The sequence below is a fragment of the Bos grunniens genome, chromosome 23 (genome assembly GCF_055505025.1).
Source record: "Bos grunniens cultivar Pamir isolate PY7600 chromosome 23, Bosgru_T2T1.0, whole genome shotgun sequence".
In the NCBI taxonomy this organism is placed as follows: Eukaryota; Metazoa; Chordata; class Mammalia; order Artiodactyla; family Bovidae; genus Bos; species Bos grunniens.
In genome coordinates, this window is record NC_141187.1 from 24109211 (window position 1) to 24181299 (window position 72089).

Below are 72089 nucleotides of genomic sequence, written 5' to 3' on the forward strand. Positions count from 1 at the left end.
AATAAAGTGTCCACTTTTCTTAATAAGTGTCTAATGAATAAAGGAATCATGAATTAATGAATTGTTTGTCACCTGAGAGAAGGATAGCTGCATTCGCTTAAAGAGAGAAATCAAATAAACAAACAAATAGATGAAAAAATTTCCTACCTATTGGAGGGAGTCATGAAGAGGATGTGACTGTGGGTTGACCTGAGAGCTGAGAGCTTCCTCATCCTATCCCGTCTTGGAATATGTGTTTTGCTTGCCTTCCAAAGCTAGAAGCTGCCTCAAGGATGCAGCCTGGAGAGAGGGAGGTGTTACTGGGACCATCTGGACAATATACATGACTGAACCCAGTTAAGACCTACATACTTTATAAACTTTTAAAATTCCAGCAGGTGAGTTCAAAGATGTAACAAGTTCAAAAACTTGTTTTGCAGCTTCCAGAGAAAAGCCTCATGTCTAAGTCCCCTTCTTTTTATTAAACCTGCCACCTACCAATCCAGAGTGATCCGCCTCTTTCTTTGGAAAAAAAATTAAAGTGAAATTGTTGGTTGCTCAATCATGTCTGACTCTTTGCAACCCTATGGACTGTAACCCACCAGGCTCCTCTGTCCATAGAATTCTCCAGGCAGGAATACTAGAGTGGGTAGCCATTCATTCCCTTCTCCAGGGGATCTTCCTCACCCAGGAATCGAACCTGAGTCTGGCATTGAAGGCAGATTCTTTACCATCTTAGCCACAGGGGAAGCCCTGAATCTTTCTTTGGGCCCTCCAAAGGAGGAGGGAGCCAGTTTGAGAACTAACACTACCCTGAAATTAGGGACACAAACACTTATATCTGGCCCTTGTAAAACTTAGGTGGAACCCAAGCCATTAACACTTAATAAAAGAAGAGATGATCAATGACACATTTGCAGGACAACAAATATATGCATATGTCAGGAGACTCTAATCTCTATGATCAACACAAAATTAGTTAATCTGGTAATGTATGTTAATATATTGGTAGTAAAATATGTTATGTGATAATACTTAGTATGTATACATTTTTTGTTACAGATTTTTTAAAATATAAGTAACAACTAAATTTCAAATCAACTTTTTATGGGATCCCTTACAAGGATCCTATAGAATAAATGGCAAAATCCATGCTCAGATAGCAGGATGTTTCTCTAAAGGAATAAACAGTGGTGATTCAAAAAAAATTTCAGGCCATATGCCATAGAAAAAAAGAGTTAAAACATTGGTAAGTGTAACAAAATCTTACATCAACATTATATTTCACTATTTTGGATACCAACATTAAAACTGTTAAAAGGAAAAATAATTTTTTAAAACTGAACCTTTTAGAAAGCAATGAATCATTTAATTAAGAGAGAAAACTGAGTTTTAATTCACAGAATTGTTTCCATTAGTAGAAAAAGAATCAACATTTTAGTGCACAAAATGATGATAATTTTGCCTTAATCCTACTATTTAGCCAATTTAAATCTCCTCTGATTAAAGATAATTCCAGCATTTTAAAGATCAAAGCTTCTCTGCTGCTTGATTAGTTTCTAGGTTCTAATTTCACATTCTTAGTCAAACCATACATTCTTTAAAAAAAATCTAAATTTGAAAAGGAAGAGTATTACCTCCCCCAAAAAAGAGAAAACAATTATCTCTATATACACTTTTGCAAGAAATGATAAATGCTAGTCAAATTACACATTAATTGTCCCACTCTATGCCTATGGCTGGAATTCCCTGTTTTCTTCACTTGCCAGGAACCCTTACACTGGATACTAAACTGCAAAAAATACCACTGCTTCCATGAAAGACTGTCCCAACCCCAGAATATATAATATCTCCCCTTCTAGCATCTCCTACTGTTTAAAGTATATAAACATAGTTCAAGAGGGATTATGGGATTATTTCAAAATAGCTTTTCAAAATCCTTAATTTTACAAATGAAGAAAAACAGATTCCTTCCTTTAAATCAGTTTTTTTTTTTTCTTTCCCTTATTCTTGACTAACAGATACAGAAAGTGAAGTTCAAGAATAGGAAATTGTGCAAGACCACCGTGGTGCTGGACAAGACTCTTGAGAGCCCCTTGGACTGCAAGGAGATCCAACCAGTCCATCCTAAAGGAAATCAGTCCTGAATATCCATTGGAAGGACTGATGCTGAAGCTGAAACTCCAATACTTTGGCCACCTGATACGAAGAACTGACTCATTGGAAAAGACCTGATGCTAGGAAAGATTGAAGGCAGGAGGAGAAGGAGATGACAGAGGATGAGATGGTTGGATGGCATCACCAAGTCAATGGACATGAGTTTGAGTAAACTCCAGGAGTTGGTGATGGACAGGGAAGACTGGCGTGCTGCCGTCCATGGGGTAGCAAAGAGTCGGACACGACTGAGCGACTGAACTGAGCTGAACTCCAGCCAGAGTTGTATCTGGCTCCAATATGCCCTTTTTATTTCACTCCATTATGAGATGGCTCCTATAATGTTACCTTCTCTTCTTTTCCCAGGTCCAAGCATCCAGTCTCTTCCTATTTTCCACATGGTATCTCCATAGCTTCTTTAACTGTTTCAACTTCTTCTTTGCTATACTCTCTCCAACTCATCTGTAGAATTAGTAAGATATGTAGTTAATGCCTAGATACATGTTGTCTAATGAGCTCAGTGACATCTGTTCACAAAGGGCAAAAGTCCCTGTAACTAATCTTGCACAGCATCCAGGACAAAAAGATTGGCACTTATCAAACACTTTCTGATGTGACTGACAATTCTAAGACCTCCTAGATTTAAGAAAGACAGCATTTCATGCCTCCTAATTCTGACATGTGAGGGGATTCACAGGCTCCAGACCCACTCTGCAACTCCATGATACCAATTCAATTTCTTACAATGTGAATATTCTCAAGTTTCCTTCTTTTTCCTGTACAGTGAAAGTTTTAGGAAGTTTATATGAATTAATAAAAATCCTGGGCTCTATGAAGCCAATCTAGCTTTGAACATGCTTTTATTGATCTTTCAGGTAAATCTACTGTGAATGTTATGAGCCAAGCCCAGATCATCAACTTCAAACAGAATTGGAGGTACCTGTAGAGAGTTATACTGGCAGACAGGATTTTACTAAAGCCAGCAGAGCAGAGGTGAGGATAAAAAAAAAAAATGCTTAATTAACATTTGAGATGTGTTATAGGTTGAGTGATTTAAGGCAGCTTATTAAATTCTCCCTGTTGCATCCTGGAGGGTATCATTCTTTTTCTTTTTTTTTATTTTACAGATGTAATCAATTTGTTTCTAATATCCAAACACATTAGCATAGGGAAGATTTTTAATATGCTGGAGTTCTTTTTATATTCATTCTTATGAGTCAGTTGTCTTGCTTGAAGATATCAAACAATTTTACTACAGCCAAGGCAATGGAAAAAATATTTTCTCAGTTCTCATTCTCAGAAGCAAAGAGCCTTTCTCAACCATTAAAGGAAATATTTTCATTCCCTATTTTGGATATTGATGAAAGGAAGAATACAGTGATTACCACCCTTGCCATCTCCAAAATCTCTACCTTATTCACTATGGAAGAACTGTGATCATTCCTACATGTTTTATGTACCAAAGAAAATTCAACTCATCAGTACTGGGAATGGTCTTGATTCTTGGCTTTCATATGCCCTAATTTTTGGCCTAGACCTAATTTGGAACCCGCACCTTTCAAATAAGCCACAGAGTTACTTGAAAGTTCCATATCAATAAAACTTCTCCAATTATATTGGGTCATAACACCCCAGTGAATATCTCATCCCACGGATATATGTCTTCACGTATAGACCCTTGAGTTGAGAGTCCCTGGATATGGAACCCGTCTCTGTGGCAAACCATAGTGTGTGATCTTGAGCAACTCACTTTATCCTCCTCTGTAAAATGAAGATAATAAAGGCAGCAACTTTACAACTTTTTTTTCTTGTTAAGGACAAGAGCTGCAGCATGTCCTTGGGAGAAAAATTGTTTGTTAACTGTGCAGTTAGCATTAGCTGAGTCTGTTACCTCAACCAAATGAACAGCCACGAAGATTTTTGCTTTCTCATTCTAAGCTACAGAATATCAAAGCACTTTATATTTTTAGAAAGTTACCCATCACCTGGCCTTAAACATTATCAATTCATGAAAGTCTTGCTTCATCTACTTCCTTTCCATCTCATATTATTAAGGGGTGTATCCCAGACAATATCTCACTTCATCTGCAGTTATTAGTACACATCTCCAAAAGATAAAAATGCCGCTCAAAAAAAAAATTTTTTTTAATAAGACGGTAGTGGCTGGGGAAAGGATGGTATGCGATTAGCAGCTGCAAACTATTATAAATGGAATGGGTGAACAACAAGATCCTACTGTATAGCACTGAAAACTGTGCTATATTTAATATTCTGTGATAAACCATAGTGGACAAGAATACAAAAAATATATACATATGTATAACTGAACTACTTTGCTGTAAAGCAGCAATCATGGAGAAGGCAATGGCACCCCACTCCAGTACTCTTGCCTGGAAACTCCCATGGACGGAGGAGCCTGGTAGGCTGCAGTCCATGGGGTCGCTAAGAGTCAGACACGACTGAGCGACTTCCCTTTCACTTTTCACTTTCATGCATTGGAGAAGGAAAAGGCAACCCACTCCAGTGTTCTTGCCTGGAGAATCCCAGGGACGGGGGAGCCTGGTGGGCTGCAGTCTATGGGGTGGCACAGAGTTGGACACGACTGAAGCGACTTAGCAGCAGCAGCAGCAGCAGCAAAGCAGCAATCAACACAGTTTTGTAAATCAAATATACTTCAATAAAAATAAATTTTTAAAAATCTTTTAAATGCTACTCAAAAATAAAAACCACATAGCCACCAAAACATTATAATGTTGTTATTGTTCAGTGGCTAAGTCATGTCTGACTCTTTACAACCCCATGGACTGCAGCACACCAAGCTTCCCTGTCCTTCACTGTCTCCTGGAATGAGATAAACATTATAATACTTATAAACATTATAATACTTAAAAACAATAATACCTTAATACTTTCAAATATCCAGTTAGTACTCAAATGACCCATCATGTTATAAAAGGTTCTTTTTTAATTATTCCTTTGAATCAGGATATAAATAAGATTCACATAAAGCAATTAGATAACGTGCCTTCTCGTTTCCTTTAGCCTATAGCTTTACTTCTCCATCTCATTTATATCCTTTTGCTGACAGAACAAAGTACTTGTTCTGTAGATTTTGCCACAGTCTGGATTTGGCTGATTGCATCCTCGTGAAGTTTGGGGCTTGTTTTTGTTTTCTTAGAAATGTCCCCCTGACTTCTACATTTCTTGCAAATTTGTAATTAAACCTTGAGGTTTGATTAGATGTAGGAATGATATTTTGGGGAAGAATATTTCCTAGTAGATGATGCTTCTCCCCTTTAAGCAGTTTGTGTTATTTGGTTTTCTCTCGTTTTCTTTTTTAACTTTTTATTTTGTATTGGAGTATAGTCAATTAACACTGTTGTGATAGTTTCAGGCGCACAGCAGAATGACTCAGCCACACATATACGTGTGTCCATTCTCCTCCACACTCCCTTCCCATCCAGGTGCCACGTAACATTGTGTCTCTCTTTTTCTGATGTTAGCAACCACTAAACGTGCCATGAATTCAACCACTAGATTCATGAATTCATTGAGGTTACAAAATGTTGATATTTTAGTTTTATTATTTCTTCATTTATTAGGTAACATACTTCTGTAAAGAGAGATGTCCCTTCATCTACCATTCACTTTCCCAGGAGTGGAGTCATATCAGATCAGATCAGATCAGTCGCTCAAGGCAAAATAAACTGCTCAAAATTCTATCCTTTATCAACTCTTAAAATATTCCACCCTCTAATGATGACAAAATGTTTTAAATATAGTCTAAGGACTCATGGATTTAAACACTAAACACTTAACTTGTTTAAATCTATTGAAATTATTATCTTTATCGATCCTCAAATTGTCCCATGTTTGGCCAGAGGAAGCCTTTCAAGTTGCATCCTGAGTCTTTTTTACACAAACCTAGCAATCTTTGGGGCTTCCCTTATGGTTCAGTTGGTAAAGAATACGCCTGCAATACGGGAAACTTGGGTTCAATCCCTGGGTTGGGAAGAGCCCTTGGAAAAGGGAAAGGCTACCCACTCCAGTATTCTGGCCTAGAGAATTTCATTGACTGTATAGTCCATGGGGTTGCAAAGAGTCAGACAGGACTGAGCAACTTACATTTTCACTTTAGCAATCTTTGATAGCTTCCTTGATATCTGCTATAATAAAACACTGAAGTTTATCTTGTACATTTTTGCCCCAGTCTTAGAATCAGGCATATTTCCAAGTAGTTCTTGTTCATTTCAGTAGGAAAGAGTGTAGTTGATAGAATGCTCTACTATTTTTTCTCTCCTTCTCCCTATGCCTAGGTATATGTGCTATACATGTACAACTGTACCATTTGAAAGTTTCAACATCATGGCACTTTATCCTTAAACATTTCGGCACACATCTAAAAATAGAAACCAAAAACATAATGCCATTATGACCTAAAAACATTGATAATTGTCCCTTAACACTTAGTGTTTAGTCTATATTTAAATTTTTCCATTTCTCCAAAGATCATCTTTTATGACTGTTTTCTTTTGACCAGAACCAGGAGCTAATCTAGGTTTGCACATTACGTTTGGTTATGTCAGTTTAATCTATTATAGTCTGTAATAATCTCTCTTTTCTGCTTGTTTTCACGCTATTATCTCTCTCAAGAGCCCAGGACAATTGTCCTGTTGAATGTTACATCTTTTGAGATTTTTGGATTGCTTAATCATGACATTCAATTGCTTTCAAATACTGACTCTCCAAAAAAATTCTCACCTTAAGCTATTGAGGTAAGCCATATATCTAAAACCTTTCCTGGAGCAATATTGATTTTTATCTGTGTAGAAAACAGATTTGAATTACAGGAATATTGTTGTTTACTGACATTGTATTATTTGCTCTTCTTATGAGGTGCAGAGTGTTCTGTGATCCATAAGCCCAGATGTAGATATAATGATTTATCTTAAGGAATGTCATAGAAAAAAGAATATTCTAATTGACCATATAGGTGAGAGTTTAACCCCGTGAATACTCACCTATGAAACTCCCATTACCTGACCATGATCAGGTGTCAAAGCTCCTCGCTGTTGTTGCTTCGTAGTAGTAGTAGTAGTAATGTTAGTTGCGCAATCGTGTTTGGCTCTTTGAGATCCCACGGACTGTAGCCTGCTGGCTCCTCTGATCATGGGATTCTCCAGGCAAGACTACTGGAGTGGATTGCCATTCCCTTCTCCAGAGGATCTCCCTGACCCAGGGATCGAAACTGGGTCACCTGCATTGCAGGCAGATTCTTTACCATTTGAGCTTCTTGGCAGGTATCAAAGGAAGGAGGTACAAGAGGAGAAGTTATAATGCCAGGATGAGGTCTCCCCTCAACTATCAAACTATCTCTATTATTTTAATTGTGTAATGACTATTTTTAGTTAAATATGCCTTTCTTCTCTTCACAGTCTCAGGAAGCTCTCCCTTGTGGATCTCCTGAGCATCTTTCCTTATAAAAAAGAGAAAGAATCTGATAATACTCGATTCTAAACTACACAGTGAGGCCATTTATTTGTATTTTTTCAGTATCTTTAAAGCATTTTTTCCCAATAACTGCTGATATGAATTACCAAAGAAGTTTCTTAAATTCAGATTACTGGTACTCACACAAGGAGAAATCTGAAAAGAAGTGTTTCCAACAAGTGTCCTATGTGATGATGCCTCTTGTCAAGTCTGGAAACTACTGCACTAGTAAATAGCGCCTAAGGACCAATGTTGAAATCTAATTAAATTTTAGCTCATGTAAAAAACAAAAATTTAGGTCTTCCATGATCTATTTCTTTCCTATGCACCAAGTAACTAGCCTTCTGTTGTACATACACCTATGATAGGTAAACACAAACAAATATCCTTTCAAATGTTCTGTGACATGAAATCATTACAACATAAATCTAATTTAGGTATACTTTTAAAGCCCACTGTTGGGTACTGAAGATACAAAATGCTTATCCTTCCTTTTTCTGTATTTCTCAGTAAAATCTTGTCAAAATCTCTAATTTATTCTACAGCATTAAACTATGATTCTTGGTGGTGGTGGTGGTGGTGGTGGTGTGTGTGTGTGTGTGTGTGTGTGTTGACCACATATTTCATCCTCATAAATCCACCAGTATCTTACAATTTTAAAAACCTCCTCAGTGGATATAGGGCACAATTATTGTTTTATGATATGACAAAAAATCTTTAAGGTGATATTCTTAAGATATTTTTAGCAAACTAACACAGGAAACTTCATTTTAGACCAAGCTGTATTTTAAGTATCTTTTAAACAATGTTCAAAATAATATTTTAAATAGAACAAAGCTGTTTCTACCTTTAGCAGGTTAGTTAATGCCTTTGTGCTTCATTTTGTTTTCAGCAATAAAATGGGAATAACAAAAATGACTCTATCTACTATTCAGATATCTGTGAAAGCAAGTTAGTACAATAAAATATATATACAAAATTTCTTTGAAAAAAAATAGTATTTTTTATTATCATCACTGACAAAATTGGAAGCAAACATAAAGATTTTTCTACTCCCCAGTTTAAATAAGAAAACTAAAAGATACAAAAAGGTTTGGGGTCTTGACGATTTCAGATGACTCCCAGACAATTCTCAGCCTCATTCAGGAAGAGCTAATGGAAATTAAGTTTTTAAAATAAAGGCATTTGCACTTACGGTTGCCAGGGGGAAAGATGGGGGAAGGGATAGTTTGGGAGTTTGGGATGGACATGTACACACAGCTATATTTAAAAATGGATAACCAACAAGGACCTCCTGTATAGTACATGGAACTCTGTTCAATGTTATACGGTAGCCTGGGTGAGAGGGGAGTTTGTGGGAGAATGAATGCATGTATATGTATGGCTGAGTCCCTTCACTGTTCACCCGAAACTATCACAACATTGTTTACTAATCAGCCATACTCCAATACACAAGAAAAGTTTTTAAAAAATAAAATCATTTGTGAATGAAATCAAACCAGTCAATCCTAAAGGAAATCAATCCTGAATATTCATTGGAAGGTCTGATGCTGAAGCTGAAACTCTGATACTTTGGCCATGTGATGCAAAAAGCTGACTCATTGGAAAAGACCCTGATGCTGGGAAAGATTGAAGGCAGGAGGAGAAGGGGACAACAGAGCATGAGATGGTTGGATGGCATCACCAACTCGTTGCACATGAGTTTGAGCAAGCTCCAGGAGTTGGTGATGGACAGGGAAGCCTGGTGTGCTGCAGTCCCTGGGGTCGCAAAGAGTCAGACACAACTGAGCGGCTGAACTGACTGACTGACTGAATCACAATAATATAAACAATATTTATTAGTTTTCAATGCTTAGAAACATCCTCTAACAAATTAAAAGATAATTATGGTTAATGAATACAAAGTAATATTATCAAACTTGATATTGAAGAATAAAGAGGACAAAAGTTGGGCTTAGCATGGAAGATAAAAGCTGAAAAAAATGTTAGAAGTGCAAATATCTTCACCTTCAAAGCAGAGAATCAAGGAATACTGCCTACAATTGACCAAATAAGAAATGAATACGTAAGCATATTACTTAAAATTACAGAGACACTAAGTAGAGGAACTAAAATTTTAATATTAGTTTAAATTGCTTGAAATTAATTTTCAAGCTTCCCCAGTGGCTCAGACAGTAATGAATCCTCCTGCCAATGCAGGAGATGCAGGTTCAATCCCTGGGTTGGGAAGGTCCCCTGGAGAAAGAAACGGTAACCCATTCCAATATTGTAACCCACTCCAGTATTCTTCCCTGGAAAACTCCATGGACTGAGCAGTGTGGCAGGCTCCAGTCCTTGGGGTTGAAAGAGTCGAACACGACTGAGCGACTGAAGACACATGCACACATCCCGTTGCTAGTGAGATAAGATTCAACAGATCATGTACAAAATTAGTAACAAACACATAGATACGTGTTTTGAGATATGAGATTTAGAAAACACAGTTATAGGAATTAGAATAGGTGTCCCCTTTTTCAAATGGCACCGTGTAGGAGGAAGCTTATGCTTTTCCATACAAGTCCATTTATGATCTTTCTAACCATGTGTAGGAATAATTTTTGTACTCTTTTTATAGTTTTTTACATTACTAAAATAAAGACAAAAATGTCCCAGGCTGGTAACAATTGGGTCTACGTTGGCACCAGGGCGTTAAAAAGGAGGCATAATTGACTAAGGCCAATTCCAACAGAAAGATTTCCCCAAGGAGAAGATGAATATTGACTCTACAGCTCCACTATTCCTTCCAACACTGCCACTCTCCTGGATCAGAGATGAATCTTGTCCCCCAGTACTCATTATCATGCCTTTAAGAAGAGCACTTCCCAGATGGCTCAAGCGGTAAAGAAACCCTTGCAATGCAGGAGACATGGGAGATATCTGTTCCATCCCTGATTCAGATCCATCTGTGGGTTGGTCCCTGGGTCAGAAAGATCCCCTGAAGAGGAAATGGCAACCCACTCCATTATTCTTGCCTGGAGAATCCCATGAACAGAGAAGCCTGGTGGGCTACAGTCCATGGAGTCGCAAATAATTGGACATGACTGAACACATGATGGATAGATTACATTGAGTTTTACAAAAGAACATGCCCCTCAGCTACAGGGTACATTTCCCAGCACCCTTTGCAACTAGATGTGACCATGTGATTTAATTATGTCTGTGAGCTAAGTCGCTTCAGTCATATTCTGTCTGGGAGATAGGAAGAAAATTGATGTTTGTCCGTTCTAGGTCGTGTCTTTAAAAAGAATGAACTTCCTCATTGCAAGAGTTGGATCTAGGAACAGAAGACATATTTTGAGGATGACAAAGATTCTGCCAGGCTTGGACTATCTAACTCCATTCTTATACATGAGAGAGAAATATGCTTCTAAATTGTTTAAGCCACTCTGTAAATCTCCCTTACAACAATTTAGACTATACCCTAAATAATGCCTCTCAATTTCACTACTGGCTTCATATTTTATTAAGTGTATGTAGGTTTTTCTTTCTGTCTAGTGTCAAGTTCTGTTTGCCTATTGAGAGCCACATAAAGTTCTATCAGAATCCAGATTTATTTGTAGTTTCAAATACATGTATTGCAATGTAGGTTTACAGTTCAGTTTTGGTCAACAGTTTTCCCTAACTTGCCTACTCATGTAAAAGCATCACCCTTTTGAAAGATCGCATTTTATTTGAAACAGAATGTACTTTAAATTAGTTCTTATTTTTTAAAGTTGCCAATTTTAAAACTTTTCCAAGCATAATTGTATTGCGCTCCTATATAACCTATGTGTTCTTTGTCTTTACCAGGTTTTCATTCTTTTTCCATTCCAATAAGCTAAATATATATATATATATATATATATATATATATATATATATATATTCCCTGAATTATTTTCCTAATAAAATACATAGGCCTCAATTCAGGTTTTCCATGAAATATCTAACTTGCTGTTTCCCCTTGATTTTTTGTATTATGAGATTCTGGCTTTTCTGACTACAAGTATTTATACCAATGTATACTACCACAATTGATATAATGTTTATTCTTATCCAAACTTGACTGGTATAGTCTTCTAACCTATTTTAGATACTACAGTTGTTGGTTGCAGAATTTCCAGCTAGCAACTCAGTTTTCCTTCATAGCTTATCTGGTTTTATTATTAATAGAGTAAATAAAACCAGAAGATTCCTAAATATTGAGTCCTCTCTTAAATATACAGATCACACAGAGTCAGACACAACTGAAGCGACTTAGCAGCAGCAGCAGCAGCAACCTCCACTGTAAGTCTGGTAGCATTTGCCAGTTATCAGTTAAGGTACTTATGATTGGAAGTGATAGAATATATAAGTGAGCATGACTCAGGCTTTAGGTGTTTATTACTATTTCACATGACAAAAATACCAAAATATACAGTTTCAAGGTTGATTTAGTGGCTCCATTATGTCATCAAATAGCCAGGATCCTCCAAACATCTCTTCCACCATCCTCAAGAAGTTGGTGATATCTCCTCACGGTTGCAGAATGGATGCAGCAGCTCCACATATTACATCTTCACACAATGCATGTGCAAAGTTATTAAGGAAGCACAATGTCTGCCACTCATACATGTAATCTTTCTCCTTTTACTAAGGAGGAATATTTTATCAGAAGCCCCCAAAATAATTCCCTTCATGTATCATTGACCATTTCTAGATCACTCAGTTTTCCTTCACTGGAAGGAAATTAGGATTGTAAATATCTGGTATACTCACCCTCTTTCCTAGTAGCTGTGTTTGGCCAATGGGAGAAGACAGAGAAGAAGGGCTTTGGGATGTGTAACCGTCAGGGTCAGCTATAGTAAAATGAATAAACAATGCAAGATGGAGATCCAGGAGGGTTCCAAAGAATAGGAGCTTTTTTACAAGTCTCTCTTCAATTTTTCTCAGATCTTAGCTATGTGAGTTAGAAAAATGGATTTTCTCCTCCCTAATAAAATGGTAAAGCAGAACATATGTCCTCATTATATTATTTTATGTAACTAATTAAAGAAAAGTCATTAAGTAACTTGAATGTATGACCTCAATTTTTTATAATACTTTATTATGAATTCCATCTGGGCCAAGGCAATGATTGATGGTGCATGAGATGTTAAAGATAAGACTACATTATCTTTCTTTTTGCCATAATTCCTCTGGTATGCAAAATTCTTTTAAAATTTTAATTTTATTGAAATACAACTGTTACAAGTAGGTTTTAGACTCTCATGAGCCTGTTAATTAATCTATATAGCCTAATTCATCTATGTATCACCAAGTCCATTAAATCCCAAGGGATAAATTACAATTTACTTAAGTAGAGTCTTTTTTCCTTCTCCTGTCATACACTATGTGAACTTAGAATGTCGAAACAAGTAGTGCATGCCTTTTTCAGAGATTCGTATAACTGAATCCAAAAGGAAAATCATTAAATATTAAGCAACATATCTGCAAATGCCAACCTAGGACAGTGCCTGATTATAAAAGTTCTGTTCCTTTTCCTTACAATAGTACTTACTTTGTAGTTAGAAAGAGATATAAAATAAAAGGGAAAGTGACATATAAAAAAGAATTCTGAAAAGATGCTCACTCTTATAAACTGTTATGTCCATCGTCTGGTACTTAATGCTCTAGGGTAAATCTGTTGTTAGATGTAGGTTATCACCCGATTAGGGTTGAGAGCAAAGCAGAAGGAGAGAGACTAAAGGCAGTGCAAGTTTTCCCTGAGTGTAGTCACAGGAGCTGGAATGTCTGTTCTCGAGAATGACACGTCCACAAGAAAACGGCACCAACAAACCTTCATCCCCACAGCAGCTGGTAAGCAGACAGCTTGAATTCCAGGTAGACCACAAAAACCTATGGATCCTTGTGGAAAATGCCGAGCAGCATTCTAATTCAACTCACTGAGCTTAAATTTTAAGCATTTTTTTTCCCCTCTGAGCAGCAGAAACAGATGAACTCTCAAGAAATAAAGATCTCATTTTCATGGAAATCATCTCCCAAGAAAAAGAGAGAAAAAAAATAAAGAAAATGGATGAGGTTGACTTGGGATTGCTGTAAAAGACAACAGGTGTCAGCGTTTTCCATGAGGACTTAACTATTCCTCGAGGTCTATTTTAATGATTTTCTAACAGTTGACACAGTTTATCTTCCCTTTAGAGTAAACAGGATTCTGGTAACCAGGTGGAATATAATCAGCTCAAATAAACAAAGTTTAGCTACGAAAGTACCATAAATGCACGTCTGCTCCAGACTTAAGTTTAACACATAACAATATGCAGGAGATTGGGAGAGGACTGGGAGATTTTTGTCCTCAAACCAGATTTTTGTCCCACAAACCAGATTTTTGGTTTGTTGCTCACAATAACTGGTTTGACTTTCTAAATATTTATGTGATGGATACATATTTCCAATCAAATAATAAACACTTAGTAAAACTTTACAAGATCTCAATCCACAGCACACCAGAAGCACTGTGGAGCCCTTCAGAGTATCTACACCAGGACTCCATCTCCAGGACTGTTGATTCATTAGGTCTGTGTGCTGCCCCAGGCAACTGCATGTCTAAAATGCTTCAAGGTGATCTGTGCATGTATGTTAAGTTGCTTCAGTCGTGTCCAGCTCTGGGACCCTATGGACTGAAGCCCAGCAGGCTCCTCTGTCCATGGGATTCTCCAGGCAAGAATAGTGGAGTGGGTTGCCATTTCCTTCTCCAGCAAAGTGATCTAGTGGGTGCCAAAGGCTTCCAATCACTGAGATACCAACTGATTGAACATGGAACTATCAGAGTGTTTACATTCCAACCTCGAACATGGGTTGATAGGAAAGTTTGGTGTAAAACAGTAAACACTTATGAGTGCTTTTCATTTATCTGCTTATCTCTCTACTGAAACCCCTGACCCATTAATCTAGGCGCTCCGTAAAGACAGAGTTTGTGTCATATTGCTCTTTGTCCTCACAACTACTAACTCAGTTGGTTCTAAATGCTAAGTATTCTCTAAATGCTTGCTGAGCAGATAAAGAATGAATTCTAAATGCACTAAATTCCCGTTTATTCGTCCTAGGATTTTTAAGGAAATGCTTGCAATGTGAATTTGAGGTATCAACAATATTCAATCCCTAGCTTTTACTTGACAAAGTCAGAAAGGCCACAAAGATGGATTTTTAAACTCTAGACAGTGGTTTAACATTTTATGATGATACATTTGGGGCGGCTTAACAAAGGATTCCTATAAAAGTTGTTTCCAGACCAGGAAGCCCTTGATGGAACTGTCCACAGAGGAAGTGTGCTGTACTCTATAATATGGAGCATTTGTAACTTATGCACAGGATACAGACTTTTTAGACTCTTTTGAAGAGTTGCCAGGATTTATACTAGCTTGACTATTTGTGTGCAGGTCAACAAACTAGACCCATATACATCAGTTATGTTCACTGTCTTGAGAATCTAGTGAATACTATGGGCACTAACATTCGTGCGGGCTCTGCCACATCCGACCCTTTGCAACCCCATGGATCATAGCCTGCCAGGTTCCCCTGTCCATGGGATTCTCCAGGCAAGAATACTGGAGTGGGTTGCCATTCCCTACTCCAGGGGATCTTCCAAACCCAGGGATGGAACCCACATCTTCCAATTCCAAACCCATTGGATGGAACCCAATGCATAAAATGCATTGGCATTTTAAATCTGATTGTTGTTAAATATTTTAAATGAAGCGATTCTGACCTAAAACAAGGAGAAACTTAGCACTTCGTTCCCCAAGTTGCCATTCCATAAGCCTTAATTTACTAATGCACCCAATACAACTGTCATACTGAGTTCATTAACCACAGAAACTACTCTTAGAGCTGAATTATAGCCAACAGCAAGAGCCTTTCTCCAGTATCTGTACACAAATCTAGGTTAGACCAAATTTGAGAGAAAAGTCTTCCCAGATGGAATTTTCTTCCATCTGTAATTTCATTTTCAACACTTGTGTTTACATAATTGAAAATAATCTTCTCTTGTAACATTAGGACACAACTGTTAAGATATACAATGATGCCTCAGCTTTTCCACCTACCCTCTATGTACCCTCTTCTCCTTCAGTCAGTAGGTTAGTGACTGAAGTGGTAGCAGCCAAGCAGTGGAGCTTAGGGTTAGTGGAGCTTTGGGCTTCCCTTTCGGCTCTAATGTTAAAGAATCTGTCTGCAACGTGGGAGACCTAGGTTCAATACCTGGGTTGGGAAAATCCCGTGGAGGAGGGCATGGCAACCTACTTCAGTATTCTTGCCTGGAGAATTCCCATGGACAGAGGAGCCTGGAGGGCTGCTGTCCATGGGATCGCAAAAAGTCGGACATGACTGAGTGACTAAGAACATCCTAAGAAGAAGGGCTGTAGAGAGTCACGGGGGAGCTGCTCCTCCAATGCAGCAGAAAAAAGACACTGAAAAAGCGGACACCACTGTTTAAGTTTACTTTGAGCCCATTAAACTCTTTCAATTCATGATGTTCATTCCTGTAGTGACTAAAAAATAAAATATTCTTTTTTTAGGAGGATAATAATTTTTTTTAAGTTCCCCAGGCAACATTTATTGCACCAGAAGAGTCATTTTACAAAGTGCCACTTTAATGGCCCCAAAAGTTCCACATACAGGAAAAACTTTTACATATCTCGTTATGGTCTGAAAATGAAACACCCTATCGGTGGAAATTTCTGGATGAGTCAGAATGTCTGTAAATGTGACTAAAAGTTAGGGCTATATTACAGATGGTTTTATGAGACAATTAAATGAGGTTGAATTAGCCATTGCTAACTTCTCCATGATATACATTGACATCACATACAGATTATCAAATATTTTTGGATACTGTAAACAAATTAAAAAGTATATTTGAAATGTGCTATGCTTAGTAGCTTAGTCCAGTCTGATTCTTCGTGACTCCATGGACTGTAGCCTGCCAGGCATCTCTGTCTATGGGGATTCTCCAGGCAAAAATACTAGAGTGGGTTTCCATGCCCTCTTCCAGGGTATCTTCCCAACCCAGGGATCGAACCCAGGTCTCTCATATTTTGCAGGCAGATTCTTCACTGTCTGAACCACCAGGGAAGCCCAAAAATACTCGAGTGGGTAGCCTGTCGCTTCTCAAGGTGATCTTCCCGACCCAGGAGTTAAACTGGGGTCTCCTGCACTGTAGGCAGATTCTTTACCATCTAAACTGCCGGGGTAGCCCATATTTGAAATGCATGGAGCTAATAAAGAATAGAAACTAGCATTTTATTTTAAATGCTCTCATTCATTTCGTTTTTAAATTAATTACTTAATTTTAGAACACATGGAGCTGCTTCATTTTTTAATGGTTTCCTAGCATCCCATTATACAGGTGTACCATAACATACTTAACTAATCTCCAACCGATGGACCATTAGATTGTTCTCAATATTTGGCTGCTACAAGCAATATCACATAAACTTTTCTTGATTATCTTTGAAAGTATACATGTGTGAAAATGTTAGCTGCTCAGTTGTGTCCAGCTCTTTGAGACCCCATGGACTGTAGCATGCCAAGCTCCCCTGTCTATGGGATTCTCCAGGCAAGAACACTGGAGAGGATTGCCATGCCCTTCTCTAGGGGATCTTCCTGACCCAGGGATTGAATCTGGGTCTCCCACATTGCAGGCAGATTCTTACTGTCTGAGCCACCAAGTAAGCCCTTAAACATGTGTTCAGTTCAGTTCAGTCGCTCAGTCATGTCTGACTCTTTGCGACCCCATGAATCACAGCACGCCAGGCCTCCCTGTCCATCACCAACTCCCAGAGTTCACTCAGACTCACGTCCATCAAATCAGTGATGCCATCCAGCCATCTTATCCTCTGTCATCCCCTTCTCCTCCTGCCGCCAATCCCTCCCAGCATCAGAGTCTTATCCAATGAGTCAACTCTTCACATGAGGTGGCCAAAGTACTGGAGTTTCAGCTTTAGCATCATTCCTTCCAAAGAACACCCAGGCCTGATCTCCTTTAGAATGGACTGGTTGGCTCTCCTTGCAGTCCAAGGGAATCTCAAGAGTCTTCTCCAACACCACAGTTCAAAAGCATCAATTCTTTGGCGCTCAGCTTTCTTCACAGTCCAACTCTCACATCCATACATGACTACTGGAAAAACCATAGCCTTGACTAGACGGACCTTTGTTGGCAAAGTAATGTCTCTGTTTTTGAACATGTATACATAAGATAAATTCCTACATGTGTACTTGTTAGGTCAAAGGGCATGTGACTTTTATTTTTATTTTAAGGAGTATTCTAAAATTGCCTTGAGATTGGATATAGCATACTCACAGCAATATGTGAAAGAGCACCTCTTTCTTTACTCTTTATATTTAGTGTATTATCAAACTTGTTATATTTTGGCATTTGTCAATCTGTCAGGTGAAAATATGATATTTTGACAGAGCTTTAATTAACTTTCCCCTCATTAAATATGATTTTGTTTTATAGTTTTTTCTTGATTTGGGAAGCCTGTATGTGTTAAAGATACTGACCCTTAGCTTTCAAATGTGTTGAAATTTTTTCCTACTTTGCAATTAATATTTTGACTTGGTTTATGGTGTGTTTTTTTAACCTGGAAGAAACTATTTCTTCTGCATTTAAATTTAAAATGTTTTCTTATATGGCCTCTGAGTTTTTGGTCTCGCTTAGAAAGGCATTTTAGTTTGTGATAAATATTAAAATCAAATCCCAAAGTAAAAAGCTTCTCCTGTATTTTCTTCTGAAAGGTGAGGATGTCTCTTTATCTAGATAAACACTGTTTTAATAGTAAAATATTTAATTTACTTTATTATTATATTCTGGTAGTAATTCCCCACTCCAGTACTCTTGCCTGGAAAATCCCATGGACGGAGGAGCCTGGTGGGCTGCAGTCCATGGGGTTGCTAGGGGTCGGACATGACTGAGCAACTTCACTTTCACTTTTCACTTTCATGCACTGGAGAAGGAAATGGCAACCCACTCCAGTATTCTTGCCTGGAGAATCCCAGGGACAGGGGAGCCTGGTGGGCTTCCGTCTATGGGGTTGCACAGAGTTAGACACTACTGAAGCGACTTAGCAGCAGCAGTAAATTCATAAGGGTGGTGGAGCTTGATAAAAACAAATGATAACTTAAAAAAAATTTTTTTACTTTCTTGATTCATTTGGCTATACCAAGTTTTAGTTGCAGCACGTGGGATCTAGTTCCCTGACAAGGGATAAAACTCAGAGCCCCTCCATTGGGAGTGTGGAGTCTTAACCACTGGACTGCCAGGGAAGTTTCCACAAATGATAATTTTTTAATATAATTCTTCATAAGGCTACGCCCAAATTAAGACTTTGCAATGGAGCAACAAACTCATTGTCTGAGACCTCATTGACAAATGTCCTGTTTGTTTCCCACTATTGATGGGATGTCTTTGGAGATCTTTGGATCAAAACTATACATGAGTTCAACTTTTGCATCTACACCCACAGAAATGAATATTCTTTCTGGAGTTTGGCAACAAACTCTTCCTCTAATCAATCACCTCAGATATGCAGATGACACCACCCTTATGGCAGAAAGGGAAGAAGAACTAAAGAGCCTCTTGATGAAAGTGAAAGAGGAGAGTGAAAAAGTTGGCTTCAAGCTCAACATTCAGAAAACAAAGATCATGGCATCTGGTCCCATCACTTCATGGCACATCGATGGGGAAACAGTGGAAACAGTGGCTGACTTTATTTTTCTGGGCTCCAAAATCACTGCAGATGGTGATTGCAGCCATGAAATTAAAAGACGCTTACTCCTTGGAAGGAAAGTTATGACCAACCTAGACAGCATATTAAAAAGCAGAGACATTACTTTGCCAACAAAGGTCCATCTAGTCAAGGCTACGGTTTTTCCAGTGGTCATGTATGGATGTGAGAGTTGGACTGTGAAGAAAGCTGAGTGCCGAAGAATTGATGCTTTTGAACTGTGGTGTTGGAGAAGACTCTTGAGAGTCCCTTGGACTGCAAGGAGATCCAACCAGTCCATCCTAAAGATCAGTCCTGGGTGTTCACTGGAAGGACTGATGTTGAAGCTGAAACTCCAATACTTTGACCACCTGATGCGAAGAGCTGACTCATTTGAAAAGACCCTGATGCTGGTAAAGATTGAGGGCAGGAGAAGGGGAAGACAGAGGATGAGATGGTTGGATGGCATCACCAACTTGATGGACATGGGTTTGGGTGGACTCCGGGAGTTGGTGAAGGACAGGGAGGCCTGGCATGCTGCGACTCATGGGGTCGCAAAGAGTCGGACACGACTGAGCGACTGAACTGAACTAAACTTCTTCTAATCACCAAATGAATGATAAAGATGCATTCAGTTATCTGAATTAACTATCTAATAAAAGTTTATTGAAGAGTTACTATGCACCAGACTCCTTTCCAGGCATTTGGGAAACAGAAATTAATAAAAAGATCAGGAGTCTTATCCTCATGGAATCAGGAATAAAGGTACTAATGAAAATTTCTATTTATTTTGTTGTTACTGTTTAGCTGCTAAGTGGTGTGACTCTTTTGTGACTCCATGGACTGTCTGGCTTTTCTGTCTTCTGTAGCCTGTCTGGCTCCTCTGTCCATGGAATTTTCCAGGCAAGAATATTGGAGGGGGTTGCCATTTCTTTCTCCAGGGGATTTTCCCAGCCCAGGGATCAAACCTGCATCTCCTGCAGTGGCAGGTAGATTCTTTAGCACTGAGCCACCTGGGAAGCCCTTTTATTCATTAATCAGAGCTTATAAAAACCATTTCTATATTTTAAAAAAAAATGAAGACAAGACAATTATATTTCCAAGTAATTCAAGAAAGAATTTCTCTTCTCAAAGAAGAATATTTTAAATTCCAAAAATTCTAAATTCCTTATAGATTCCTTTAGAGGCCACCTCTATGGCGATTCTTATAGTGTCCCTAGATTTAGTCTGTAATACATGTGGTGAAGAGTGAGTCTTTTTAGATCTTTCCTAAGTGAAGATTTTGAGAACTGCTCAGAACAATCAAAACTTGGTAACCGGTATCTTTCTCCTGTTTTTCAACTATGAAAGCAACTCGTGTGTAAAATAGCAGTAAGAAATAAATCTGTGGATTGCACTCAGCACAGAGCTAGACACACAGAGCTCCCCTCTCTATACATAAAGATCCCTCATTGGAGCTCAGGAAATAAAGCCGTATTTCCCATTCAGTCTCAAGACAGAATTCTTTGATCCAGTGACCCACATCTCTGGAGAACAGCTTCTTACAGCCCTATTTAGGCCCTGGTGTGGATTTGCAAATTAACTGAAAGGACCATTGGAAAACATTTCTGTTTAAAGTGCTAAATGGGCTGCAACTTTCAAAACTAACAGGCCTGCCAAATTGTGATTTAAAGTGAAATTGGCATGAGCAGACATTTCCACATCAGCCTGTAGCACATCTGGTCCAGACCAAACAAACAGAAGATTTATTCTGTCAGGGAGATCATTTAGCATTCCTTTTCATGCTTCAGAAGGAGCCTGTACCTGTCACTCACCAAAGCGCTCAGCTTTTGGTGGCTAGGCTCTGTTGCTCCCCCTGACTAGCCTTGATCTAACACTTCTAAGGAGGCTCATGTGCACCGCTCCACCTGGGAGCCCAGTACCCATGCCAAGTTCATTTCCATAGTCTTATAGAAACCTCCTGGAGGATTTCAAACATCTGCTCATAAGTAAAGAAACATTGTCTTGAGCTCTAACAATAATATAAAGGGCAACTGAACCTTCTTTTGCAAATAAAGCAGAGCTGATAAATGATCTTATTTCACAGGACTGGGGGCAAGTTGCTTTGTGTCTTTCTGAATTCAAATCCTTAAAAGGTATCTAGGCAATCATGGGAAAAATGGGATATACCCAGAGTTTTACAGTGAACTTAAGTGGCATACAGTTAAGGCTGTAGGAGAGGTTAAAAAAATTATATCATTTTGCTGAAACTAAAGAACATAACATATATAAGAAAATAGCATCCTTATCCCTAAAATGTATTATGTTTCTCTCCCTCTCTCTCTCCCTGGCTGTAACCACAGAGCCAAGCATGTGCTCGTGCTGCGTGAGCCACATAACCACTTTCTTCTCTGGAATGTTAATCCGTTCATGTTGGAGTCAAAAACCCCAGGAGGCTCACACTTCTTGGCTTCTATCATCAGAAACACCATTCTTCCTCTCCCATCTCTGGAGTACCAGGAATACTCAGAAGGGCTAGAGGTACCACCATTGAGCTTTCCTTATGATGTTACCTTATGTGACTACAAAGGAATCAGTTTCAATCAAAAAAAAAGCTGGAACAGGAAGAGGCAAATATTTTTGTTGGTGTACATGTTCTTTCTAATTTCTAGCTAAAACTGACCTCTTCTTCTTTGGAAAAATAAATAAATTCAGGAGAAAATGTCCCCTAATTTCCTTCTAGTTATCATGTAATTATTATGAATTCTTTGTAGTTCTTTTGTCCTTGAGGAACTCATTTATTTCATACCTATTATTGCTTGGTTTTCTTCTTGACGTGTAAATCTAGATCTAGGCAAACAAAAGGCTAGATTATCACATCAACACAGAAAAGGGGTCTGTCTGACTTAACATATAGCAAAAACAAATATTTTAAAAATCTGGAGGCTTCCAAGGCACGTTTAAAAGTATGTGTAGGAGAAGGCACAAGATTTGTACAAATATTTTCATTCTGTTGGTTTGCTACAGAACCAAGATAGTAGGAAGAGTGAATCTATGCTAGTTTCATATCTGTCCCTCCTATTGAGTCATTAATAAACATGATACCATGAGTACTGCATTGTTAATACTCAGCTTGGTCTATGGAGCTCAGAAATGCTCTCTTCAAATTCACACAGAACATTCTTAAATAGGTTACACTCTAGATGCTGAACTTGCCGATGAAAAATGTACGTCTATAAAAAAATCAGCTTCCTCTGAAGAAAACAACAAAATCAGTCTTCTGTTACAACTTAACTAATTTCAACCAATCTCAAAATATATATTCATATATGAAATACTGACAATTTCTTAGTATATCTGAACATTTAATCCACTTGGGAAATGTCAAAGAGGATAAAAGCATACCTGATATTCAGTAACTAAGTAATTCACAAGTGATTAGATTTATTTGTATTCTTATTCTTGAATCCTAATTTGATGATATGAAATTAACATTAAAAGTAGCATGTTTGTATACTTTCACCACAATAAATTAGAGTAATATCACATAGAGATCAAAGGTTTCATTCTTCCATATTGAATCTGGAGAACTTTGAAATACAAGGTAACACTTTTGATTAAAAAGAGTTATTATCAAAAGTAATCATCTAAAGGGATCCAGCTTATGAATAAAAGGGATTGGAAAGTTAATTGACTTTTCTAGCTTATATTCTTTTAAAAGCTGCATTTAGAGTCAAAGAAGGGATACTCAAAGCAGACAAGGAGGAACTTTGCTCTAATAGGACATTGGATTGGGAAATGAATTGAAGAGGGAAAAAAGTAAATCTACCTATAAAATATAGAAATGCAATTCATGTAAAAATCATGGGCAACTCATAAGCTGTATCTCAATGAGATCATTTAATGTCTTTGAGTGTTGGGATTGTCTGAACTAATCATTCACATCAATAGCTAAGAAACAAAGAACCATGGGAAAATAACCTGTTTTGATCATCGAAATAATAGGCAATGTATACAGATACAAAAAATAGCAGTAACAAAATATGATAAAAACACTTGAGAAGAAACTATACTTGAAGATAAATTCAAGTTCATAGAAATCCCCAGAATGGGACACTTTGAAACTTGTAGATGTATTATTTGGGGTTTACATTTTCAAATATTTAATGTAGTTTATGTACATCTAATTATCTATAAAGCTACTTTTTCATCACAGTTATTCATTCTATGGCAAAGTATATAATTTAATCACAATTTTTAAAAAACATTCAGGGCTTTGCAACTCAATCATTGATTTATAATAACCTCACTTTTGTAATAAAATCTACCCCAAGTCAAAATTATTATCAATTTCAAAGTGACTAAACATTTGTTTGGAATAAGAAGGTTTAACAAATGATAGAGTATTCTGCTGTCTAAGAAGACCATAACATGTCTGTTTCAATGCATGGAAGTTTGTGTAAGACTATAGAGAACTACTAGCTTAGTCAGTAAAGAATCTGCCTGTAATGCAGGAGACCTGGATTCGATTCCTGGGTTGGAAAGATCCCCTGGAGAAGGAAATGGCAACCCACTCCAGTATTCTTGCCTGGAGAATCCCAAGGACAGAGGAGCCTGGCAGGTTACAGTCCATGGTGTCATGAGAGTCAGACACAACTTAGCAACTAAACCACCACCAGAGAGAACTACATGGGACTGAAGAAGAAAACATTTCATCAGTAACTCAGTGTACATTTATTTTTGAGAATGTTCTGCTTAGATAGTCACGTGCTAGATGTTTTAGCATATCTACAGTTCTAGAGAGAGTGTGGATTAACAATCCAACTATAAGTGGCTGACCACATGCTGCATGTGCTACATAGCAGATACCAGAAAAGCTAAACCAAATTAAGATTCAATAAAATGTAATTTTACTACATTATTCAATAAAATGTAATTGTATTTATTAAAACCTAAATATATGAGAAACTGAAGACCTGAAAATCAATTAACTTTTATTGAATAGAAATTCCCAGAATGAGCTCTCTGAAACTTAAAGATCTTTGAGTTTGTAGAACACGACAGGTGTTCCTGGAGACTTGTATTATTTGAGGTTTAAGGTTCCAAATTTTTAACACATTCTACCTGCATCTAATTATCACAAAGTTGATTCTCTTTTTTCCCCGTATTTACAGATTTTCCTATTTGCCTAAAATGTATTTGCAACCCCATCCCCAGCCAACGAATACCCATACTTGTGGTAGCTCTCATGGTCATTAGCGTACCTGGAGAAGGAAATGGCAGCCCACTCCAGTGTTCTTGCCTGGAGAATCCCAGGGACAGAGGAGCCTGGTGGGGAGCCGTCTTTGGGGTCGCACAGAGTCGGACACGACTGAAGCGACTTAGCAGCAGCAGTAGCAGCAGTGCACAGTGGCAAAATTTTTGTGACTCAGGTATTCCTGGCTTGCCATCCTGTTTTAGCTTTCACACTGTAAACAAATGTCCTGTCCATAGTATATGTACTGCGAAGGTTTTTGTATTTTTGTGCTTTCTGTTAAGGATTTCACTGTCTAAAATGGGCTTCCACTATAGTACTAAAGAGTTGTCTAGAATTCCCAGGCACAAGAAGGCTGTGATGTGCCTTATGGAGAAAATACGTGTTTTAGCTAAACTTGATTCAGACATGAGTTACAGAGCTGATGGTCATATCCAGTGTTGATGAATCAACAATACGTATTAAACAAAATGTCTTTAAAGAGAGACACATGAACCAAGGCTATGTATTGATCAGTTAACCAAAATGTGACCAGAGGCTCACAGGAACCTAGCCTTGCATTTCCCCTAGGAGCAATAGATTAACATTTGCTAATTCAGTATTTTGGGTGACTTCATAGAGAATAATTACTGCTAATAATGAGAACTGATTATGTATTTTATATATATGTATAGTTGTGTATATATGTGTGTGTGTTGGGGAAAGAAGTTAGTTCTTTAAAATAAAGCAAAATTAAGAAGTCATCAGAATTGAAAACTCATTAAAATATCTACTAACTTGGGAAATATTTTAGGGATAAAGCAAAAATCACATTGGGTTTTGATTGTGCATAATATTTTTAGCCATTGAAATTTCCATAAGGAGTTTAGCACATGCAGTTAATTTGCATGAGAGGCAGCTGGAGCATATTGGCTCTTTCAAAGCCACTATGATTTATCATCTCAATAATGCATGAGCTTAGACAAAGTTATACAACTGTCTGTATTTTTAACAAGGTGATGGAGTTAGAAATTTGCTAAAGCAGCCATTCCAGGCCCAGGTGACTAAAAGGAGGTTAGATCATTTATACAAACTGGAACACAATTTTATTCCTGTTTTATTTTTGGTCTCAGATTTGTTTTTCCTGAAAATAGTATTTTGTTTGGGGGAAGTGCCAGACCGACAAACAGTCAGTTGGAGACAGTCAAGTCATGTATTCCTATACACTATTAGCACAGTATGGAGAGAACCAACTCAACTCTCCACTAAAGTGACCTCTGAAATTAGATTTATCTTAAAGAGGCAGCATCTGAAGAAAAATAAACTCCTTTTTTTCTGTGTTCAATAAAATGTCATTATATTGATTTATTAAGCCCTAAATTGCACTTGGCAAAAATGGCTTATAGGAAGTGTCTCTTTTTAGGGCCATGTATATGTTCTTTATTGAGATTTGAGGAGAATGTAGTTCATCGTTAAGTCCAACTTAACATCTTTAAGAAGATATTGTTATAGTAAAGACACAGGTTACAAAAACTCCATGCATGTATTCTAAAGTGAAGGGCAGGATTAGGAGAATATAGAGGAAATGATTAATTCAAAACATTGTAAATGAAAAAGTAATTGATAGGACAATCTTCAATGACCATTAGGATAAAGAAGATAAATGAATTATTCAAAGATTCCATGTTTTTGTACCTAGGTGATTAGAAGAATAACTGTATTTGTCTTAAAGCTGATACAAAAGTTTGAATTTAGTCTTTAGAACTCATTTTAGACACCTGCATCTATAGACTAAAAACTTTAATATCCAATATGCTAACTTAATAAGATATGAAATGCTTGTCTCATTCTCATAGACTTCCACCATTTTTCTCTAAGGTACAGGAAAAAGGACCATAAGAGATGAATTTCATGAAACTATTGCTACCCAGTGATCCTATCTGCCAGAATGTACTGAACTGGCAGGTTGAAGCCAGGAATTGGTCCCATATGTCACATAATACATGTGCTACTGAAAGCCTCCCACTGCAGAAGGCCACTGAAGTATAAGAATAAATACAAAGTTATAAAGTTTATAACTTATAAGTTATAAATATAAATATCCAGTTATAAAGTTACTTTGTTTTATTTAAGTTAATATTTGAATACCAAGGCAAATTACCAGAAATGATTTACTAAACAGTACTGCAAGGAGATCAAACCAGTCAATCCTGAAGGAAATCAATCCTGAATATTCATTGGAAGGACTGATACTGAAGCTAAAACTCCAATAATTTGGTCACCTGATACGAAGAACTGACTCCTTGGAAAAGACCCTGATGCTGAGAAAGATTGAAAGCAAGAGGAGAAGGGGATGTCAGAGGATGAGATGATTGGACAGCATCACCGACGTGATGGACATGAGTTTGAGTAGGCTCCTGGAGTTGGTGATGGACAGGGAAGCCTGGTGTGCTGCAGTCCATGCAGTCACAAAGAGTCGGACACGACTGAACAACTGAACTGAGCCACAAGACTAATTGGAGAAACCCTTCTCAACAATCAAGTTTGAGGAGGGACCCATAACACCAGAACTGAGTTAGGAGTGTAGATTAACCATTACCTGGTACAAACCCCACATTTTATAGATGGAAAACTGAGACCCAAAACTGTACTTTTGACCAAGTCCTCTAATCATACTGTCTTGATGTTGGATGATCTCTTTAAAACATCAGTCACTCGCTAGACCAACATTTCTCAAACTTTTCTGTGTATCAGAATCAACTGGGAGGCCTTAAAACACAATGCTGGTTCCACCCACAGACATTCTCATACCACAGGTCTGGGATGGAACCAGAGGATTTATATTTTGACAAGTTCCCTGGTGATACTGATGCTGCTGGTCTGAGAACACACTCTAAGAATGACTGCTCTAGTCTAATAGTCATTTCTAGTAAATTTTCTAGACATTACACTCCAGAAAGAACATATGATCTGAAACATCATGGTAAGGGTCTAGCTATTGCTAGAGCAATATATTTACTCAGAAACCACAGTGTATTTCACTAGATATCTATGATGGGTTTATTCTGAAATGATCGCTAAGAGCTGTAAATCATCTGTTTCCCATCCCAATGTGAAAACTTCCTGGACTTAAGTAAAGTGTATTATTATAAGTTTTCTGGATGCAAATAAAGGTGACATTCAGCTGCCATTTTTCCCCTGAAACTAAAATAATATCATAGCAAAATTATAAAGTGACAATATTGGTTATCCAAAGATTAGGATTGAAATTTAGCAAATAGAGATATACACATGGTAAAGATCATAAATAGATGATAGAGATGAGGGATTAAATATGGGCAATGGAGCTTCACTAGGATAGAAACACCTCAATATAAAAAGTAATTGTTGTGTATAACTTCTGTGTAGAAAAAAACTGCATGTACAGGGGGGAAGATGCTGGGAAACACCTGGCCCTACCCTCTGGGAACTCGTAGTAATTGACATCTTAAGGATATTAAATAGATCCTGAATGTAATATTATATTATGTATATTCATAATATGGGTGTTTGTGTGTGTGTGTGTACAGAAAGATTACATCAGGCAAATTTAAATAAGTTTCTCAGAAGGAACATTGAAAGAGTTTCAACAAATATAACATTCTCAGAAAGAAACAACAGACAAATCTCACATTCTATAGAATAATCATAATGAATTTGAATTGAAGATGTCATAGGATACCAAAGGAGGATCAGTATCTCTGAGTAAAAGGCAGCAAAAGTAGATTAAAGGGACTTCTCTGGAGACTCAGTGGTTAAGATACAATACTTCCACTACAGGGGGCTTGGGTTCGATCCCTGGTCCTGGAACTAAGATCCCACATGCTATGCAGTATGGCCAAAAAAAATAATAAATTAGAAACTATTGCAGAATTTATATACTGTTTCAAACATTCTAGAAATTTTTATCCAATTGCATATCTTCATCATCAGAAACTTTATATTTTGTCATTAATACTTCAAACTATATAATTTCTTACTTAAATATCCCAAACATCACAGATAATCAAGTCCAATCATCATGAACCCTGACATTTTACTTTAAAATATTTCGGTGGAATCCTCTAAAAAGCTGTCAGAATCTAATTTTTAATCAACTGTTTAAAATTAATTAAAAATACAATGATCTAGTAGAGTAAAATGACATCAAAGAATATCATATCACATGCCTTCCATTTAATGGAAGTGCACGAAGAACTCAAAGGTGTCCCCTGACAAACACACATGACTCTCTGGATAGAAATAGACATAATTTCTTCCTGAGGTTGGAATCTGCCAGGGCCTTCTCTGTCTGTCATGTGGAAGAACTGTGATGTTGAATATATTTGCAAGAGCAAGAAAGCAATTCAGCATATACAGGAAAAAAATTGCAAGCCAACTGTCAAAAGGAAAAATGTGCCTTACCCACCAGTCACAAAAGGACCGATCAGTATAACAAAAACAGTATCAACTATGCATGACAGTTTTAAATGTACAATAAAAATGGAACTTTGCACAAACTTTGTATGGCAAGGAAATCTCTGAGTACTAAAAGAAATAATAATTTAAAATAAAATAAAAATTTGAAAAGCAAATTGAAAGATGGGATTATCTTGGGAAGAGTTGCTTGGCTCTACAGAGATCTTGGTCAAAACTTCAATACTCACCTCTCCATAATTAAATCTCTAATCTGCATGTCTATGGTCTCCTCTCTTCAAAGCTAGTCCTGAACTTTTAAATGCCTTTCTGGATTTCCACTAAAATTTCTAGCCAACTTCAAACTCAAAAAAAAAAGTAGTCCTATGCTTCTTTTACCTAAACTGTCCCTGACTTTGATTTTGCTGCTGCTGCTGCCAAATCACTTCAGTCATGTCCGATTCTGGGCAACCCCATAGACTGCAGCCCACCAGGCTCCCCCATCCCTGGGATTCTCCAGGCAATAACACTGCAGTGGGTTGCCATTTCCTTCTCTAATGCATGAAAGTGAAAAGTGAAAGTGAAGTCGCTCATTGGTGTCCAACTCTTAGCGACCCCATGGACTGCAGCCTACCAGGCTCCTCCATCCATGGGATTTTCCAGGCAACAGTACTGGAGTGGGGTGCCATTGCCTTCTCCATTGATTCTGCTGCTGATACCATAAGCCTAGGTAAGCCCGAGTCACCTAGTTTGAAACACAGTGGCAGATGAATGATAACGAGCTTTTCAGATCATATATTATTCTCTTCAAATAGTTTCAATGGGCCCTGATCCCTGTGGAATACTATCTGAATCTAAAGGGGAACCTCATTCTCCTACAAAGCAGAGATCTCAAAATCAAGAGAGGAGGTTGATTATTGGTGTTTAATCTTGCACCTGGACCCAGACCATTAGTTTTCTTCTAATGTCCCCAGATTTGCTCTCCTAAGGGTCTTGCTATTCAACCATAGCACCACCTTTGTCTCCTCACTGTGGCACCCTATGCCCAAATTTTATTGGCACCTCCAATGCCAAATTTTCCCCACACTATAGTCTGAAATCTGGACAACACCCTGAGAGTGCTTAGTATCCATATGGATAGATGCTTCTACCTACACACTAAACCCTCAGTTACTTGAGCCTTTTATTGCCCAATAAGATCACTAAATCTTTTGGTCAAGCAAAGGGAAGTTTCTTAAACTTACTGTAGCCTGGAGAAGCATCAGGTTTACTAGAGTCCTAATAGCATCCCCAAAGAGGAAAGAAATTGAAGGGTTTTCATGAGGCTTGGGGACTGGGGCTCAAGTGATTCAAGACAGATCTTTCAAGACATTGCTTGTTAGGACTGGATGAAGTTTGTGACATGGTAGTTTTGTATCAATCGACACAACAAGGCAAGGGTCTCAGAGCAAGTCTTGATGAGCTGATTATTGTCCTGATCTATATACGCTTAATCCAGGTGAGAAACCTATTGTCCTGTTTATTTAGCAATTTTCCCAGATAAGCACAATATTTGCCTGGATAAATTGGTGTACAAGAATATCCTGAAGCAAAGAGTGAAGTTGGTTTACAGTTTGATATTCCTGGATAAGAATTTTTAAAAGGAAATGTTAAATTAACACAGATGATCTCAGTTTTCACAGAGATGACCATAAGGAGAAAAGATTCTGCTTGAATGATTTCCCCAGGACAAAATCACTCCCTGTGAGGAATGAGATTGTAGCATCAAATCTAACATATTATTTACTTCTTGAACTTGAGATAAATGGTTTCCCTTACTTTGTAATTTCATCTCAAACTAGAGTCAGTTCTTTAGTAATAAAAGGAAAACAAACTTAATATAATTCATCTCTATGGCTCAAGACCATGAGATTTTAGTTATTCTTGCTGACAAACCTCTCCAATATGGAGGAAAAGCATTTTCAAGGGTGAAGTTCTCATAAGATTTCTTCTTGTTCATCACAACTCCCTGACTCCTTGGTCTCTACAACTCTAACACAAGAAGAATCGTCACAAACCGGTCTTCCATCCTTTTTGATTCAATTACTTCGAAAGCTGTCATGAATCAATCCTCTAGCCATTCCCCTCCCTACAGTCTTTTCTCTTGGTCTTTCTCTTCTCCTTCCTCAATTTGAACAAGCTATATGCCCTCAACTGCCACATTTCTAAGAGTATTTCATCCTGGTGGCTTTCATAATGGAAATGTTAAATTTTCCAAAGAGGATGTGCCCTGGAGGGGAGTTTTGCTCAAACCCTAGATTGGATGTCAGTTAATATTTAGATGCAATTAATTAACGGTAAACCCTAAGGCAAACTTTGCTGTTAGGGAAATCAGACCATATCCCCGATTAAATGAAGGGCTGTTTCCCTGACCAAGTCAGCAGATGTTCTATTATCAGCAAAGACTTACATCACTTGCTTGGTAGATGGGGACATAGATAATTAAGAATATTTAAAATGTATGGCTGAAAGACCATCAGATTTTCTTAAGCTCAATTGCCAAAGATTCCTTCTCTCCTGAATTTCTCTTCCTATAATTCCTCTCTTCTATCACAATCCATATTTTCAGTTCATGATGCTATTAAAAGTTTTAAGATTTCTAAAAAGCTCTTAGAGTCACCAAGAGGTCTTCTCAGACCTTCCTCACAAAATTCAGCCCACAGTGATTTGAAATTTTTATTTTTTGAAGACACTTAAGATTTCTGTTTTTTTTTCAATTTTATTTTATTTTTAAACTTTACATAATTGTATTAGTTTTGCCAAATATCAAAATGAATCCGCCACAGGTATACATGTGTTCCCCATTCTGTTTTTATCTCAGTAAGTATAGAAGACTGGATATACTTGAATCTAAATGATGAAAAGTTTTACCTTGACATTGTAAATATTATCAAAATATGCATGAAATAGAAGGTGCTATTTACAAGGCAGTAAATACTGGAGTTTACTCAGTCCAAGAATGCTTTTTAGTTGTTTGTTTGTTGCTTTGAAATAAATTCTGGAAATGAGTTAATCTCCTAATAAATTCATTTAGTAAATATTTAGAGAATGCTGATTGCATTCTAGCTACTCTACAGGATTGAAAATAAATTCAAAAGGCACCCGCTGGAAGGGAAATGAAGTATTTTGGGATGGAGACACTTCTTCCCCCTCAAGATGTGGAGGGAGCCCACATCCAGCCCAACTCTATATGCCTCCCATTCACTCATGTCCAGCTTGAAAGGGCAAACTGGACATAATAGCTCCTCCCTTTCTTGACCCTTTTCCCTGGGACCCAGCTGTTCCCCCTTGTGAGTTTTAAGGTTTACTAAAAGTTAATTTTATAATATTCCTCATCTAGTGGAGGTGGCCCATAGTTCTGTTTACTTTTTCTAGGGTGCTTTTTATGGGGTAACTGTCTAATTTTGAAGTTCAGAATTAAGAACCCCATCTGTCTACTGCCCATTTTGAGTTTTACAAAAATAAATATGATATTTTGTATCCCACTCAACTTATTGCTTTGTCTCCATTGGTTCACAACTCAGGTAAGAAGAGGGTACTATTTTGTCTATCAGCACTCAAACTCTACAAAGAGGAGAAATGACTAAGACAAGGTTTGAAGTGTAAAGAGAACTATAGAATAGAAAAGCAAGTATTTCTAATCAGGGTACAAGCAACGGCCGCAAAAGAAAATCAAGGCAGATTTCTTTAGATTGTAAACTCCAGGATGATGGGGGCTTCTTTGCTTGGGCTGGGCTCATATTCTTTCCCCAGCATACAGCCATTGAAAATGAATTAATGAAAAAGAGACTTCAGTGAGCAGAATTAAGAATGTGGGTTAGAGAAGAAGTGAGAGAGTTGGGAATCAATAGGCAGAGGTAGAAACACTGATAAATGTGCAGGGGTAAGAAATGCTTGTTTCTCCTAAGAACTGAATAGAACAAAAATGTTCACTAAATTAAAACTTGCCATCTAAAATGAAAGTCGAAAACCTATTTAATGCAGAAAATATATTTACCTTGTTACAATTTTTTTTTCCTCACAGAAGCCTGAGACAGCTCTTATTTACATATTTAAAACAATGTGAAAAAGAATCAGTCTATAGGCATGCTCTAGAATAGGAAGCAAGTCAAGAATTTCTTTATTCTGATTCTTTTAATGATACATTCTGAATGTGACAAAAATCCCTAAACAGCATTCCTGGCACTCAACCAAATGTTTTGGAGTGAAAGTGTTAGTTGTTCAGTCATGTCCAACTCTTTGTGACCCCATGGACTGTAGCCTGCCAGGCTCCTCTGTCCATGGGATGCTCCAGGCAAGAATACTGGAGTGGATAGCCATTCCCTTCTCCATGGTTACTTCCCAAGCCAGGAATCAAACCTGGGACTACAACATTGCAAGCAGATCCATTCCCACCTGGAGTCACCAGGGAATTCTTTTGATCAACTATAAACTTCCAGTCTATAATATGTATACTGATATAACCACTAACAGGTAGAAGATTAAAAGAAGGTTTGATGCCAAACTTTGTAGCTGGTTTTGTTAAAGAAGATGTTGGGGGATATTAAATTAGCCTTCTTACCAGATGCATTTACTTATCTGTCTTCATTTTAAACTGAAGCATCCTCCTCTCCTGCCACAATTTCTCCTGATTTCACAGTCAGTAAACCACTGGATGCAGGGTCTTTTACTCACTGAGAACACCAGCCACTTAAGGTTCAGCAAGACACTTCTGAAATAACAGTGGACCTGTTTTATTCTGCGTTCAGGCTCTGAAACCATGATCAACAAAACTACTTTGTTGCCCTTTAAAAAAAAAAAAAAAAACCAACAGTAGAGTTTTTGTTGTTTTTTTGTTTGTTGTTTTGTTTTGTTTGAAAGAATAAGAAATGAACTCTCCAAAGAACAAAGAAAGCAGCAGCTCCAGATATATTTTAAGCCTAAGGAAAGTTAGAAGCCAGAAGAGAATATGAGTGGCAGGACACATACAGTCGACCTTTAAAGGTTTGATTTCTGTTTTAAGTTCTGCAAACGCCCCCGGCTTTCCCCCACATAAAATGAAAAAACCTGACTTATGTTCAAATGTGGCCTTCGCCCTTCACCCTAACACCAAACACCATGAGGAAAAAAATTAGGGGTGGGAAGGCAACATGTCTATAAAGATATGAATATCCATCCCCACTGTACCAGCTGAATCAAAGATGAAGCTCTGAGATTTGAGCTTGGTGGAGAATCACGATGTAGTGTGATGATTCTTAAGCATGGGGGTCAGATTGAGACAGTGCTTTTCTGCAGAGCTGATGAAGACTGTGTCTCCCCACCTCCTCCCAATAAAGGACTACCACTCAAACCATCCTCATGAAGCCCCTATTAAGAGCCTGCATTTGACCCTGGATGCAAGTCCCCAAAAGGCAAAATTACTTTGATTGGTGATAACTATTTCATCTGAAATTGAGGTTCAGGTCATTAATACTCTGGCTATGTCTATACTAGCATTATGAAGCATTGCAGAAAAGAACTCATCCAGAAAATCAAAAGGAAAAAGAAAGTCCAGGAGGCAAACATAACTTTAGTTTAAAATATTTAGATAAGGAAGAAAACATGACCTTACTATTAGTTGAAAAGTGAAAATAATTTATTCAATTTTCTATTATACTTTGGGATGAGCTATTTTATTCTCTGCTCAGGCACAATTTAGTTCATGGCACTAAAGAAAGATCACTAACAGGGTTATTCAGGCCACTTTCTGCTATGGTCATTATTATATTTTTGCTAGTGGTCATTGCAATGACAATAATTTAAGAAAGGAAATTAGAGGGGATTCTTACTCACAATTCAAAATCCTAATATAGAGGATTTTGAAGTGTACTAAAATTCTGAAATGCATCCAGTCCCATGGGTTTGTATATTTAATAAATAGAGCTATTTTTGAGTAAATGAGAAACAAAAAACAACTAATAGAAAAAATGGTAAAATTCAGAATATGCACAAAACATGTAATACCAAACAGCAAATAGAATATGCTCAGACTCACTAATAAAATTTATAATATCAAATTAAAATGAAATACACATTTGTCAAATTGGCAAAGATGAAAAATGAAGAAAGAAAAGGGATATTACCAAGGGTTCGTGGGCTTTCACACACGGCTATTCAGAGAGATAACATCTGTGACCTTTCTAAAAGGCAATTCAGCAAGCTACAGCTAAAATTTTAACAACATGCACATTCTTTGTCCCCACATAGCACTTCCAAATAGAATGAATATTAAGGATGAAGGCAAAGATTTAGCTTCAAGGATATTATCTCATGTATTCACAATTCTACAAAGTTTGGAAACAAATGTTATATCCAAAAATAAGAATTGGTTAAGTAACTTGTGTTAAACCTGCATAATAGAACACTATGCAGCAATGAAAAGTGACGTATCGATCATTTTATATAAAAACTAATTTTATTGTTATAGAGAAAAGATACGTCTCACATAAAATATTGTGGGGGGACAAAGATATTTTATTAAAGAGTTCATAAAAAGAATTTCTGTGTTTTTTAAAAGAATCTATATTACTAAAATGTTAACAGGGGCTACTTTGAGTTGTGGAATTTTACAGATTTTTAAGTTTTTGACAACTAAGATATACGTAATATAATTTCTTTTCAAATTATACTGAAGAGTCCAAAAGGAAATGATGATGTGCAAATAAGCTAAAGCAAGGAGCAGAGAAGTAAAATTGCAAGCCTCACATCAAGAAGGACACCAAGATATTTGGTTAAAACTATGTGAACACAGGGCTTCTCTGGTGGCTCAGACGGTAAAGAGTCTACTGGCAGTGCGAGAGACTCAGGTTCAATCCCTGGGTCAGGAACATACCCTGGAGGAGAAATAGCAACCCACTCCAGTATCCTTGCCTGGAAAATCCCATGAAAGGGGGAGCCTGGCAGGCTACAGTCCATGGGGTCGCAAAGAGTCGGACACAACCGAGCAACTTCACTTTCTTTTCTATTTGTGAACACAACCACAAATAACTTCAGGAAAACACAAATGAAGGCATTCTGTGTTGGTTGTGTGTTGTATTTTTCCATATACATTTAGGACTTTTTGTACTTTTTATTGGAATGCTTTAGTAAGTTGAAATACGACTGATATGGAGTTTGGCCCAATGACTGAGAAACAAGAACTCAAGTTTTCTTACATGAGCACTGGACTTTAATGCTAATCTACAGTGCACGGTTCTTTCTGTAATAGTTTATGAACATTAATAGAACTCCATTGATTTTCCTAAGTAAACAAAGTTATATAAATTCATAAAAATGACAATGAAATGCTGTTATAAAAGTAAAACACATTTTTATTTATGCTCCTCTTTCCCAATGGTATTTTCTGTATACTAAACAGAAGTGGAGGTTTTGCCTGAATTATCAGGATATCGCCACACTTCCCATCCTTGCTTTGTTAGGAAATATCTGACATATGGGGCTTGCCCAAGGTTGTTTAAAAATGAAGGAAATGCCATGAGGGGAATACAGACATTCTGACTAATTCAAATGTACCTCTCATTATTTATTCATTCATTCATCCATCCATGCCAACCCAATTGAGTTTATGAGATCCATTTCTCCCCTGCTGGGATCCCCTCTTCTTCCTTAGGAAGCTGGCTGCACTTCACAGGTCTGCTTTAATACGGATACCCCTCCTCCACTCTCTTCTTACCTCAAAGTTGACATGTCTTTAATTTCACAGTATCTTTAGTCCTGGAATACATCAATTTTAAGTCATACATTAACTCCATCTAGCTGGAAGTGGCCACTTGAAAAAAAATTGTTGGAAAATATTTTAAGGGCAAAATGAAAAACAGTTCTGACTTTGCCTCCTAATTCATTTATGAAGACTTCCAAGATTGATTAGCAATGCCTATCATTCATAAAGCAGATGGAAGGGATGAAGACAGTCACCCTAAGTTCTCATTTCCAGGACAGGCATTTCCAGTTTCATCCTTCACTCTCTACTGCCCTGTCCCTACTGTTGCAGAAGCAGCTACTACTCCATCTGCCGCTTTGGGATTGCCCTATTGGGATTGTCTATTCCTGGGCCTGGAACATTCCCCGATGTGGAACTGAGGGTTGGGGGCAAGTTGTTCACATAGCCCCTTCTTCCTCATTAGGAGAAACCTTTCATCTGTGCTGTGTACTAGTGAATGTCACTGTATCGCTTAAGCTTGTGCATCATATGGCACCTGGCCGCACACCACCCGCTCCAGCCCATCTGCCCACATTGAGAAGAGTAGTCAGTAAAGAATCTGCCTGCAATGCAGGAAATCTGGATTCGATCCCTGGGTTGGGAAGATCCCCTGGAGGAAGGCATGGCAACCCACTCCAATATTCTTGCCTGGCAAATTCCTACGGACAGAGGAGCCTGGCGGGCTACAGTCTAAGGGGTCGCAAAGAGTCAGACATGACTGAGCAACTAACCACACAGATAAACACACACAGAGGGCTGTGTGCGGTCCACCACCCTGAGCTGACAATCCAGAGTGCCCCAGTGTCCTTTCTACAGATACTGATCTTGCTGTATTTCTTCTTTTCTGTGAGTTAAGCTTTGTTCAGATCAATGCCTTGGTTGTTGAGTCCTGTCCGTCGACACTAAACGCGTAGAAGATGCAGTGGGGGAGGTCTGTGGGCTCTACTTCTGAGAATTGTTTGTTAAGATCTGTGCTGTCCTCCATGCCACAGGAGCTCTTACTTGGGGTTGGTGGCTGGATCTTCCTGTTCCATACTTAACATAAATAATAATCAATCCTAAAAAAAAAAAAAAATCGATAGCAGAGCCCAGCCTGGCACTTCTTGAGATGAAACACATCCTCACCCTCAAAACAACTTCTTCCTAAAACTCTCCTCTATTTAAATTCTTGCCTTAAACCTTGATGTCTTCATTCTATTACATATGGAGCATTAACGAACTGCCAGGTATGGTGCTGGGACTCCAAGAAAAATCATCAAAACTGAACTGGACGGGGGACACTATAGCCAAACACATTCAGTATTCAACACTCACAGGGAGACTCCGCTTTGAATCACCCAGAAAGCAATGCCCTTCAGGCTAATTGTATCTCTGGTTCATAGCTGGGGGAAAAAAAACCTCCTAGACATTTAATGGGTAATGAATGACAACGTGTCCTGTATGTGTACTATATGTGTCCTTTTTCTTCTTTTTCTTTTTTCCCTTCTCTCCCCTATATTTGAAATGTAGCTTAAACAATATTAGGCAGAAAGTCACCCCAGGAAGCTAGCTAAACTCCTGTCTTGAAGTACTTGAATACAGATGAACACAAAGCAGGAGTTAAATGCCACTGAAGACTGTTAACCATCTGAACTGAGTTAGATTTTAAGCAATTGCATAATATTGCCTGCAGCAACAAACCTTACCTAATCATACGAGTCCATACCACTTTAGCACAAATATAAACATTGTGAGAAAAAACCACATTCAGCCTTGAACTAAAAGCCGCAAGATACATGCTGAAAAACATTCCTCTAATGTACAATGAAAGAGCTAAAACACAAAGTTATATGAGAAAACTCTCTACCCAGAGCTTTCTAGGCAAATAGAACAAAACAGGATTAATGTGCTGCAAACAATTTTATTTTTCCTTGACGGGAGAAATATCTAAACTTTGCATTTATCATTAGGAAAAATTTTAAATGTTGATTCAATTTTAAATATTGATTAAAATGTTAAATGTCTTAATACATATTGCTGCTGCTGCTGCTAAGTCGCTTCAGTCGTGTCTGACTCTGTGCGACCCCATAGACGGCAGCCCACTAGGCTCCCCCATCCCTGGGATTCTCCAGGCAAGAACACTGAAGTGGGTTGCCATTTCCTTCTCCAATGCATGAAAGTGAAAAGTGAAAGTAAAGTCGCTCAGTTGTGTCCAACTCTTCGCGACCCCATGGACTGCAGCCTACCAGGCTCCTCCATCCATGGGATTTTCCAGGCAAGAGTACATGTTAGGCACTTAGAAACAATGCTTTGCATGTGGTAAGCAATATATCATTTAGTTATTACTACTATCAAATTATCCCTATTATTAATTCAGAAATGCCTGTGACTGCTCCATAAATTGACCAAAATTTAATTAAATTAAAAAAGCTGTAAGAGGAAAAGTAAACAAGAAAAGGATTCAAGAATGCAAATTCTAGACTAGGTACACACAATTTTTAAATTTATTTTACTGAAGTATATTTGATATATCAGTTCAGTTCAGTCGTTCAGTCATGTCCTACTTTGCTCCCACATGGACTGCAGCACGCCAGGCTTCCCTGTCCATCACCAACTCCCAGAGTTTACTCAAACTCATGTCCACTGAGTCAGTGATGTCATCCAACCATCTCATCCTCTGCCATCCCCTTCTCCTCCTGCCTTTAATTTTTCCCAGCATCAGGGTCTTTTCAAATGAGTCAGTTCTTTACATCAGGTGGCCAAAGTATTGGAGTTTCAGCTTCAACATCAGTCCTTCCAATGAATATTCAGGACTGATTTCCTTCAGGATGGACTGGTTTGATCTCCTTGCAGTCCAAGGGACTCTCAAGAGTCTTCTTCAACACCACAGTTCAAAAGCATCAACTCTTTGCCTCTCAGCTATCTTTATAGTCCAACTCTCACATCCATACATGACCACTGGAAAATCCATAGCCTTGACTTAGATGGACCATTGTTGGCAAAGTAATATCTCTGCTTTTTAATATGCTGTCTAGGTTGGTCATGACTTTTCTTCCAAGGAGCAAGTGTCTTTTAATTTCATGGCAGCAGTCACCATCTGCAGTGATTTTGGAGCCCCCAAAAATAAAGTCTGACACCGTTTCCATTGTTTCCCCATCTATTGCCAAGAAGTGATGGGGCCAGATGCCATGATCTTAGTTTTCTGAATGTTGAGCTTTAAGCCAACATTTTTACTCTCCTCTTGCACTTTCATCAAGGGGCTCTATAATTCTTTGCTTTCTGCCATAAAGGTGGTGTCATCTGCATATCTGAGGTTATGAATATTTCTCCTGGCAATCTTGATTCCAGCTTGCCTTTCTTTGGGATTGGAATGAAAACTGATCTTTTCCAGGCCTGTGGCCACTGCTGAGTTTTCCAAATTTGCTGGCATATTGAATGCAGCACTTTCACAGCATTATCTTTTAGGATTTGAAAGAGCTCAACTGGAATTCTATCACCTCCACTAGCTTTGTTCATAGTGAGGCTTCCTAAGCCCCACTTGACTTCTCATTCCAGAATGTCTGTCTCTAGGTGAGTGATCATACCATCGTGATTATCCGGGTCATGTAGATCTCTTTTGTACAGTTCTTCTGTGTATTCTTGCCACTTTTTCTTAATATCTTCTGCTTCTGTTAGGTCCATACCATTTCTGTCCTTTATTGAGCCCATCTTTTCATGAAATGTTCCCTTGGTATCTCTCCCATTCTGTTTTTCCCTCTATTTCTTTGCATTGATCACTGAGGAAGGCTTTCTTATCTCTCCTTGCTATTCTTTGGAACTCTGCATTCAAATTGGTATAGCTTTCCTTTTCTCCTTTGCTTTTTGCTTCTCTTCTCTTCACAGCTATTTGTAAGGCCTCCTTAGACAGCCATTTTCCTTTTTTGCATTTCTTTTTCTTGAGAATGGTCTTGCTCACTGTCTCCTGTACTATGTCATGAACCTCTGTCCATAGTTCTTCAGGCACTCTGTCTATCAGATCTAATCCCTTGAATCTATTTCTCACTTCCACTGTATAATCATAAGGGTTTTGATTTAGGTCATACCTGAATGGTCTAGTGGTTTTCCCCACTTTCTTCAATTTAAGTCTGAATTTGGCAATAAGGAGCTCATGATCTGAGCCACAATCAGCTCCCGGTCTTGTTTTTGCTGACTGTACAGAGCTTCTCCATCTTTGGCTGCAAAGAATATAATCAATCTGGTTTCGGTGTTGACCATCTGGTGTTGCCCATGTGTAGAGTCTTCTCTTGTGTTGTTAGAAGAGGGTGTTTGCTATGACCAGTGTGTTCTCTTGGCAAAATGCTATGAGGCTTTGCCCTGCTTCACTCTGTATTCCAAGGCCAAATTTGCCTGTTAACTCCAGGTGTTTCTTGACTTCCTACTTATTCCAGTTCCCTATAATGAAAGGGACATCTTTTTTTGGTGTTAGTTCTAGAAGATCTGGTAGGTTTTCATAGAACCGTTCAAATTCAGCTTCTTCAGCATTCCTGGTCAGGGTACAGACTTGGATTACCATGCTATTTAATGGTTTGCCTTGGAAAGAGAGATCAGAACAGAGATCATTCTGTCATTTTTGAGATTGCATCCAAGTACTGCATTTCGGACTCTTTTGTTGACCATGATGGCTACTCCATTTCTTCTACGGGATTCTTGCCACAGTAGTAGATACAGTGGTCATCTGAGTTAAATGCACCCATTCCAGTCCATTTTAGTTCACTGATTCCTAGAATGTCAATGTTCACTTTTGCCATCTCCTGTTTGACCACTTCCAATTTACCTTGATTCATGGACCTGTTCCTATGCAATATTGCTCTTTACAGAATCAGACCTTGCTTCTATCACCGGTCACTTCCACAACTGGGTGCTGTTTTTGCTTTGGCTCCATCCCTTCATTCTTTCTGGAGTTATTTCTCCACTGATCTCCAGTAGCATATTGGGCACCTACTCACCTGGGGAGTTCCTCTTTCAGTGTCCTATCTTTTTGCCTTTTCATACTGTTCATGGGGTTCTCAAGGCAAGAATACTGAAGTGGTTTGCCGTTCCCTTCTCCAGTAGACCACATTTTCTCAGAACTCTCCACCATGACTCATCCATCTTGGGTGGCCCTATATAGCATGGTTCATAGTTTCATTGAGTTAGACAGGACTGTGGTCTCTGTGATCAGATTGTTTAGTTTTCTGTGATTGTGGTTTTCAGTCTGTCTGCCCTCCATAGAGAAGGATAAGAGGATTATGGAAGCTTCGTGATGGGACAGACTGACTGAGGGGGAAACTGGGTCTTGTTCTGATGGGTGGGGCCATGCTCAGTTCAGTTCAGTTCAATCGCTCAGTCGTGTCCGACTCCTTGCGACCCCATGAATCACAGCACGCCAGGCCTCCCTGTCCATCACCATCTCCCGGAGTTCACTCAGACTCACGTCCATTGAGTCAGTGATGCCATCCAGCCATCTCATCCTCTGGCGTCCCCTTCTCCTCCTGCCCCCAATCCCTCCAGGCATCAGAGTCTTTTCCAATGAGTCAACTCTTCACATGAGGTGGCCAAAGTACTGGAGTTTCAGCTATAGCATCATTCCTTCCAAAGAAATCCCAGGGCTGATATCCTTCAGAATGGACTGGTTGGCTCTCCTTGCAGTCCAAGGGAATCTCAAGAGTCTTCTCCAGCACCACACTTCAAAAGCATCAATTCTTCGGCGCTCAGCCATCTTCACAGTCCAACTCTCATATCCATACATGACCACAGGAAAAACCATAGCCTTGACTAGATGGACCTTTGTTGGCAAAGTAATGTCTCTGCTTTTGAATATGCTATCCAGGTTGGGCATAACTTTCCTTCCAAGGAGTAAGCATCTTTTAATCTCATGGATACAGTCACCATCTGCAGTGATTTTGGAGCCCCCCAAAATAAAGTCTGACACTGTTTCCCCATCTATTTCCCATGAAGTGATGGGACCGGATGCTATGATCTTCGTTTTCTGAATGTTGAGCTTTAAGCTAACTTTTTCACTCTCCACTTTCACTTTCATCAGGAGGCTTTTTAGTTCCTCTTCACTTTCTGCCATAAAGGTGGTGTCATCTGCATATTTGAGGTTATTGATATTTCTCCTGGCAATCTTGATTCCAGCTTGTGCTTCTTCCAGTCCAGGGTTTCTCATGATGTTCTCTGCATATAAGGTAAATAAGCAGGGTGGCAATATACAGCCTTGACGTACTCCTTTTCCTATTTGGAACCAGTCTGTTGTTCCATGTCCAGTTCTAACTGTTGCTTCCTGACCTGCATACAGATTTCTCAAGAGGCAGATCAGGTGGTCTGGTATTCCCATCTCTTTCAGAATTTCCCACAGTTTATTGTGATCCACACAGTCAAAGGCTTTGGCATAATCAATAAAGCAGAAATAGATATTTTTATGGAACTCTCTTGCTTTTTCTATGATCCAGCAGATGTTGGCAATTTGATCTCTGGTTCCTTTGCCTTTTCTAAAACCAGCTTGAACATTAGGAAGTTCATGGTTCACATATTGCTGAAGCCTGGCTTGGAGAATTTTGAGCATTACTTTACTAGCGTGTGAGATGAGTACAATTGTGCGGTAGTTTGAGCATTCTTTGGCATTGCCTTTCTTTGGGATTGGGATGAAAACTGATCTTTTCCAGGCCTGTGGCCACTGCTGAGTTTTCCAAATTTGCTGGCATATTGAATGCAGCACTTTCACAGCATTATCTTTTAGGATTTGAAAGAGCTCAACTGGAATTCTATCACCTCCACTAGCTTTGTTCATAGTGAGGCTTCCTAAGCCCCACTTGACTTCTCATTCCAGAATGTCTGTCTCTAGGTGAGTGATCATACCATCGTGATTATCCGGGTCATGTAGATCTCTTTTGTACAGTTCTTCTGTGTATTCTTGCCACTTTTTCTTAATATCTTCTGCTTCTGTTAGGTCCATACCATTTCTGTCCTTTATCGAGCCCATCTTTGCATGAAATGTTCCCTTGGTATCTCTAATTTTCTTGAAGAGATCTCTAGTCTTTCCCATTCTGTTTTTTTCCTCTGTATCTTTGCATTGATTGTTGAAGAAGACTTTCTTATCTCTTGCTATTCTTTGGAACTCTGCATTCAGATGCTTATATCTTTCCTTTTCTCCTTTGCTTTTCACTTCTCTTCTTTTCACAGCTATTTGTAAGGCCTCCCCAGACAGCCATTTTGCTTTTTTCCATTTCTTTCCCATGGGAATGGTCTTGATCCCTGTCTCCTGTACAATGTCACGAACCTCATTCCATAGTTCATCAGGCACTCTATCTATCAGATCTAGGCCCTTAAATCTATTTCTCACTTCCACTGTATAATCATAAGGGGTTTGATTTAGGTCATACCTGAATGGTCTAGTGGTTTTCCCTACTTTCTTCAATTTAAGTCTGAATTTGGCAATAAGGAGTTCATGGTCTGAGCCACAGTCAGCTCCTGGTCTTGTTTTTGCTGACTATATAGAGCTTCTCCATCTTTGGCTGCAAAGAATATAATCAATCTGGTTTTGGTGTTGACATCTGGTGATGTCCATGTATAGAGTCTTCCCTTGTGTTGTTGAAAGAGGGTGTTTATTATGACCAGTGCATTTTCTTGGCAAAACTCTATTAGTCTTTGCCCTTGCTTCATTCCGTATTCCAAGGCCAAATTTGCCTGTTACTCCAGGTGTTTCTTGACTTCCTACTTTTGCATTTCAGTCCCCTATAATGAAAAGGACATCTTTTTTGGGTGTTAGTTCTAAAAGGTCTTGTAGGTCTTCATAGAACCGTTCAACTTCAGCTCTTCCACGTTACTGGTTGGGGCATAGACTTGGATTACTGTGATATTGAATGGTTTGCCTTGGAAATGAACAGAGATCATTCTGTCGTTTTTGAGATTGCATCCAAGTACTGCATTTTGGACTCTTTTGTTGACCATGATGGCCACTCCATTTCTTCTGAGGGATTCCTGCCCTCAGTAGTAGATATAATGGTCATCAGAGTTAAATTCTGGAGAAGGCAATGGCACCCCTCTCCAGTACTCTTGCCTGGAAAATCCCATGGATGGAGGAGCCTGGTGGGCTGCAGTCCATGGGGTCGCTAGGAGTCAGACATGACTGAGCGACTTCACTTTGACTTTTCACTTTCATGCATTGGAGAAGGAAATGGCAACCCACTCCAGTGTTCTTGCCTGGAGAATCCCATGGACAGAGGAGCCTGGTGGGCTGCTGTCTATGGGGTCGCACAGAGTCGGACACGACTGAAGCCACTTAGCAGCAGCAGCAGCAGCAGCAGAATTAAATTCACCCATTCCAGTCCATTTTAGTTTGCTGATTCCTAGAATGTCGACATTCACTCTTGCCATCTCTTGTTTGATCACTTCCAATTTGCCTTGATTCATGGACCTGACATTCCAGGTTCCTATGCAATATTGCTCTTTACAGCATCGGACCTTGCTTCTATCACCAGTCACATCCACAGCTGGGTATTCTTTTTGCTTTGGCTCCATCCCTTCATTCTTTCTGGAGTTATTTCTCCACTGATCTCCAGTAGCATATTGGGCACCTACTCACCTGGGGAGTTCCTCTTTCAGTATCCTATCATTTTGCCTTTTCATACTGTTTATGGGGTTCTCAAGGCAAGAATACTGAAGTGGTTTGCTGTTCCCTTCTCCAGTGGACCACATTCTGTCAGATCTCTCCACAATGACCTGCCCATCTTGGGTTGCCCCACGGGCATGGCTTAGTTTCATTGAGTTAGACAAGGCTGTGGTCCTAGTGTGATTAGACTGACTAGTTTTCTGTGAGTATGGTTTCAGTGTGTCTGCCCTCTGATGCCCTCTTGCAACACCTACCATCTTACTTGGGTTTCTCTTACCTTGGGCATGGGGTATCTCTTCACGGCTGCTCCAGCATAGTGCAGCCGCTGCTCTTTACCTTGGACGAGGGGTATCTCCTCACTGCCACCCTTCTTGACCTTCAACGTGGGATAGCTCCTCTAGGCCCTCCTGCGCCCCCGCAGCCATGGCTCCTTGGACGTGGGGTTGGTCCTCCTGGTCATCGCCCCTGGCCTCGTGCATGGGGTAGCTCCTCCCGGCTGCTGCCCCTGACCTCGGACGCGGGGTAGCTCCTCTCGGCCGCCCGCCTTGACCTCAGATGTGGGGTAGCTCCTCTCGGCCATTCCTGCACCGTAGCAGCCTGGCATTCTCGGCCGCTGCCCCTGACCTCGGACGTGGGGTAACTCCTCTTGGCCGCCGCCCTTTGGGCATGGGGTCCTCCCGGCTTCTGCCCGTGACCTCGGACATGGGATAGCTCCTCATGGCCACACTTAGTGCGCCAGTCGCAGCTGCCAGTAAATCTTTAATCCAACTTTCTGTTGTTGGGTGGAGCTGTGTTCCCTCCCTGCTATTTACCTGGGGCAAAATTATGGTGGTGCCTGAAGAATTGATGCTTTTGAACTGTGGTGCTGGAGAAGACTCTTGAGAGTCCCTTGGACTGCAAGGAGATCCAACCAGTCCATTCTGAAGGAGATCAGCCCTGGGATTTCTTTGGAAGGAATGATGCTACAGCTGAAACTCCAGTACTTTGGCCACCTCATGTGACGAGTTGACTCATTGGAAAAGACTCTGATGCTGGGAGGGATTGGGGGCAGGAGGAGAAGGGGATGACAGAGGATGAGATGGCTGGATGGCATCACTGACTCGATGGACGTGAGTCTGGGTGAACTCCAGGAGATGGTGATGGACAGGGAGGCCTGGCATGCTGCGATTCATGGGGTCACAAAGAGTCGGACACGACTGAGAGACTGAACTGAACTGAATTGAAACTATGGTGGAGGTAATGAAGATAATGGTGACCTTCTTCAAAAGATCCCATGGATGTACTGCTACACTCAGTGCCACTTGCAGCAGGCCACCACCGACCCAGGCTTCTGCTGGAGATTCCTGGACGCTCCTGGGCAAGTCTGGATCAGTCTCTTGTGGGGTCACTGCCCTTTCTCCTGGGTCCTGGTGCACACCAGATTCTGTTTGTGCCCTCCAAAAGTCTATTTCCCAGTCCTGTGTACATTCTAGCAGCTCTATGGAGGGGTTAACGGCAACCTCCTCCAAGAGGGCTTATGCCATAACCAAGTCTGCTGCCCAGAGCCCCTGTCCCTGTGGCAGTCCACTGCTGACCCGTACCTCCACAGGAGATGCTCAAACACAGTTCTATCTCGTCACAGCTCTCCAGTGCCATGCAGCCATAGTGTTGTATTAATTTCTTCTGTACAAGATACCACTGTATAACACAAGAAGCTATATTCAATATCCTGGTATAAAGCAGAATGTATTAATTTTTGCTATGACATTAATTTTTGCTGTGACAATTAGCTTTTCACTTTGTTTATCTCCATCTCATTTTTTCTCATTTTTAAAACGGAAAGCCTGTGCTTAAAAACCGTAAGGTTTTTAAACCACCTTACAGAAACCACCTGCTCTTTCTGTGGGGAGGGACCATTGACCTAAAGCACGTAAAAGGCTGAAATGCTCAGTTGTATGTCAAAAATAAAAGACCTTGTGAAGCAGAAGGGAAGAAGCCATCTACCCACAAGATTAGAAAACAAAACAAAACTTCTCCATAAAACAAAAATAGCCCCTCTCCAAAAGCCTTAGCTCCAGATTCCCCAACTTGCTCTTGTCCATGAATTCCTTTGCCCAAGAACACAACGACACTAAGATCATGAGAAATAGATGCTTTCTAATGAAGGAATTTGTAATATGAATCTTTAATTCTCTGAACTGAGTCGTGAGAAAATGGGGCACTGGCTACATATGTTCTGAAGAAAACGTCAACACATGAATGATGGTGAGGGACTTGCAATGGAGAAGCCCAGAGAGTCTGGAAGAGCGGGGCAGTGAAGAGGCAGGTGGCAGGAAGGGGCGTTACTGACACTGACAGTATTACTTAACCATTGCACTCAAGTCTAATCTTTCCAATAATTTCAATTCCTGACCTGAGCTCTGAAGGACAGCATCACTGTATGCCTTGGCTTGCCTGGGTCAGTCTCACTTGGCTCCTTTTTTCTCAGTATGTGTGCATGTGTGTTAAGTCATTCCAGACATGTCTGAATCTTTGCGACCCTTTAGACTGTAACCTGTCAGGCTCCTCTGTCCATGGGATTATCCAAACAAGAATACTGGAGAGGGTTGCCATGCCCTCCTCCAGGGAATCTTCCCAACCCAGGGATTGAATCTGCACCGTTTATGTCTGTTGCATTGGCAGGCAGATTCTTCACCACTAGTGCTATCTGAGAAGCCCTTGTCTCAGTATAATTACTAATAATTTCCTTTTTCTCTCCCAAAAGTGCTCTAGTTTAAATGATGTCATCCTTTTAGTAAGCCATGTTTTTTTTTTTTTTTTTTAAAGCAGACAATGAATCTATAGTTATCTTTACAGTCTCTCCAGTCATCCAATCTGTAACTTCTCTCCTCCCCACCCCATTTCTGATGACTGATTTCCCTACAAATACAGGAGAAAAACAGAAATATCTGTACACGCAAGGTAACTCTTCCTACAAAGGTTAAAAATAGGAATTCAGTGTTGTTTCAGCTTTACCTAGACTGTGATGTCAAGTGCCTGTGAAAATCTAAAGTGAACAAAAGTGGATGTATGTGCCAGAGTTTGGGGCCAAAGCTTAAATGTACACTAGCATCCACCAGGGAATCAGAACAACTTAAAAGTAACAAATTCCTCTATACAGAAATGTTCCTTTAGTCTCTGACAATCTCTTCAATACCTGAAAGGTTTTGTCACCTACTTTGTCACACATTCATTTTTGAGTGAAATATAATGAATGATTAATTACCAACAGAGAAATTCTACAGGGAACCAAGATCCAGAGGCTCTCCATTTGGTATTGCCAAATTGATCTTGCAAATATTGTGGTTTAATGACTCATGTTCTTGTAAAAACGTCCCAATCTTTGATATTTGCTTTCATGATTTTAGGACCTCAAGGAGAATGTCCAATATGTCAAGTGGTTAAACTTCCTGTGCCTCTTTTTTTCCCCAAAAAACTTTCCCAGTATTTCTAGATACTGAAATTCCTCCCAGTGAACTTTGTCAAAAGGAGTAAATTAGTAAATCCTTGAAGGCTCAAAGATAAAAAGGAATATGAAAGTACTTTCACATTTACTGGACTTAAGCTATCTACCAGGTACACTGAATTAAGTATTTTTCTTTTGTTTACCTTGTTAATCCTCCTGAGAGTCTGACAAGATAATCCTCCAACACATAAGTGAGAAAAACTGAACTCCAGAGAGTAAATTGTCCAGGACTCCACAAATATTGGATGGTAAATCTGGGCTCCAGCTAAGACCCTCTAATTCAAAAGCTGTGCTTCGCTGCTGCTCTCCAGTGTTGCTCAAACTTCTGGAGTTCATAAATCATCTCCACAGTGACCATCCTAAGGGACAAAACTAAGATTCTGATGCAAAACACTCTTGTGCTAAAATTTTAAAATCTTGATCTGTCTGTTCTTTTCTTGTATAAAAAGGAGAAAAATAAATACAATAAACTTCAAGAATTTTTCAAGATTTTATAAATTCAAAGAATCATGTTTTTCTATTAAAATTAAAATGGTGTAATGAGGCATGGTCTACACTCTGTTTAATCCATGGTCTGCTTCTCACTTTATATTTAAAGCTTCTGAGGGACTGATGAGGGGCAGGAGCTCCTATTACCAAATTCAGTAGTGAGTCCTACCTGCTTTATGTTGCTGTCACAGCTAACAATGCATCAAAACTTCACAGGCCTGCTACAATCTTAATACCTACTGGATCCAAAAAGTCTGGGTATTCATTATGAAAACAAAAATGAGGTGAGAGAAGAGAAGCATGGGGAGAAGTCCTCATAAAGATGGAAAAAATCTGGATAAGCTCTTTAATAATAAGACTAAAATAAAAAACAGTAGCAAAATGCATTTACAGAGCAAGTACTTAGACAGTTAATGCTTTCCTTCCTAAAGCTAAGTGATGGCCTTGAATATTCCCACTGTGTCTTTCTCACATTGAGAAGGACTCAACATCACTTCTTGGTGCCCCTGCCAAAAATCATGACTGAGTCTAATCATTAGGAAGTATGAAACAAACCTAAATTAAAAGCTAGTCTGTTTTCTTCCAGGGCTTCTCGGATAGCTCAAATGGTAAAGGATCAGCCTGCAGTGCAGGAGGCCTGGGTTCAATCCCTGGGTTGGGAAGATCCCCTGGAGAAGAGCATGGCAACCCACTCCAGTATTTTTACCTCCACGGACAGAGGAGCCTGGTGGGCTACTGTCCATGGGGCCACAGAGTCAGACATGGCTTGACTGACTAACACTTTCACTTTCTGTTCTCTTCCAAAATATGAACGTTGGAAGAGACAGAAGAGATCTGTCTTTTCTTGCGACAAAGAGAAATCATTCTCCCACCTCATCCCACTCCCAGCAAAATAGGAGGCTAAATGCAACACGTGACACTCTGGACCTGAAGTGTTTACTTTTGCTACAAAAAAAAAAAATCGAGGTGCAAAATTTAAATAACCTTTACAGATCACCTTATGCATCTTCCCCAGTGTTTCAGACAGAAAAGAATCTGCTGAAATGCAGGAGACCCAGGTTCAATCCCTGGGTCGGGAAGATGCCCTGGAGAAGGGAATGGCTACCCACTCCAGTATTCTTGCCTGGAGAATTCCATGGACAGAGGAACTCTGGCAGGCTACAGACCACATGGTCGCAGAGTTTGACATGACAGAATGACTAGCAAACACACTATAGATCACGTCATAAATGTGTTCATGTTAATTTCCTGATTTGGCCATTACACTGTGGAATGTAAGAGACTATTCTAGCTTTAGGTAAATAAACTAATCTATTCAGACATAAAGGGACACTAATTCTTCATCTTTCAAATGTTCCAGGAAGAAAACAGACACATGTACACAATACATAGAGGAAAAGAATACATACAGCAGAAAGAGAATAAGAAAGCAAATATGGTAAAATATTAACCATATTTGGAGAATCTGGGTGAGTTTTATGTGTGAGAAATTTTTGTACTACTTTTGCAACTTTTCTGTGTATCTGGAGTTATTCCAAAAGTAAAAATTTAAAGGAAAGAAGTGAAAAAGTCCTCCTGCCTGAGACTCACCTCTCCTGAACAAGATGTAAAGGCTTTTCTTTCTCCCTGCAGCACCTAGCCCTCCACCATGCACAGGCAGTGTTCTGAATATCTTACCAGCTGTCCCTAGAGAGGGATCAAAGTGTGTGTGACTGAATGCCAAATTGAAGCCTATGAACCAGATTCAGCTGGTCAGCATGTTTTGTTTGCCCCCCTGTATGCTTTGACATATGAGATTTGCAGCTGATTATTTTTAAAATCTGGAGATTTCACTTTAAGAAAAATCCAAGTTGGGAGCTTCTTTAAATGTTAGAAAATCAAGCAGAATTGACTGGAGAGACTTAGCACAGAATGGCAGAGCCATATATATGTCTGTGAGTGTGTGTGTGCTCAGTTGCTCAGTCGTGTCTGACTCTTTTGTGACCCCATGGACTGTAGCCCGCCAGGCTCCTCTGTCCATGGGATTCTCCAGGCAAGAATACTGGAGTGGGTTACCATTCCCTCCTCCAGGGGATCTTCCCCACCCAGGGATCGAACCCACGCCTTCAGTGTCTCCTGCATCAGTAGATGGATTCTTTATCACTGTGCCACTCAGGAAACCCCCCATTTATGTCTGTAGGCACATCTTTATCTAACATGAGGGACAGAAGAGAGGCTGATAGCCTTTAACAACTTCAGGTTACCTATCCAGCCCCTGTGGACACTTGAGTTTGAGTCTCTTGACTTAACTCGTTGTGAGGGTCTGGACTTAAGTTTTAAGGGCAGCAAGATAGTTTGGCTCCAACTAAGCCCCCTCTCATCCCCAAGAATTAAAGTTAATTCCCTATTTGAACAAGCTTGAGGGAACCTTCAATATATCAATATCTACTGGCAATGGAGCAGATGCTGACAAGGAAGACACTATAGGAAAGAATCATTAGATAGATTTCTTTTTTTTTTTTTTCTAATTTTCTCTGACAGAAGCTAGAAGTCAAATAAGATAATGGGAAAGTAGACCTGACACGAAGTGGAGAGATGGAAGAGGTTTCTCAGCTTTCCTTGGGTCTTGGAATCCATGCAGATTGCTGATCTTAACAGTTTCTTTAATTAGCTTCCATATCCTGTGGGTAAAAACAAACAAACAAAAAACAAGTTTCAAAATGCTCTTACTTCTCCAATAATAATAGCAAACCTTTGTGGGAAGTAGCTCAGTCGTGTCCGACTCTTTGTGACCCCATGGACTGTAGCCTACCAGGCTCTTCCCTCCATGGGATTCTCCAGGCAAGAATACTGGAGTGGGTTGCCATTTCCTTCTTCCCAGAGGATCTTCCCAGCTCAGGGATTGAACCCCAGTCTCCCGCATTGCAGGCAGACGCTTTAACCTCTGAGCCACCAGGGATTCGAGTGATCCCAAACCTTTGTGTAGGGTTAAATGTATACCAGACTCTTCTTGTATATGGTACATGTAGTCTTTTTTGAATACTTATTTATTTGGCTACCCTGGGTCTTAGTTGCAGCACTCGGGATCTTCACTGCAGTGCACAGACCAGCTGAGGTGAGGGAGTTCAATAGTTGCAGTGTGAGGGCTTAGTTGCTCCAAGGCAAATGGGATCTTAATTATCATTATCTCATTTTATAGATAAGGAAACTGAAGCAGAAAGCATTCATTTGCCCATAGTCACACAAGTAAGTTATGAAGTCAGGATTCTGTCCCAGAGATGATTCTTTTAATCACTACACTCTCCTTCTGTACAAAAGGCTCTAAATAACTGTTCATGAAAAATTCTGAAGAGATTCTGTTAAGGTTCAGAGGCCACCACTGCCAATGCTTTTCATGAACTTGCATATTGCCGACTGAGGTGAAATAGAACACGTTTCTGTTGAGAACTGAAACCATGACCTAAACGTGTGACTCTGGACTAGGAAGAGGACAGACCGATGGTTGAGACCTTGGAGTATGCCTAGGATTACATGTCTTAACTCTGGCCTGGGGCCCTTTGTGTGCTTCTTGAGGCCCGGTCTTGAAGAGCGTAGTCCTCTGGACATACATCTGCAGGTTACACTGGGTCTTTCAGTCAGAATCTGCTTTCAGGAATGATGAACAGTTGACTATAGATACTTTCTAGAACTAGAGCCATGACTCGGCTTCCAGTCTGGGCATACATGTGCCCGTTCAGAAATTTATCAACCTTCTCTGCAACAAGTACTCAGAGCAGGCTCACCAGGTCCCACTGGCTTTGCGGGAAGAAGCTGTTCAGCAGAAAATGTGTGTACTCTTGCTTCCTTAGGAATCTCTCTCCCTGCGCAGCGCAGTGCTCGCTCAGCAGAAGGGCAGGAAATTAAAAGGCTGCCCAGGGCCTCAGAAGTTCGACCTGCTTGGCTCGAAACCTTCCTTTGAAACTCAGCTCTCTGGATTCCCAAGGTCTGTTTTTACTTTGTGCCTCCTTAGCACTTTGCTGATTTCCTTCGGTGTCTTGGGCCGACTTCAAGCTCACCAGGTGTCCCCTATCCTCCCATCAACTGACACTTAATGAGCAGATGGTGCCAATGGCCTGGCAGTAATGTGATGCCTGAGCGGATGGCCGAGGCTGGGGGAAGACAGCAGCTTCAGGGAAAAGGACAGATCGGTGTGGTGTTTGTACCACCTGGAATCTGTAAGTGCAGACAGAGGTTAGGAGCAACCATTTTTTAAATGCAAAATAAAATCAATTTTGCTTAAAAGGAAGAAATGGATATGAGGATCCAGGGCTTTCATGCTTGTGTTGGAGGAACATGGCATGACTTAGAAATGTTCTGAGATTTCAAGGTCCTGTTAGTCAAGATGATTCGCCTTTGAGGTCTGGTTGGGTGAGAATAAATTTCCTGTCATTTGTTTTGGATGCCACAATGCATTCTAGGTCAAGTACTCTGTTAGGGCTTGTGGGGCAGTCATCACCATCCATGTGCTCAAAATGACGTGTGTTTCAACTGGAAGGAAGCCCTAAGAGCATCAGATCCACAGCTTTTGCAATGTTCTTAGGAATCGCCTGGAATGTATTTCAAATGCAGTTTCTAATTCCAGTAGGTCTCGGGTGAGGCTTGAGAGTCTTAGGCTCTAAGAAACTTCGAGGTGATACTAATGCTTCTGGTCCATGGACCACACTTGGAATAGGGAGGGTCTAACCAACTCTGTCCTAATACAGTTGAGTAAATGAAGCTCCAAATATTCAACAACGTGTCCAGGATCACAAAGTCAGTGAGCGACAAAGCCAGGCTTTCAGAGCTAGGCTGGACCTCAGTCCACAATGATGTAAGGCTTGGACAGTGAGGAGGGATTCAACATTTCTCTTCTTCCTCTCATAAAAATGAATTGATAATAACTATCCTCACCATCTGTCATCAGGGTTACTGAGGTAAAATCATTCAGGCTATTCAAACAAAAGATTAACTTTATCAATTATCCTTTGTAGTCTGAATCCAAATCCCTGAAATCGTGACAATCTTCCTGTGGCCAGATGCTCAATCTATCTGTAAATTTTCATTGAAGTACGACTTGCTTGAAAAATATAAAATTGCAAGTGACAGACGAATCTATTTTTATAAATCTTTCCCTGTCTATTTTGAGTCTCTGCATTTTAAAAGAAGGATTGAGGGCAGCTGTTGAACTTCACTGAAATATCTAATGATGCTACTTTATTTACTTGTAATTTATGAGATAAAGTAATTTTCTCCTGGTATTACTAATATGCACTGTGATGTGGGGCATCTCAAGAACCTAAAATAGACATATTTTAGCCTAGCATTCATTGGATATAAGGCTGAAAATGTGGTTGCAGTTGGGGAAATTCATGATTTCCTAGAAACAGGATCCCAGCTTAAATTAACGTACTGTGTGACCTTAAATAAAACACTACTGTCTAGACTTGATATTTTTTTCATCTGTTACATAGAGATGAAATGGTTTAATTTTTTGATCACTCAACTTGAATATCTTGTAGTTAAAAATAATGCCTTGTACTTAAAAATAAACATCATGACAAGAAATTTGACTTACTGGAACTGTCTAAACCATATATGGGACTTTATTTCAGATTCTGTAGGATCATTATTCATTTAGCTATTCCCATAAGTAAGGTGATGTCATTAAATATTCCATAAGTAAGGTTCAGAGCATTCCTGTTTAAAATGTATTTAGTATATTAAGCAAATGATGAGAAACTAAGAGCCCCAAGTCCTACCAAGTCACTTATGATGTCAGCAGACATGAAATTTCCAATGGAATTCAAAAAGAAAAAGATGTACAGTGAAAATGAAAGTTCCAATATTGACCATACAGAGCCTATTAACAGAACCAAAGGAACACTCAAAAAAAAAAAAAAATCTGTCCCATCTTCCTGTTTTTGGTCACAATAAAGAATCTAACATTCTTCCTCTAAAGCTAAATGGCTCTAATTGCATACACTGGCTTTTCTTTTGTGTATGTGTTTAAACCCAGCTAATTGATGGATTCAAAATATCTCTCCTCTCCTGGTCATTCATTCTATCCTTTAGCCAATGTAAGCCTCTTTTATAGGAACTCATTTAATCCCCTCCTCAACCACTCCGAAGTTTCCTGACCTGACCTTCAAATAGGAATGTAAAACTTAGGTAAATTGCAATTTTTGAGCCAGAACATCTAGTTTCCTTCAGGCCTCTCACATTAGTAATAGGTGACAGAATTGGAAGAAGACTAATAAAAAGCATATTGAATGTGAATGCTGACTGAAAGCTGTTAAAATGTGTCTTAAGAGAAAACATGGCACATAATTTCATTCTTATAGTAACCCATGTTGAAGGCACTGATTCTTCCTGCCATTCTCGGGATGATGTAACCTCTGATACACAATTGCCTGAGACCAACTTGGTCCAAATTTGCTAATCTTCCTGTTGTATCATACTGTCTGTGACTCCAAGTCCCTCCATTTCTTCCAGCATGATTCCTGGCTCTTCTTCCTTTCCTTTTTGTCCTCTTCATTATCTTCCTAAAAGTAGGAAGAGACTTTCTGGTTCACCTTACCTTGCCGTCTTTCTTGGCAGATCATTGAAATGAAGTTAAGTTTCTTCCTAGATTTAGTATCATCAGTACTGGAATCATTAAGACAGTTGCATTTATTTGAAGATATTTGGGGCTCTGAGATGTCTTTAAATAAAGATGGTCAGAGCTGATCCTGGAGAGAGGGGGGGATAGATGTTTAATTGCATTATTTTCTTTTCCGTATCAAATCCTTCTCAAAATGCTTTGCTGTATTTGGATATATTAAAAAAATCATTCTTTTTATGTCGACCTGAAGAACTCAACTCTAACTTTTTTCTATTTTTCTTAGTTCTGTTATGGATGCAGAACTGCAAACCATATCATCTAGTGAAGTTTCTTCTGCTCTTATATTTATCCTATTCGCCCCTCATCCAAGCTAGCAAAGTGCCCAGAATATAATCAGTTCAGTTCAGTTCAGTCGCTCAGTCATGTCCGAGTCTGCAGCCCCATGGACTGCAGCATGCCAGGCCTCTCTGTCCATCACCAACTCCCAGAGTTTACTCAAATTCATGTCCATTGAGTAGGTGATACCATCCAACCATCTCATCCTCTGTTGTCCCTTTCTCCTCCTGCCTTCAATCTTTCCCAGCATTAGGGTCTTTTCCAATGAGTCAGTTCTTCACACCAGGTGGCCAAAGTATTGGAGTTTCAGCTTCAACATCAGTCCTTCCAGTGAATATTCAGGACTGATTTCCTTTAGGATGGACTGGTTGGATCTCCTCGCAGTCCAAGGGACTCTCAAGAATCTTCTCCAACACCGCAGTTCAAAACCATCAATTATTCGGTGCTCACCTTTCTTTATAGTCCAACTCTCACATCCATACATGACTACTGGAAAAACCATAGCTTTGACTAGACAGATCTTTGTTAGCAAAGTAATGTCTCTGCTTTTTAATAAGTTGTCTAGGTTGGGCATGACTTTTCTTCCAAGAAGCAAGAGTCTTTTAATTTCATGGCTCCAGAATATAAAGGTGAACAATTAGTGTTGTTTAAAGAAAGGATTATTATACATTACAAGAGGATTAAACTATTAAACTAGAGTTTACATATGTAGCAATATTATTTTTTAATTCTGTAGCAATTTTATCTAACTGCAGGTGTTTTGTACAAGCAAACATGCATGCACATACACATACATACATACTGAGGACATTTGGCAATGTATGGAGACATATTTTTGTTTTTATAATAGGAGAAATGTTGCTACTAGTATCTAATGAGTAGAGGGCAGAGATGCTTGTAAACATCCTAAAACCAGCCACCCTACACATATACACAGCAAAGAATTATCCAATGCAAAAAAAATCGAGTGGTAATATTTAGGAAGTCCAATATAAAGGTATTGAAGTAAAGTGACCCTAGAAAGTCTTTAGTTACCTTAACATCAATCTAGAAATTGTATGTCCTGTCCTCTATACTCAAACACTGAGCCCAAAGTAACTGACTAACGCTCTTCAGGCAGCATGGGCATCATTCCATCACCCTCCATGCCACTTAAGAATCAGAATGGAGGCAGATACAACAGACTGTTGAAAGGACATGGGATAATGTACCTACCAGACCTGCCACATCTTCTGTTGCAGTGTAGTGCATTCAAGAGCCTGTGCTCTATGACAGCAGGTTGGAACCCCATTGCTAAAGCTTTGTTGGCTGAGCAGACTTTGAAGCATATCATTGAAAGGTTCTGAGCCACAGAGCCAATAACATGGGGATGATAATACCAATGCTTCAAGATTTCTACAAGGATTAAAAAAAATAACATTATAAAGTGCCTGGCACATAGTACATATTAGAAACAAAAATAAGTCAGCTAATATGATTTTATTCTCCCTGATTTTAAAACATTCGTACTCTTTTAGACAATCTGGTACCTGTATTCATACCACAGTAAGGACCGGCTCTCTAAAAACGTATATAGATTCAACCCAAGTCACTGTAGTGGATTTTATTATTATACAAAATGTTATTATTTTTTATTTATTATTATTAGTATTACTCACCATCCTTTTCAAGAGAGGATTGTATGTCCGCCTCACTGGTGTTATGGAACATTAAATGGTAGATAGGTGGAAGGGATCAACTTCTCCTCCCCAAATTCTGCCATGTTGGATTGTCTTTGTCACAAGACATGCAGTGTCCCAGAGACAGACAAGGTTGTAGTGAAGTCAATATGAAGTCACAGTCAATCCACAAGATGTGTACTGTGAGTGAGAAATAAATCCTTGTAAGCGTCTGAGGCTTAGAGGTTGCTTAGTCGCTCAGTTGGGACTCCTTGAGACCCTTTGGACTGTAGCCCACCAGGATCCTCTGTCCTTGGGATTGTCCAGGCAAGAATATTGGAGTGGGTTGCCATTTCCTCCTCCAGGGGATCTTCCCAACCCAGGGATAAAACCTGTATCTCCTTTGTCTCCTGCATTGCAGGCGGTCTCTTTATTAACCAGAAATAAAAACTCGAGGACTTCCCTGGCGCTCCAGTGGTAAGACCCTGAGCTTCCATTGCAGTGGCCATGGATTGGATCCCTTGTTGGGGAACTAAGATCTGACATGCTGCACAGAGTGGCCAGAAAAGAAAAAAAAAAGAAAAACTCCCTTGTAGCCCAGGATATCCAGCACCAAGTAGATGAAGGTTTACTGGCAGAATGATGGTTTAGTTGCTAAGTCGTGTCCAACTCTTTGTGACCCTATGGCCAGTAGCCCGCCAGGCTCTTAGGTCCATGGGATTTCCCCAAGCAAGAATACTGGAGTGGGTTGCCATTTCCTTCTCCAGCGAATCTTCCTCACCCAGGGATTAAACCTGGGTCTCCTGCACCACAGACTGATTATCAACTGAGCCACCAGGGAAGCCTAACTGCTAAATGCTAAGAAGGACAGGGTGTAAAGCTTTCTTGAAACCTAGCATGAATTTTAAACTCCTTTAATTGGAATAGCATGAATGCCTTGGAACCAAAAATTTGACTTATTTGTTTACTTATTTGAAGTATAGTCGATTTACAATATTATATTACTTTCAGGTATACTATACAGTGAGTCAATACTTTCATATTTTATACTCCATTTAAAGTTATTATAAAATGTAGGCTATCTTCTTGTGCTATACAATATAGCCCTGTAGCTTATTTATTTTATGCATATTAACTTGTACCTCTTAATAGCCTATTCCTGTCTTGCCCCTCCTACTTCCCTCTTTCCATGGAAATCAGTAGTTTATCCTCTATATCTGGAAGTGTTTCTGTTTTGTTATACTCACTTGTTTATTCTTCACATTCCACAATTAAGTGATCACATACAGCATTTGTCTTTCTCTGTCTGACTTGTTTCACTAAGCATAATGCCTATGTTGTTGCAAATGGCAAAATTTCATTCTTTTTTATGGCTGAGTAATATTCTGAAAACTTGACTACTAAAGCCAGAATCTAAACCTGGTCTGCAGTCTTGTCCTTCACTTTTTTCCTCAAAAATTTGGTCTTTCACCTTCTCCAAACTTAGCCTGGCCCTTAGCAAATCCTTGTCAACCATAAATGAAACTCACTTTATGGAATAATTCCAAAAGTTGTCAGTGACCAAAGTCAAAATATTATGCATAACCACAGGTGCACGAGTCTGCTTTCAAACAGATTATTAGACTTTCCTCCATATTTCACCTACTTCCAGAAGAGCTCTAATTGCTTAACAGCTTCTCGGTAATGCATGATTGCCTCTCAGGAAATGTCACTATGTCTTCTATATATTCCCAACATGATGAGAGAAAAAAATAAGTTTTATAGATGCCCTTTTTCCCTACTCTATTGCAAAAAAAATCATTTTCCTCTCTGCCAACTGATTATGCAGCCACGTTGTTTGAAAGCTTGCATAATTTACATTAGCATGCTTAAGATCTCAGGTGACTATGCCTTTGAGGCCAGCATGCTAACCCCAGTGGGCCGATTTGATATTCTTCCCAATATCTGACCCTTTTTTCCTTGTTAATTACAGGCAGACTTCCCTGGTCTGGCCCTGGATCTGCACCTGTTTCCCATCTTTGAGCAGCTGCTAATTAGGTTGAAAATGGTGGGGCTGGGCAGTGCAGGCCACACATGCCTCATCAGGCTATTGATCAGGCTGGCATACCACACATGCGATAACAGCGGCGCAGCCCAACTCCAAAATAAAAGTCATTCCCGGAGTTGCATGTTTGAATCCAAGCACACTACAGGCTCCACACCGAATAGTCAAACATGTGAAAAGAGACCCTGTAGATTTCAAATAAAATTTTTCATCAAAATGCCAAGAATAATTTTAAGTACTATTTACTTCTCATTTGGGTCAGTTTGGAGGATGGAGGAAATAACTTCTTTAAGGGAAACAAGTATGTATATTCTTATTGAAGTTATTTTAGAGGTAGATCATGTGGATATGAATTATTTGTAAACTATCCAAGCAAAATTCTTATTCTGAATTCCCATTTGGCCTTGTGCATAACCCAGTTATATAAAGTTTCACACTTCATCATGATTTATAGTTTGGGTAGCTATGAATATCTAGAACACTGATTATGAAAGGTGACTTTACCAGCTGCGCATTGATAGATTTGGAAATAGGTAGGATTGTTTGCTGCTGCTGCTGCTAAGTCGCTTCAGTCGTGTCCGACTCTGTGCGACCCCATAGACCGCAGCCCACCAGGCTCCGCCATCCCTGGGATTCTCCAGGCAAGAACACTGGAGTGGGTTGCCATTTCCTTCTCCAATGCATGAAAGTGAAAAGTGAAAGTGAAGTCACTCAGTCGTGTCCGACTCCTAGCGACCCCATGGACTGCAGCCCACCAGGTTCCTCTGTCCGTGAGATTTTCCAGGCAAGAGTACTGGAGTGGGGTGCCATTGCCTTATTAAGGGGTGTCACTGGCAGTTAGCAAACAGGTAAAATGTGTTCACACAGTGCTAATTTGTCCAACATCGGTTACAAATCACAAATAGTGGACTAGGCTAAAAATCATTTTATAAATCTCTGTATCCATTTCACATATAAATATAAAATAAAATACATTTGCAACTTTATTGTACTGAAATTTAATATGTTAAGAATTACAAGAATGAAAATCCTTGGAAAATTAGGCTTTATTTTGTTTGAAATTTTTAAAGAGTTACTCCGTGTTTTGAAAAGCTACATCACTATTCTGATATTTCAATTACCAATAAATGAACTAGTATCTGTCTCCATTTATAGCTTCTGCATTCAAGATTCTGTGCATAGCTCAGGCATCTGACTACCTCACTATATCATCTAGCATAGTTGAGCCTAAGTCTTTACATATGGAAAAATATATTAATATTTTTATATAATTTTCCTGGATATTACTATTAGACCATTATATTGATTTTTTTCAGTTACTTGCAGAGTTAAGTTATATTAGCTATGATTTTCATTCAAGGATAGTCAAGATTATGAAACATTTACCATAATAAAGAGAGGGTTAGGTCTTTAAATGAGAGTCATTGTCCTTGGATGATACTCCTGGGTACAGTTTTCATTTGTACATTCTTTTGGCATTGACTTTGTACCTTTGGCACCTGAGATATGATAGTCAATGAATTGTTTCTTAACATTTCATTTCTAACTTCCCCTCCTGATATTGTCACATATTCTACTGTTGTCCATGATCCAAGCACATTGCCCAGCACAGCTGCCCCCATAGCGCCACCCAATAATCTCAATACAAAGAAACCTCTGATATCCAGGAAATGAATCACAGCACCTGTCTAAAATGGGATAGACCTTATTTTCACTTTATGTGAACACTGCAGAGACCAATAAGATGAAATACTCACCTAAGATGGTGATGTAACAATCTGTTACTGTTGACCCCTCCTGATTTCTCCTGTCATAAAACTCTACATGATTCATTCTTCACTTTGTTCTTTCAAGCAAGAAAGAAATCTTAAAGAAAATCATGGTGTTCACCTTTTATTATCTACTTCCTATATCATAACAGTAGAGAAATTGTAGAATTAGGCCCAAGAAATTTTCTAAAGCTGAGTACATGGTTTTCAAGATTCCTGGGCTTTGGTTACATAATCAAAGACATATATTGACCCTCCTGCCATCTTGTAAGCTGAATATAGCTAACTTTTATTAAATTTCCTTTATAAACACTCCCATTACTACCCTGATTGTAGTATTTTTTAATGACCATCACTTTATTGTCAAATAAAATGAATTAGTTTAAAATAACCAAGATATATGAAGGCATAATTTTCTTGAAGAGATCTCTAGTCTTTCCCATTCTGTTGTTTTCCTCTATTTCTTTGCATTGATAGCTGAGGAAGGCTTTCTTACCTCTTCTTGCTATTCTTTGGAACTCTGGTTTTAGAAAAGGCAGAAGAACCAGATATCAAATTGCCAACATCTGCTGGATCATGGAAAAAGCAAGAGAGTTCCAGAAAAAACATCTATTTCTGCTTTATTGACTATGCCAAAGCCTTTGACTGTGTGGATCACAATAAACTGTGGGAAATTCTGAAAGAGATGAGAATACCAGACCACCTGACCTGCCTCTTAAGAAATCTGTATGCAGGTCAGGAAGCAACAGTTAGAACTGGACACGGAACAACAGACTGGTTCCAAATAGGAAAAGGAGTACGTCAAGGCTGTATATTGTCACCCTGCTTATTTAACTTATATGCAGAGTACATCATGAGAAATGCTGGACTGGAAGAAGCACAAGCTGGAATCAAGATTGCCAGGAGAAATATCAATAACCTCAGATATGCAGATGACACCACCCTTATGGCAGAAAGTGAAGAGGAACTAAAGAGCCTCTTGATGAAAGTGAAAGAGCAGAGTGAAAAAGTTGGCTTAAAGCTCAACATTCAGAAAATGAAGATCATGGCATCCGGTCCCATCACTTCATGGGAAATAGATGGGGAAACAGTGGAAACAGTGTCAGACTTTATTTTTCTGGGCTCCAAAATCACTGCAGATGGTGACTGCAGCTGTGAAATTAAAAGACGCTTACTCCTTGGAAGGAAAGTTATATCCAACCTCGATGGCATATTCAAAAGCAGAGACTTTGCTTTGCCAACAAAGTTCCGTCTGGCCAAGGCTATGGTTTTTCCTGTGGTCACGTATGGATGTGAGAGTTGGACTGTGAAGAAAGCTAAGCACCGAAGAATTGATGCTTTTGAAGTGTGGTGTTGGAGAAGACTCTTGAGAGTCCCTTGGACTGCAAGGAGATCCAACCAGTCCATTCTGAAGGAGATCAGCCCTGGGATTTCTTTGGAAGGAATGATGCTAAAGCTGAAACTCCAGTACTTTGGCCACCTCATGTGAAGAGTTGACTCATTGGAAAAGACTCTGATGCTGGGAGGGATGGGGGCAGGAGGAGAAGGGGACGCCAGATGATGAGATGGCTGGATGGCATCACTGACTCGATGGACGTGAGTCTGAGTGAACTCCGGGAGTTGGTGATGGACAGGGAGGCCTACCTGCAATTCATGGGGTCTCAAAGAGTCGGACACGACTGAGCAACTGAACTGAACTGATGAAGGCATAAAAGACTCGGACAATAGAATAAGGCCACAAAAGCGTTTGAGTTTTTATATATAAGATGGAGAAAGAAAAAAAGTAAGTAGCTTCCTAAATGGAGAAAGATAAAACTCACAAATACCAAGCAGGAAAAACAGCAGTGTGTATATGTCAATCCCACACTCTAACTATCCCTCTCTCTACTTATCCACCTAGTAACCATTAGTTCATTCTCTAAGTCTGTGAAGCCTCTAGAAATAAAAAAAACCATGTTTTCCTTATATATTCAGTGAGCGGTACCCACTACCTAATACATAGTAAATGCTCCATGAGTCCTCCAACAAAATGAATGAACGCACTCATTGCTCTGCGTAAGGTGATAAGCTCTGGTAAAACAGGGCTCTTTTGCTTAGTTTGCCCTCCCAACTCTAATACCTGGCACTGAGCTTGCCATACAGCGAGCTGAATGGACAATTGTTGAATGCATGGGAAAATACAGGTATCAAGGAGTCGTCTGCCATTACTGTTTCCCATATTTTTGTGGGCTCAGGATCACTCACACTGCATCAAGAAGGTGAAACTAAATTAATACTCATATTAATACCAACAGCGTCCACACACACATAAGCATAGAGCTGGTACATGAAATGATGCACTTAAACAGGATCACCTGAGGAGAGTAACAAAGCCTGATCGTGCACACACTTTACTATTGCAAATGCAACTTACGTGCTTTGCAAGAGAAAAACAGAGATCACAACTTAGCAAGTGTAGGGGCTCCACCTGTCATTCTAAAGGAAATATATCCCATATTCCCATCCTCTAATAGATATTTTGCCTTTAAAAAAGATGCTCGGAACTTTCCTGGTTGTCCAGTGGTTAAGAATCCGCTTTGCAAATTACGAGATGTGGGTTCATTCTCAGAGAACTAAGATCCCACATGCCACAAGATACTGAGCCCTCACCACAACTAGAAAGTCCATAGGCCATACGGAAAGATCCTGCATGATGCAGTGAAGATCTTGTGTGCCTCAACCAAGACCCAACACAGCCAAACAAATAATTTTTCTAAAAAGAATGTCTGACATTAAAAAGAAAGACGCTTATATTTTACGTTACTTACTTTTTAGACAACATAGCCCTTAAGAGCAGGGAGAAGGCAATGGCACCCCACTCCAGTACTTTTGCCTGGAAAATCCCATGGACAGAGGAGCCTGATAGGCTGCAGTCCATGGGGTCGCTAAGGGTCAGACACGAGTGAGCGACTTCACTTTCACTTTTCACTTTCATGCATTGGAGAAGGAAATGGCAACCCACTGCAGTGTTCTTGCCTGGAGAATCCCAGGGACGGGGGAGCCTGGTGGGCTGCCGTGTATGGGGTCGCACAGAGTCGGACACGACTGAAGTGACTTAGCAGCAGCAGCAGCCCTTAAGAGCAAGCAACTACTTTATCTGGGCCTCAGTAGTAACTGGAGATTCAGTATTGAAGAAAAAGACAATATATGCTATGTTGGTCTCTGTGGGGCACCTTCTTAGGAGATTTTCATGGGTAACTTCAGATGCAGTTTTTGTCTGAATGCCCCATTGCTTAGAGTGAGCAGTATGGCACCTCAAGCACAAATTTGTGAAATGTGTTGAGAAAGAAAACCCATCAGAAATTAAGGGAAAATACAATCTTATGAGGAGAAGCAGCTTAAAAGTCAAAAAGCAGAAGATTTCTAGCGGGGGGCGGGGGAATGATTGTACTTCAAAGAGAGCAAAGAGATCTAGTGAGTACACTGAGTATATTTAATATTAAGATCACCAAATATTATTCAAAGCAAGGTTCTGATTATTCATATTAATGGTGAAATACATAAAACTACAGAGTTGTGTGTGTGTTTTTTTCATTTTTCTTCATTGAGAGGAACATGAGACTAATACATATACAGGAAAAAAAAAAGTATTTCCATAGATATCCAACCTGACAGTTAATGAAAATAGAAAACTTTCAGCCTGAAAAAAAAAGAACATATTCTGAATTTCTCTAGCTGGGAGTCAGATTAACCCGAAGAGACATAATACAGATTCAGGGAAATATGAGAAAAATTGGACATGGAACAAGTTAAGAACTGGGAAATGTAATTATAACAGGAAACAGCAACTCCCACTATACATAATCTGATACTGAGAAAAGGTTTGTAGAATTCATGGCAGAAGGAAACCTAGAACTTAGAGGGTCAAAAATAAAAATGTTTTTTTAAAAATTCTACACATTTATACCTGGAGCCTAAAAGCTGAATTAGAATGTAAAAAAGTGAGTACATTTTTTTACTCAGACCAGGTAATAGCATCCTTGTAAGGAATTTTCCCAGCCATTAGAAACCACTCTGTGTGCTTCCCTGGTGGTCCAGTGGTTAAGAATGCACTTCCACCGAGGGGCCTGGGTTTGATTGCTAGTGGCTCAGAGGTTAAAGCGTCTGCCTGGAATGCGGGAGATGGGGGTTCGATCCCTGGGTCGGGAAGATCCCCTGGGGAAGGAAATGGCAACCCCCTCCAGTACTCTTGCCTGGAGAATCCCATGGAGGGAGGAGCCTGGTAGGTTACAGTCCAAAGAGTCGGATGCGACTAAGCGACTTTACTTTCAGGAAAGTAAGATTCGTGTACTGCCTGGTACAGCCAAAAAAGAAAAAGTCACTTTTGGATAGACTAAACTCACAGGAGCAAAGGAAACAAGAAAAAAAGGTGAAGGAGAAAGTTGAACTCAGCTTCACTTTCTTGTCCTTAGTCTTGAGAAAATTGGGGCTTAAATTGAAAGTGCCCCGAAGGCTGCTTTAACTTCCCTGACCAGCCCTCACCCCTGGGATTGTCTCAGGTCCTGCCAACTTCGGCAAGCATTCCAGGGTCAACTGCCCATGCAAACTCAAATGTTCTTGAGGAAACCCTTCTGTGTAGTCAAGTGGGCAGCACTGTTTTCCTCTCTCTCAACTTGTCTTTTCCTTACAGTTGTTTGTTCCTTAATGGCTATGACTCAATTTGTGCTCCTGGCAAAGGAGGAATTCCTGGAGAGGGGAATTCAGGCGAGATTGTGGTGTCCCAGTACTTCCCTGGGGCGGTAACAGAAACTCTTTTTCATTTCCCTGGTGATGCTCTGCCAGACACTAGCTTTATACTTTGTCAAATTGTCCCTGTATATTTATTGAAATCAGACTTCCAATGAATAGCACAATTTTTATTATTTTAAGAGCCATTGGGGATATTGGGGTGAGTTTGGTTGGTCGGCTTGTAGGTTAGTAGGGAACCATGATGGAAAGGGAAGAAAATGAAAAGAGGATTAGGAAGAGAATTTATGTGAGAGAATCTGCTTTAGAAATCCCAGTCCTTAAAATGCAGACTAACCCGTTTGCACGTTTCTGCAATATTAATACAATGTCCATAAAAAGCAAATCTATAGAAGCAGAAAAATTAATGGTCACTTAGTGCTGGAGAGGTTGGGGGATAGAAGAGTGTTAGATGAAAGGTATAGAGTCTCTTTTGAGGTGAGGATAATGTTCTAAAATTCTGATGATAATTGCACATATCTGTGAATACTGTTTACTACAAGCCATTGATTTGTACACTGTAAATGGCTGAATTATATGATACACAAGTGATATATATCTACCAGGAATAATTAACCATGAAGAATGTATATATGGGTAAGCATTCATGAGTTACAGAGAGAGGAAGGAGAGGAAATATTCCAATTCATTACCTGAATACTTTCCCACTTACAACCCTGTAAGAGTATTTTATGAATCTAATAGTCTTATTCGGCTGGGCAAATGGCACTTCCTACCCCATGGAAAACTAGTTGTGGTTGTTGGTGTTTAGTCACTAAGTTGTCCCTGACTCTTTTGTGACCCTGTGGACTGTAGCCCACCAGGCTCCTCTGTCCATGGGATTTCCCAGGTAAGAACTACTGGAGTGGGTTGCCATTTCCTTTTCCAGGGTATCTTCCCCACCCCAGGAATCAAACCCACATCTCCTGCATCGACAGGTGGATTCTTTATCACTGTGCCACCTGAGAAGCCTGAAAAGTGGTTAGCAGCTTCTTAAAAGGTTAAACATAAATTTACCATATGACAATTTCACTCATAGGTATCTAGCCAAGAGACATTAAAACATTTTCCACATAAATATTTGTTTTCAAATGGTCATAGCTACATTGCTTATAACAGCCAAAAACTGAAACCAACCCAAATGCCCAGAAACTGGTGAATGGATAAACATAATATGGTAAATTCATTTAATGTAATATGATTCCACAGTGAAAAGGAATAAAGAACTGATGCATCCTGAAATATTGATGAACCTTGAAAACACAACCCTAGAAGAAAGAAGCTAGTCACAAAAATACCACAAGTTGAAACCATAAAATATCCAGAAAAGGCAAATTAGTAAGGACAGAAAATAGATTAGTGGTTCCCTTGGGTGGCTCAGTGGGTAAAGAATGCAGGAAACGCAGGTTCCATTCCTGGGTCTGGAAGATCCCCTGGAGGATGGCAAGGCAACCCAGTCCAGTATTCTTGCCTGGAGAATCCTATGGACAGTGGAGCCTGGCTGGTTACAGTCCATACCATCGCAAAGAGTCAATGACTGAATCGACTGAGCACACACACAGGATTAGCAGTGGAAGTAGGGAATGACAGCAAATAGGCATCAGAGTTTTTTGTTTTTTGTTTTATTTTAGGGGGAGAAGAAGAGGGAGGAATGGAAATGTTCTAAAATTAGGCTGTGGTGATGATTTGTTTTATGCATTTGTTTTATAAAATCACTGAATTGTACACTCAAGACAAGTGTTGTATGATATGTAAATAACACTCCAATAAAGCTGTTAAAAATCAATGTATCACATTAAGAAAATAAAAGAGGAAAATCAATACGTTCCAAAATGGTAAACAATAGAATTCAGTATCTAATGAACAATTTTTAAATTACCTTTTCAAAATCTGTCTCCCTAAGAGACAGATTCTGAGGCAACTGTAAAATGGCATTGCAGTCAGGATAGAGTAAGTTATGCTGTGGTAACAGGAAGCCCTCAACTTTCAGTGACTTCATACAACAGAAGTTCATTCTCTCCCATATTAAACGGCCAACAGGTGTCATTAGCAAGGACTGGGCGTGCAGAGGAGGACTACATTCATCTCAGTGACCAAAAGCCAAGTCTGATAGGAGATTTCTTTTAATAAATACACATTTCCAACATTTTCAGAGAAGGAAAGAGAAGCACAGGACATGGTGTCCTACCTCTTACAGCTTCTTCTTGAAGGTGAAGCACATCACTTCTACTCATATCTCATTGACTGAAATAAGGCACAGGACCACAGTAAATCTCAAAACATAATGGGAAAATACAAAACTACCATATATTCATAATGAAGAGAAAGAAAATATCTGTAAAGAGTCTTCATAACTGCTATGATGTGATAATCATGAATCCTCCCATAATATTGGCTGTATCTGAGCAGAGTATAAACTAGCCCAGAACCCGCTAACAAAGAACATGGCAGATTAAGAAAAGTAGGTACGATGGGTTTGGGGGCCAAAGGATCAGTATTTATATTTAACAAGTTGATACTTTAAAGGAAAATCTGGAAAACATGGTAAGGCCCTAGATATTAAAGATTTAAAGCAACACTTTAAGATAGATGTAAGTCTTAGGACATAAAAGTTATGCTTCAGTAGTTGTTAAGACTTTAATGGAAAAAAATTCTACAATATTAATGGGCATGATATTGCTAGTGAAGTAGTGTGCTTTTGCCCAGGGTGAGGCCTGGTCAGATTAAAAAAAATAGAGAGAGAGTTGTAAAAATAGCAGTGGAGTCTAGAACTTCATTGAAAAGGTAAAATCATTCAACAAATGTATTTTATTACATGATTGTTGCTATATCTCTCGAAAAGTTCATATGATTTAACACCTTTCTTTCCTTCTTTTTCTTTTTTTCTTTTTTTTTGGCCACACCACGCAGCTTAGGGGATCTTAGTTCCCTGACTGGGAATTGAACCTGGGCTCTGGGCAGTGAAAGCATGGAGTCTTAACGACTGGACCAGCAAGAAATTCCCAATACCTTTATTTTCTTAACTATTTGGTAAAGGTGATCTGCCCATGCCAAGCAGCACTTATTTAAAAAAATAAAATAAAAAAAGTATATATTGGATTATTCTAGCATTCAGGGAAATAAATATGAATTTAAAGGACAAAGAAGTGTAATATTAAGGCAAAAAATAGAACAATACTTTTCCCTATAATAATAACATGGGAGTTGGCATATACAGGTGAACCTCCTAAAGTAATAGGCAAAAAAAAAAAAAAATGAATATAGAGTACATCAAATGACATCAAATTGTCGGTTTTTTGGAAGTTGACTGCCAAAACTTTATTTTGTTTATTCATGTCAAGCAATATATTTGGCAGAGAGAGTGATTATTTTAGAAATATCAGTCAAATTATCACAGATGCCTCCAAAATCCTCATTACCTTTTTGTGACTGGTTAGTGGTTTCATAATTTTTAATTTTATTTCTTACACCCTTTTCCCAAATAACACTATGTATATTATTGTGGTATCTTATCTTAAAGTTCTTTAAAGTCACCAAAGGCACTCTATAAATCCTAAGCTTCTCTCAGTCATTTAAATTAGAGTATATTTAAAGAAAAAAAAAAAAAAGGACAAGTGCAATTTTAAAGTCATTTGGCAAACTGATTCTGTCAAGAAAGCTTAGTTTCATTCTGTTTGCTGCAACAGCTTTTTTTTTTTCGTAACTCCACTCTTCTTGTTCTTGTAATACATTTGGGAGGCCTGTCAAGGCCTATCCACTCTCTAAATAGCTTTGCAGATTAAATTTTTAGCTCTCTTCTCTTCATGCAGATGTATATTTCTGACAAAGAATTGCCCTGAGATGTCAGCTTCCATTTTTCTCACTAGAGGAAAGGCATATAGGTGCCAGTATGGATTCTCAAATCTCAGCCTCATCATAAAATACAGGCACACATATAGCTGCTTCTCTCCAGGCCCACGCATTCGTGTTTCCACTGTTCATTCCTCTTAGGTTCTGACTCTTACTTTATAACCTCCTTGCCTTTCAATGGATCTTGAAGGTAAGTGTGTAGGAGACTAAAACAAGAACACAAAGAATTTTTATTTGTGTAAGTTGTAATCTTAATAATGAAGACATGCCAAGGTGCAACGAATGTACAAAAGAATAGCAGAGAGTCAAAACTGGTCTATATGGGGCTGGTTTTCTTCTGCAAATGATGCCTGAGATGACTTTTTTTTAATATTTATGTATCTGTCTGCACTGCATTTTCATTGCAGGATCTTCAGTTGCAGGGTGTGAACTCTTAGTTGTGGCATGTGAGATCTAGCTCCCTGACCAGGGATTGAACCGGGCCCCCTGCATTGAGAGCTCTGAGTTTTAGCCACTGGCCCACCAGGGAAGTCCCCTGAGATGAACTTTAAAGAGAAAAAAAAGAGAGAGAGAGAAAGAGTAAGCAGGTCATTCCAAGCAAAGAAAACAACGGATGTATAACCATGAATTTGTAGAAAGAGCGTGGTCTATAGAAACACCTTCAAAAAAACAGGTAATGTTGAATAGGCATTTTCCAAGAGGTAATAACCAAATGACAAATAAGCATATTAAAAGGAAGTAAACTTTTGTCATCAGGGAAATGGCAAACCACTCCAGTATTCTTTCCTGGGAAATCCCATGGACAAGGGAGTCTGGCGAGCTATGTGTCCATGAGGTTGCAAAGAGTTAAACTTAACAACAACAAACAAAAGAGTGACTGCAGGGCTTCCCTCATGGCTCAGTGGTAAAGAATCCGCCTGCCAATACAGGAGACACAGGTTCAAACCCTGGTCATGACGCAGAGCGACTGAGCCCATGTGCCGCTACTATTGAAGCCTGCGTGCCCTAGAGCCCGTGTTCCCCCACCATAGTGAGAAGCCTGAGCACCGTCCTCTCACCATAACTAGAGAAAAGCCTGCAACAGCAATGAAAATCCAGTGCGGTCAAAAATAAATTAATTAAATTATTTTTTAAAAAGAATGACTACATATACATTTGACTAGATAACAATATAAAGAGTAACCTACTTACCAACATTTTAAAATATGTTACTGTTTCCTGAATATGGAAAAATTAGAGCTTTCATGAATTGCTAGTGAGAGTATAAATTGGTGCGATCCCTTTGGAAAACTTTTTGGCAGTATATACTAAACAGTCACCTACTCTCTGAACGCATTTTCATTCATAGGGACATGCCTGAAAGAACTGAATGCATATGTAGAAAAGATATTACACAATATTCATGGCCCAAATCTGGAAACAACATAATTCCCATCAACAAGAGAATAGATAAATATATTGTGGAATATTCATACAATTGGGATATTATACAACAATAAAAAACACAAGCTAACACTACATACAACAATAAAAATGAATCACATTTAAAGTTGAATGAAAAAAGCCAGAACAAGTGTATAACATATGATTCCATTTAAATGAAGTTCAAAAACAAGCAAAATGAATTTAGGATGATAGAGGTGAGACCAGTCATGACTTCTGAACTACTGTTTGGAAATGAGCAGAAAGCAGTTTTCTGGGGT